Consider the following 62652-nt stretch of genomic DNA (forward strand, 5'->3'; position numbering starts at 1 on the left):
GTTAGCATATTGTTTCTATAATTTCATGTTAATTCTACCAGCTGTGAAATTATTCGTGACACGTCTTAAAAAAGCCAGAGATTATTTGTGTATGTTTAAAGTTAATTGTTTTTCATTATGGAGTTATTTTCGATGTTGACGCAAGGACATATTTTACGAGCAATAGCTTTCAATAATTTAATGTTATTTCTATTACATTTTGAAGTTCTTCATAGCATATCCCAAAATAACAGGATATTGTTTGTTTACGCTTTGAAATGTACGTTTCTTTTTCTTCATTTTCGAATTATTTTCAATGTTGACGCAATGACATATTTGAAGTTAATTTAATGTTTTAATCATATGTGATTTATTATGATTTATGTTTCGATCATACATTCATATATTGCGTTGTCATAGTTTAACCTGGTTCGTATTATTTTCTTCATCATATTACTACATATTATTGTATTTTTATGAGAGGGAATTTTAAGTTACATTTGCTAAGGATATCAGAAATCGCTGGCGCCTGGTTATTCCTTGTCACATAGCAGTCAATCTGTCTACTCATTTGTTGTATTTGATTGATGCATATAAAATAAAATGTAGAAATGATATTGAATTGCATCATTTGCTTCAAGGAATCGATCAGATGTGCTCGTTATCAAAGTAAAGTCAAAACTTCTTTCTGTAAGGTATACAGGGAAGTTGACACCTTAATTGTTATGGGTAGACCAAAGAAATTATTTATTTAGTTTCAACGCTCAAAATACAACAAAGAATTCAACGGGTGGCATTAACCTCAAAGAATGATCATAACAATGCTTATAACATACGAGGGCAAACATATCGGGGATAATTTGTTTTCATGCGATATGCACCGGGTGAAATATCACTTTGTCATGGTGACATGACATCATGAACAATGTTATGACGTCACGTTGCTTCTAAGAAGCCGCCTTCTAAATACAACGATGACGGGGAGCCTGCCTTTGTTGGAAAGTAGATAATCGCGTAATTTCCGCAATTAAAGACTTCGGTAATAAATAGAAAATTATATTCGTGACCATAATATGCTAGGCTAACGACCTAAATATCGGCATATCCCTTCTCTGGTTCCGAAAATACCAAGACAGTTACCAACGTCCCAATAGTGTCCATATATTTTAGAAATCTATAACAATAAAGCACAACCTCACTACTTTTTTTGATAAATGACAAAGGATTAATTAATCACATTAAAAGGTTTTCAGGCTTGAAGGACGAAGCTCATTAAAATCTATTGCCAGTTCCCTTTTAGAGACTGATAAAAGGTTCGAAAATGTGGGTCATAAATGCATGAAAGTTTTTATTGTTGTTCATACCCGTTAGGCCTCCCGCCTCTACAAGTATTTGAGATATAACCGTTAGAACCACCACCACCCCCTCTATGTCTTAAAGTATGCTAGATATAACCGTTAGAACACACCACACCACTTTTCTGCCCATTTATTCAATTGGGCTAAATCATAGTTGAGAGTTGCTTCTATGGATTTTACATATTTTCCCGCAACACCGATTGATGTGTCATCGGCCAACATTATTGTGATATTTTGTAAATTTCCAGGTAAATCATTGATATATACAAGGAACACAAATTAACCAGGGGCAGATCCTTGAGGAACCCTTGCAGTAACATTTAGTTTTTCATAATGTTCCATTAACAGAGACACACTGTCGTCTAGTTAGTTAACCAACTAAGTACGTTTCCACGAACACCATCATTTTCTAATTTGTGCAATAAACCTTTATGCCCTGCCCTGTAAAAAAGCTTTTGAAATATCACAAAACAGCATACAGTAAAGGCAGTGATTATCTAGGACTGAGCATATATTATGATAAATGTCTATGTTGAGATGTAGTAGAATGACTAGCAGTAAAACCTGACTGGAATTTACTTAAAATGTTATGTTCATGGAAATGGTCGTGCACATGCTTTACCATTATTCTTTCAAGGATTTTCCAAAGGATAGGTATTAAACTAATAGGTCTGTTATTAGTTGGGAGGGATGCATTTCCTTCTTTCATAATAGGAGTAACATTACACGTTTTCCACAATGTAGGAAATACAGTCACTCAGTGATATATTATACAACAAACAAAGAGGTTCAGCTATAGATGTACCAATTCGTTTTACCCCTCTCATGTTAATGCCATCAGGTCCACTAGATTTGTTTGCTGGTAAGGTCTTATCAGAAACCTCCTTTTTTGTTGTCGCATACTTTTGCGTTATTGAAACAAATGTGGACCACTTAAAGCTGATGTATGGCGTTATTACAGCAAAGGCTGAGCGGAAGGAGAAATAACATGGTTCCGGCACTGTGAGACTATTAACAAAGGTCACATGCAGCGCAATAATATTCCAGTTATGTACTGCCCAAAAATATTTTACAGTAGTGAGCTGAATAGACTTAAGAATTACGAGTTGGTACGTGTGGCATATTTGGCTGTGCTCTAAGAGAGACATCCTCGATAATCTCCAGGGTATACGTTACGATAACTCTCCAGTATACCCTGGATGCATCCACGGCTTAGGGCGATGATTTTATTACCTCCCTTGGCTGGCTCCGCATTCTCACAGTAGCCAATCAGCTAAGCCGCCGTTACAACCGAGCTTGCCAGTGTCAACAAGGATAGAGGTCGCAGTCACGAAGGTTTGTTCGCAGTGCCACTCAGATTTTTTGGGAAATAATAAAGACAAATTGACAGATCTGAAACTTTAAAAAATATATGACAGAACGCCTTCTACTTCTTTCAGAGTACCTCTGCATCAATTGTGTTGCCAAGTTTTAACGGTAAGATAATTTAAGAAGCGAAAGTGAGTTGTGATTGGTACGCTCAACTTCCCAGCGTAGGCACCTGATTGGATAAAAAGCCAGCCAATTGAGGTAATAAAATCATCGCCCTAAGCCGTGGATGCATCCAGGGTATAGTGGAGAGTGACGTATACCCTGGAGATTATCGAGGATGTAAGAGAGATAAAGTGCTATTCTATTGGGACAGCTAGGGACACTTGAGAGGACAAAGAGGCACCTCATCGCCCTTTGTTCACCACTGAACCTTTTAATCCCTCGAAACAAGCACCTCACAAGAACTGCCAACACCGCAGACAAGACGTAACTGATATTGGTAGCAAGAGCCAGTGCATCTTAATAAGGCGTGTTAGCTTGCGTTATATTGCTTTCTTTGTCAGGCTCTTTTGGTGATAAGAATAATGAGTTCACGTGGACGTGCAGCACATTGAATACTCGGATGATATACTCCAGTAAAAAATCATATAACTATATAATATATATATATATATAAATCATATAACTATATAACTATATATATATATATATATATATATATATATATATATATAACTATAACTATATATATATGTATATATATATATATAAAACTATATAAATATATGTCTGCGGATATATATATATATATATATATATGTCTGCGGATCTAAGTCGACCGTATCAGATTAATATCTATTAATATATCGCTCATCTCCTACGTATATACGAGATATTAAGTACTGCGTAGGGGATAATTTATCCATTTTTTTCGCTGTGGCCCTACTACGCTTCCGTAGTACTAAACCCTAACTTGAAAGTCTACATATTACTGTAAGAGACAGTTATCATGAACCTAGAACCGTTCATAGAGAACCATTCTCTGTCAAGTGTGTACAGGAGGTGGTGCGCGTGTAAACGTATGAAATAATATCCGTTACATGTTCAACACGAATGGCGTTATGAATTAGTTTCACAATATCATCTGCGACTGAATATCTTCGATATTCACTGCGCGATCAAAGGTAACAAGAGTTTTTTAAACTCCCAGCGTTGTTGAGTGAGTGACTCAACATGGATTTATGCATAAACACCATACAGGGCATTGATTGGATTCATGTTCCCAAAGGAAAGACCAGCACGAACAAACACTGGCGTTCACTACACGTTCTCGCTTTATGAGATATACGACGACAGATGGTTGTTGTCACAACAGGGACTCAGTGAGTGTTCAATAGCAAAAAACAGTAGTTTACAAACTAAATTAAAAGAGCAAGGTTTCTTTTTATCCACTATTATGTATAATTTAGCATGTGTTAAGTTGTAGAAACGCTTCACTTCAATGAGTAAATAAGCACAAGAACTTCCATTTGTTTTCCGTTGTCAGATCACATAATGCCAATGTCATCGATAGGCGTGGGACGGGAAGTGACTGAAAAGCAAATCAGCTCGGAATACTTGCTGTGTTTCAAAGACAGCTATTTAAAATTAATGACTGGTGTAAATCACATAATGCCAATGTCATCGCTGAGCGTGGGACGTGAAGTGACTGAAATGCAAATCAGCTCGGAATAGAAGCTGTGTTTCAAAGACAGGTATTTAACATGAAAGACTAGTGTAAATTTTGCAGTAATGACTTCTTAATAACGATCGAAATGGGTTGACCAATATGAATAATCTCTCCATATATGCCTATGAGTATGAAGTGAAGTACATGTAATGCCTTGCAAATGGTATTATTGATAAACATAACTTGACAAACGTTCAGCCATTATTTGGGCTGCGGGGTAGCCAAGTGGATAAAGCGTTCACTCGTCACGCCGAAGACCCGGGTTCGATTCCCCAAATGGTTACTTTGTGTGAAGCCTATTTTAGGTGTCCCCCCGTCGTGATATTGCCGGAATATTGCTAAAAGCGGGTAAAACTAAACTCACCCACTCACTTCATTATAACCCACACTGTCCATGTATTTCATGCAGCCCCGACTATTTTGCCGTCGCCCATGTCCGTGTATGAATCATACAGAGACACATACGAATTGCATGTTACAATAATGAACGAGTGAGCGAGTGAGTGTGGTTTGCGCCGCTTTTTGTAATATTCCAGCAATATCTCGGGGGGTGGCCTCACACATTATGCAAATATGGGAAATTGAACCCGGATCCACGAGCGAACGCTTTAACCACTAGCCAAGCAAACCGACCCTCCATGATCAACGAGGACACGTGACCAGAACATAATTTGTTAAACATCAAGCACATTCCTATGGTTGTTTTCATATATGGACACAGCAGATAATTTCATATATGCTTTCATTCGGAAAGTGAAGTATGTGTAGATATAACATTTTATTTTCTAGCATTGCCATTGAAAAGCATAGTTTTATTACTTCCTTTTTAAAACTGTTTATGAAGAGAGAATACAATGCAACCATTCTGAATAACACATATAAGATTCAGATTTAAGAATTCACATATCGTAATCGAGACGGGAAGCTATATGAGGACCTTAGGAGAACGCATAACTTGTCAGTTGACACGATTTATCATCAATGAAGATCTTACCGGACCCGAGCAGCGCAAGGTCGAAGGGCCCGCCAACTGGTCTTGTATAAGAAAGTTGAGGCGTCATGGGTGACCAGCGGGGTCATGCATCCTCATTAAGATGGGGGACGGGTGGCCAACAGCACTTCGATGAAGTGTGCAAGTCTACTAAACTCAAGGTTGTGATTAGTCTGAGTCAAGACAAATGAATACTATTACAGTCATGAGATAACTTGTTTGAAATACCCATAATGCCCTTGCACGATCTCATGAACAGTTACTGTCGATAGTCATCATGACTCCATGCTTTACATATGTTAACATCAGTATAACTGAGCATAAAACTGTGTTGTTTACAGTAACATTGCGCTTTTGCAGAGATTCACATGTGATGTAAATGAACAATTTATATGATTTAGATATATATGATAATATGTGCTCATGAAGTTGTCAATGCCTCCCTTCACGTCTTCAGTCAGTGACACGCACCGCCAGATGTTAACGATGTACGCGCTGCGAATGTTGTGAAGCATGTGCACGTGAGTGTGTGGGATGCACGAGCAGTGTATCCGTGCTCTACATGCTATGTAACGGTTCTGTCCACTATAGACAGACAACATGTACTTATAATAGATCGTCCATATAAGTAAACTGTGAGCTTCCTCCGATGATAACGAGTCCCATTGTACCAACTTGATGTTTATGCATACTATGATTTTGCTTGCTTGGTTCCTCATTTCATTAAAATGCACATACGAATACACATTTGTTTGCATCTCTAACCAGGTGTAATCTTGAATACGAGTGGACGTTGCTTAGCATAGCATTGACTACATGCATAATACGTTGTGTAGTATATGTGCAACATATACAGTATTGCAGTATGCATATTACAGTAAGGGCTGGACAGAAGGGCAAATAATATCGGTCTGTGACTGTGATACAGACTGGGACAAGGTATGGAACAGACCATTGTTTGGGTATTTTAATTGTAAATATGATTCAAATAACTTAACCTAGATTTCGATATCCTCGAATGTACATTTGGATGAAACTGGAAAATATACATACGCTCAATCACAAGTGTCTCCAGGTCACTGAGAATCATTTGTGTAGGCCAATAGATTTGTACAAAGGCCAATAGATTCGATCACAATACTTTTCATTTTACATCTTCTTTTCTCTTAACATGCTGACCTCAAAACTGATTTAAATTCTAATCGCTGATTAAAGAGTAAGACAATAAATAGTATGCCAAATTATCGTTACCATGACAACCCTGTGATATTTCACCTTATGTAAGAGAGCAATACATACGATGCTAGGTATGGCAGTACTACTGCAGCTGATAGTGTCTGTCGTAAAGTTTAGTAAGTTGCTTCAACGCTATCACTAATCACTGGGTATGTATACAATTATATGTGTGATGGAGGAGATCTTGCGTCGCTAGTTTTCCCAATAATCTGAATACATGTATGTAGCGTGAAACCGGCAGATACCTATAGAAGAAAGTGTTTGCCCTACCTGTAACAACGATGTCCCATGTCTATAGAAGGGATATAATATGGGGATGAATGGCATGTACTTTTATCTTGGCCCGTTTATGAAGATAAATACTGCGATCTTTCACAATAATCTCTCTGGCTATCAGATTGAGGGTACTTTTTAAACATAACTGGTATTTCAATTATGTATTTATACAGTAACATTCTTCAAACGTTCTCCACATACGTCCGTCAGATACATCGCGCACTACCCCTTTCTCTTTTGGTCTCTCAAACGACTGTTACAAGTTCGGAGAATCCTGGTCAAAGTTGAAACGTCTTAAGACTATTCCCTACTATTCTGTAACATGCACATTGTACCTAAAATGGGTAGAGCTTCCGTTCGGGGGAATATCAGAAGGACAGCGATACACTTGTCTCCAATGTTGTAGAAGACACTCCACTCACTTAGGAAAACAATAACCCAATGAGATATTGCATAAATGTCGGATTCAATTTTTTCGGCCCCTATCATATGTGAACATGCAAGGTCTGCGTCTATGTCAGACTAAAGGTCTACGAGTTGTTTAGCAGCACTGGGGCGTAATAGTCATATGGGCCTGCTCCAAACAACGGAATATATATCTTTTGAGAAGGACTTTTCCGACGGGTAAAGGTACAGCAATGCAACATTACGAAAAATCTCTTTTTTCACTATTTTTCATTTCATGTCTCACAGAATATATAATTTGATGGGCGAGAGGTTTTAATATCGTTCTAACTTAGTCGAATTAAGTCAAAATGAGCTGAAATTTGTGTAATGATGCTTATAAACATACACTCATTCATTTACAACCTCCAAAACATGAAGTCTGAGCGAAATTAAACATTCTCGCCAATGGGCCAACATATTTTTCGCCCATGGGCGAGATTTTTTAATATCGCCCTAAGTTAGTCGAATTAAGTCAAAATGAGTTGAATTTTGTGTCTTGATGCTTATAAACATACACTCATTCATTTACAACCTCCAAAACATGAATTCTGAGCAAACTTAAACAAATTTCGCCCATGGGCGAGCGAGTTTAAATCAAAAGTTTTCGCAAAAATTTTTTTTCATTTTTTCATCCTTGGCATATATTCATAACAACTGCATGTTTAATTTGGTCAAATCACTTGTCAGAAAGTCAGAAAACCCACAGTGTGGAGAGTTTCTGGACTTTTGTGAGTCCAGAATTAAATTGTGACGTGTTATTGACATTTGTTATACTGTTAACACAGCATGGCTAAGAGGTGGCAAAGTCTTGCCGCCATCAGTAACATTTGAAACAGATACAAAATATTCATTTAATGTTTGAGCTTTATCCAAATCTGTAAAAACTGAAGGTATCCAAGAATCATCAGTGACAAGAAGGAGAGTGGGCCCCGATGAAGTACTAACCACCTGATTGAGTAGACTGAGGTGATAAATAGTTACCAAAATTAGAATAAAAGTTTCCCTTGGCTATTCTTTTCAGATTATTTACTTTATTCCTTTGCTTTTGTATTTAAATAGCTCAGAAGTATTCAGAGATCGAAATGCTTTTTTCCTTAGACGTTCTCATTTCTTTTAAGTATGTTACGAGGGGCGTTGAAAAAGTAGTCAAACTAACTATATTCTCGTTGCCCAATGTTTGAAAAGAAGCTTCCATTTTATTTTGAAGGAATCATTAGCAAAGTCATATCCAAAATTTCATGTGGGTAATGTGGTTAACGAGATATAAGTCATCACAACATTTTGGTATTATGTTTCTTGCAAATTTTCAGAAAATGGAAAACGATCTCCCATTTGGTATCTAGTAATAGTAATAGTCCGCTTATATGGCACTCACATCCAGGCACATTGCCTGCTCACGGCGCTACGTACATTACTATCCCCGATCATAGGACACTATCGTAGTTTCCGATACTTTTTCAACTCCCTGGGGATTGTACAGCCATGCTGCATGTTAGGCGCAATGAACTAAACACTCACATTGCCAGCACATACTCACGGTTACCCATTTTACAGCTGGGTGAACTGAGACAGTGTAGATCTAAGTATCATGTCCAAGGATACTACGCAAATGTGCCCATCTCGGGAACCGAACCTCGGTGCCTCCTCGAAACAGGGCCTTCAGCGTGATAGGCAGACGTCTTACAACTGCACTATTGCGCTATCTCTTGGATAATGGTATACCCTCAGATAGTATCATATAAAATATGTTCAGCATAGTATTGGATGACTTCCCGTCATCATCAACATTCAAAGATTTGGATTGCTTGATTAACATTTAGACGGGGACTGTAGTTTTTAGGACACCCTCATTTTAAATTTTCAAAAACATTGTGTCCAGATATACAACATATTGAGAGCTGACACTTGTGTGACCATTCAGTATTTAGTTTGAACCCTTGACACCATGTATGAATAAGTGAAAACTTTAGGATGAGTTATATCCTTATGATGACGTCAACTGAAAGGGGGTGGGTACTGTCTCCAAAACAAGCCCTTTCAGTAACATGAAGGGGGAGTCACTTGAACAAGCGATTATAGTTTAAAATTGCTTGTTTGTGCAGTTTAATATCTATGTTTGACTTTTACCACATACAACATGTTTTTTGCATATTTTGTTTCAATTGGTGTAGGGGGATTCCCGCCAATACAACTTGATATAAAATTGGATCAAAATCTATTAATTCTTTCCTAAGTTCGCGGCTACCAAAACTGTTACACCTTCGCTGTGACCTTTAAAATGACCTCAAGGTCACTAAATTCAAGTGGTGTCGGTGAATCTTGCCAATATACCTTGGTACCAAATTTGGACAAAATCCATGATTTCTTTCTTGAGTTATCGCCCTAACAAGCTTATTTGATGTATGAAATGCAACTAAAAACAAACACCCGCGTATTTACGAGTGATTAAAACTGTTATTACAATTTACGTAAATATTTATTACATTTTACCGCAACGAAAGTTATTACAATTTACGTCAATTTTTATTACAATTTGCGTATTACAATTTACGTCAATTTTTATTACAATTTACGTTTTTATTACAATTTACGTCAAGTTTATTACAATTTGCTGCAAGTATTACAATTTGCGTTTTCATTACAATTTACGTCGTAACAAGCCCACACGGACTTGAAATTGTTTGTCATTTAAAAAGTTGGATATAAACTGAGGCAAACGACCTCTCAATCCGAAGCCATGTAAATCTCTTAAAATGCCATATTTCCACGTTGTGTCATATGCCTTTTCAAGATAAAAAGATAGACACAGCGTGTTGTTAGAGGACAACTGACTGCTGAAATCAATACCTGGCTTCCTAGAAGCTGCAGGTAAGAAAGGATGTTCTCAATAGTGTAGACTGTGGTGACCATCTTACCAAGTAAAATACAATGAAATCAGGGTTGTAAAATATTGAAACGCAACAATTACTGGAGATTTCGAATGACTCATTCATGGATATCTTAGAGTGATCAAGTTTAGTTTTAGGCCGCTTTTATATTAAAGAGGAATCATGGCGAGGGACCAGTGGAATTATCTTTACACATTTTACCCATGTGGGCAATGGAACCTGGGTCTTCCGCGTGACGAGCAAACGCTTTAACCACCAGGCTACCCAACCTCCTATGTCTTTGAACGAAAAACATTATGTAGTATGTATTAAACATTAAATAACACTTTAAAGTCTAATCTCACTACCAACAGACTATTACATGATTCTATTGTGTTTTGCCTCAGCAAGTAGCCCCTTAAACACATCTCACAAACCCACTCTCAATCCTTCCCAGTTTCCACACGTCCGCAACTTCACAAGATGACTCGGGAGTGCCATTTACCAATTAGAAATTGTATACAGATGTTTTCATGACTCCACGTGTGTCCGTTGATCTAGGACCATATTGATTTATGAAATGACACTAGGCGTGTTTGATTGGTATGATTCTATGATTGATTAATTACACAATCAGGTATTGTATCAATGCAGCTGAACATTAGGGTGGAATGTAGGTTAGACGATCTAATGTGGTAACGGCATGTGCTGTATACGGAAATTGTCATGGTGCAATACATCAAGATATGGATCTGTTCTTTACCAACAAGCAACTACATCAAATATCTTTCTCGCAAGCATAGGATTTTGTGTATGTCACACCACTGTCTCTCCACCGAAACGCATGTTCTTGCTTGCCACAATGTAGTCTTTGTTTGCTGGGATATTTTTCGGGTAACCTGGAGCCCAAGCGAAATAGGTCATTGGTCGACTATCATGGTATACCCACTGCCCTTCTGTTGCCACATCTGATCCATCGATGAAGTAGCCAAATGTTTTGCTATCTGAAAAGATGAAAGCGTAATGTCAGAACAGACTTTGGAACAACAAACATTCCATGTTGTCAATATTCATCAGTTTCCCTCCGTATTTGCTACATAAAGAATCTATAGTCCTTGTTACATATCATGATGTTTTGTGGCCATACTCAATTTTACTTAGGATGTAAAGCGGATGCATTTTAACAAATCATGGATCCGTATTTTCTACATAAAGAATCTATAGTCCTTGATACATATCGCGATTTGTTGCAGGTATACTCGATTGTACTACGGATATAAAGCGAATGCATGTTTGACGAATTACGGATCCAAATAACTACTTTGAAAGTCCCATCATACCCTCATGGTCCTTCAAGATCGTCGCCGGCAATAACGTCTAATGTCTACTTGCCTACTCACTATTCATTCATCATAATCAACCAACTATTACAAGTAACTAATAGATTTTCTTTTGCAAATTTGACACATCCCACATGGTAAAGATCTATGAAGAGATCTTTTAGTGATTCATCAGATGACACATCACTGTGTATATTCCTTCATATGATGACTGGACATTTTGACTGGACATGAGTATATCTGCCAATTTTTCCTTTTAAAAACTGTTAAAATCCCCAGACATCCCAAAGCGACAGTTCTTCACTAGACGGGCTTGTGTAGCGAGAAATATTAATGGTTTTGGAGTTCTGTTCCTAAAAAGAGCAAATACATTTATTTTCAGTACGAGTCCAACTCATTTAAACATACAAAACTATCTAAAAGGCACCAGTTCCCCAATAAACACTGGTCGGTGTAGCGCGTTTCCACAAGCATTTGTACATTTTAATACAGATAACCAACCGACAGAAAATACCTGGGAAAACTCCGCCAAACATAGTTTGTTTTCTTTGAAGAGCAATACTTTCGCATCCAGTAACGTTATAGAGGATTAAATAATAATCTGGACTTAGCCCAAGATGCTTCCAACGAGTCTGATGAATGCGCGATCACTTTAACACTGTGAAAACTGTACTGGACGTACTCTGTTCAGTGAAGAGCAATGTTACTAGTGTGGTTATCCTCTCTAATTTAGAATTCCACCCAAATGACCCTTTAAATTGCTGCTTGTGAAAGACTTCTTTTCTATAAGAGAGACTGCATTTCGCATCCTGCCACGTATCAGAGGATTAGTTTCCCACCTGTAGAGGCTGTGACCTGCTTTACAAAGTGACTCTGCTTGTCCGGAGTGTCAATGACAAGAAAGTGTTCTCCTCTTGATCTACAGTCAGCAAGACTCTCGATGTAGGGGATCTTGTCAAGATGAAGCTGATAGCAAAAGTTTAGGAGGCGGTTGTGGATGTAGCCGGGCGGACAAGCACCTGTCAAAGACCAAAGGGGACATGAACAGTTATGGTTTGGATTTAGTTTGCTGCCTTCTTCGTTTGATCCAGAAATGTTAATGGAAAATTTGAAAACTGAAAGCATGGCAATACCAAACATATGCAATGTGCTAATATGATGTCATGGCAATGCCACATCAAAATCTTGTAACGGCATCATAATGTTAAGTCATAGTCCAATATAAACTGCCATATAGCTGAAATAACTAAATACGCTACTCCTCTTTGAAACGTATAAAGGTCTATTCCATTATCTTGTTCATCATATATGTTTGCTGTTTACCACCGCACTCCAGTTATATGGCGGCGGTCTGTAAATAGTCGAGTCTGGAATAGACAATCCAGTGATCAACAGCATGAGCATCGATCTACGCAACTGGGATACGATGACAGGTGTCAACCATGTCAGCGAGCCTGACCACCCAATCCCGCTAGTCGCCTCTTGCGGCAAGCATATGTTGTTGAAGACCAGTTCTAACCCGGATCTTCACGGGTCTAATAATGTATGTATATATAAACACGTTTGACAGTACACAATGCCTTTCAGAAAGTGTTCAGAAAGTGGTCAAATGTAACATGTATATTTCGGAAAACGTACCTGAACTAAGACTGTAGTACACCGTTCCCGCCTCCTCTTGTCCATCCTGGGGCGACATGAACAACACGTCATGGAGCTGACACCGTCGATGTTGTCGTCTGTAGAACACAGACACACACGCCTCGGTCATAAGACACAGCGACACACATTCAACAGAGCTTTGAATATTGGAAACTTCAGATAGGATGTCAGTTGTTATTTTGATATTTGTGAAATTTTCCCACTTATGTCCAAAACCTGTCTTGACTAAAGGAGACACTAGGTTTGCAAGATAAGTCAGCACGAGAGCGATTACACAACACTCCATAGTGTACTGAACGTCCTTCTTCTGTCACAGAGGTTCAATAAATAACCAGTTATTCGGCCCGATTTTGTAATCTCATTAGCTTAAACACAAACGCAGACTCGTACTTGCTCATCATCTGCGAAAATAAATAGTTTACCCCCCGGGTTAGACGTGTAGAACAAAGGGAATATTGATTGATTCGAAACTCATCAAATACAGTATACAGTGTTCAGTGAGAATTCAACTCCTCTTAAAAGACAAGGAGAAGTGAATCGATATTATTGTATTCCTTGTCAGGTGCTTACACAAAACGTAATCTGTAAAGTAGCACACATGCGGCTTTAAAGAATGAATACACATTGTGACTTGTAAGTTGTTATGCAAGTTATTTTTCAAATGACGGTGATATGTTGATCATTTATTATGTTTAACACTGGACAATGTTCACTGTCCTGAACTGACATTTTACCATTCGTTGACCGTCCGTTAAACACTGTTTAAATGTATCACATAATGAACATGCAATATATACATTTGGTTACAAAATGAAACCTTTAACGACTTGTCAGTGAACAGCAAACAAAAAGAGTTCTGCTTCGTTAACACAGGTCAGCCACATGCATCAATTGGGTTGTTGGCTTTCGTAACCTACTGCGCGTAAACTCAAAGTAGTGGACAAAAGTGTCCAATAAAGTTCTATTATGAAGAGCCTCCACCTTTATCAGATCACATACTTCCTCCTCATTGAATTTTTATATATCATCGACGGTGAGACGAGAGACGGTGCTTGAAACGATTGTCCGACATGGTTAGTGTGTGGTGCCAGCTGAAAATAGCTACAGACAGATAAACGTATGTCTGCAAGGTGTAAAAATTTAATATTCTTTGGCCAATAAACCAGTCAATAATCAGTCAATGTGTGTGTGTGTGTGTGTGTGTGTGTGTGTGTGTGTGTGTGTGTGTGTGTGTGTGTGTGTGTGTGTGTGTGTGTGTGTGTGTGTGTGTGTGTGTGTGTGTGTGTGTGTGTGTGTGTGTGTGTGTGTGTGTGTGTGTGTGTGTGTGTGTGTGTGTGTGTGTGTGTCGCATAACTGGCCTACCTAGGACTAGTGCGTCAAAGTTAACTCAGCTTGAACTGGTGGACTAAATTAATGTTTGTATAACGAAGTTGTTTTGAACCTATTATTTTGCTCTGTGCTCTGTGACAGAGGGTTCTCTTTGACGCAGATATGTTCTTGGCGTCTGTGATCATAAGTCAATACTGAAGAGTAAAAGTACCAGAATATATTTGTAAACATCAAGTACTGAATGCTATTCAATATTTAACAAAATTCTTTTAGTTTTGACTGCGTCAATTCTAACACGGATCCTCACGGGTCTCATTATGATGGAGCCCAACGATAGCGGTTGAATAGTGAAACATGTAATTACATTTTCGTGTTTTTTTCTTAACTCCTAAAGGAATGAGATGTATAGTTGAACACGGCAAAGGAAAAAGGTTCTTATTTAGTTCTTACACGTAACGAGAGAACGAACTGATGCTGACCTGTGTGCTGTTTGTGTGGATCTCTTTGTTAGTCAAGTAGGACGTTAATGTGCATGCATACAGCGAAGAAAACGAAGCGACTTTAGCCTGGAGGGAAACATATACTCCTTTGTAATCATCCTCCACACATTTCAACAGTTTTGATCAATATCAGTTCTCATGAATGTGGAAAACGTCTTGTTGCTTCAATTTAGAGTGAGTGAGTGAGTTAAAATTTAATGTCACATCGGCAATATTTCAGCCATATCGTGACTAAAACTAACTCTAAATTTATAATACATACAGATAATATATAAAACCCTGTCAACGAAGGACAGTAAAATAACTAGATTATCACAAAATGAATAAAAACTAGCACATAACTTTAAAAGTAGAAAACTAGTTTTGGACAATACAATGTAAAACTGGGCAGGTAATCCCCAACAACAGAAGGTAGATCACCATACTAGGGACCATGGGGACTTACAGTGCCTTTGTTACCTGCATGGACCCTAGATGGATTTACACCATCCCTTCAGCCATTGGCAATTATACTGAGATTCAGCCATACATTAAAAACACAAAAATACTACGATTAAAAACCTGGTACACTTAAATTGATTAAATGTTTTGGGACTTACGTACGCTTCTATTTAGATCAATATCATAAAACATATATGTACAATTATGTTATATGGCACGTGCATCATGATATTGATTGAATTAAGTCTTTTTTTGACGATTCTATGTATATATTTTGTCAGATGAAATATTTTCGCAAGTCAAAAGTAACTGTAGACATCACCCTGACGGATTTGTTGTCAAAATTTTACTCTGAGTACAATTGTTGACCAGTACCCGCAGAAAGTGGAAACTTAACACAGCAATAGAAACACTGACTAGCTCGAAGATAATATCATTAGCCTGTGTTTATAAATCGCTATTAACTAGTGATGAAAACGTAAGACATCCTCCTGCGTCAACAATGACACCCGTTGCCAATGAGGGCATTAGTCTGATAAATTATCAGGTTGCATTGGACACAACTTTTGAAACTGTGAATGTCATGCTATTGGACGACGTAGGATTGTGATGTACTGCCAATGACCCAGACCTTTAGCGCTTTGGTTCACGTTTACAAGTACTGTGCTTGCAAGCGCAAAACCAAAGCCAAAGACCACAAAGTCAGTGCACTTTGACGCTTTAGACAACTGGTTCAGTTGTGCCTGCTTCGTGGATTAAGGGGTATGCATTGAAATTTGTTTATCTGTTGCTTTGCGCCGCACTTAAAAATATTCCGGCCATATGGCAGCGGCCTGTAAATAATCGAGTCAGATAATCCAGAGATCAACTGGGATACGATGACATGTGTCAACAAAGCCTTACCACCCGAACAGGTATGTCGCCTCATATGACACTCATGGGTTGCTGGAGACAAATTCTAACTCGGATCTTCATGGGTGTCAAAAAGACGACAAACACGATGAATATAATCCATAGAAATTTATTTAGACACAAACACTTGACAAAATATATGAATGAACCACAAGTTAAGAAGTCTGACACCTTAACAAAATGCCTTCAAAACAATAAAACACATTTAATCAAAACTGTAGTCATGAATCACAATTTGCCAAAGAAAATAACACGAAAATGGCACCTGCATGTTAGTGGACGACTGGCTGCTGAAATGAATAGCTGGCTTCACAGAGGCTGCATGTAAACAAGGATGAACTAAATAATGTCGCTTGTGATGATCAGTTCAAATATTAGTACAATAAGCCCCTTTAATCACCCCGTTGTCAAACAGTCTTTGTGGAAGATTTTGGTCACTCTTTGGAACCCTTCAGCATAATTGTGAAACGGACGAGGCTGTTTGATGTCTTCTTTTACTTCTAGTTCGCAATACCCGTGAAGGTCCTGGTTAGAATTGGCCTTCAGTAGCCCATACTTGTCGTAAGAGGCGACTAACGGGATCGGGTGGTCAAGCTCGCTGGCTTGGTTGACACATGTCATCGGTTCCCCACTGCGCAGATCGAGGCTCATGCTGTTGATCACTGGATTGTCTGGTCCAGACTCGATTATTTACAGACGGCCGCCATATAGCTGGAATATTGCTGAGTGCGGCGTAAAACTAAACTCACTCACTAGTTCGAAGTTGTTAAATCGGAGGGATGCACTTGGCTATTACACCAATGTTGGATGATATGAGATCAATGAATGTATGCATCCGAAGATACACTTTATGGCCCCTTTCCCGCGTATTAATTTCACATATTGTGATATATATCACCTCTGAAGCTCATCGCCCATTTAACTGTGACCACGGTTTTGTAACCTAGTCGTTCTGGTGAAAAGGCCTTGGTCGTCCATGTCAACATCTGTTATCAACCAATATCAGAAAAACTGTCAGTTTTGTCCAACATATTTTTATGGATTAAACTTCTTTATAATGTCCCTCACGACGTTTCGAGACCATTCCAGGTCCCTTCATCAGTTGATTCATTCATTGGTCATAGTCCCAACTGTCAGTTCACCTGATGAAACGAAAATGGTCTCGAAACGTCGTGAGGGAAATTATAAAGAAGTTTTATCCATAAAAATATCTTGGACATCGATGTACAACTTCTAAATGCCACTAAAAGACATCACCTGTCAGTTTGTTTTTACGATACACTGACGTTTCGAAGTAAGTTTCTAACCCCGACGATGTTAACGTGGAAGCGATGAAAAGCGTGTGTACCAAATTGGGATGTAAATGGAATAATCATTTTCTAAATCCATATCTAATCATACAACTCCATACATCATTACCACATTAACTTACACATACTATGGGTTAAAAACTAACATTTTCCCTGGACGTCAGTTTCATGCATGCCGGTGCGAATGACAAACTGCTCATGTCGCAGTACCACTCTACTGTGGTCAGAGCTCAACCTGACTGGTTGAAGTATTGTAAAATTATTGTCCTCCTGAGAGGGTACGTAAGTCCCAAAGCATTCAATTCCCCTGTGTGGTGTCGTTCCTGATGACTCCATATTCACGTAGGACACACGCTCCATGTTGCAGTGTTGTACAGGGCCTTTCTAAGCACTTCTGCAAAATAACAGTTCATATTGACACACTAGTACTGTATTTGATAAATAAATACTGTACAAATGTTGTATAATATGTATGAATTATTTATTTCTGATGAAGTAGACTGGCTTATCATAATAGGTCCACGGGTATGGCGCTGAATTCCACGCCGCACGGGCATGCTCTAAGCGCATGAAACTTAATGGACATTATTACTTCGGATAACCCTGTGAGGAGCCATAACTGATGTGTTAACAGATGTAATTTGGAAACAAATCGCATGCCTAAGGTGAGACCACATGTGGCACATGTGCTTCGTTGTGGGGCAGGACTGAAGTGCATGCCCGAGGCGTTAACACATTATTACCCGGTTAATGCTAACAGACATATGACTTGTCCCACAGGGTGCCCATTCTCTACTGGTTGAACAGAGGCAATTTATGAAGAAATTTACATGACTAGGGAGGGAGACGTGTGTTACGTGTGCTTCGAATTCGTTGTGGGACAGGACAGAAGCCCCAAAACGTCTCAGAAGTCAGTCCGCCAAACACAGTCACCCTACAAAGGAATCTCCGTGACCAACGTTGCTTAATGGATTTCGGACTTGAGCTCTTTACACAAGGCCACACACCACCATTATCATGAAACCTTTCGTTCTTACACACATGACCTGATAAATACTCTCAGTAAAGTGTAATCATTATATTTGAAAATGCTCACAATGTGCTGACAGTGTCTCTTTAAATCTTCTTGATTTCACTTCATCGTGTGGAAAGTATTGTGTTCTCTGAGGAAAGAAATGATGAAATAAGTTTTCTGTACCTTCGGAGGTCTTCCTGTTCCATCTTCTCCTGTATATGACCACACCAGTCACAGTCCCAGCGATCAGCAACAACCCAAAGACGACACACACAACTACCACTACAGTATTGTCTGAGTGAAAAAAACTTGAATCTTAAGATTTTCACTTAATATCGAACAAATGCCACATTTCTGGTGTCCCCCGCCTTGACAATCCTGGAATGTTGCAAAAGCAAAACGCGGTGTAAAACTAAACACCCTCACTCACTAACAAATGACGGATGTAATATGCACACGCCTCACAATAATCATTATCAGTTGACGATGGTGCATTAAATTCAAAACATAAACTACATTTTTAAGATGTGTGTTGTGGATATATTGTTAATAGAAACTAGTGATCAAAAGAAGCTATACACCACAAAAGGTTGCATAAAAAATCACAAAAATAGAAATATAGTGATAAAACCATACTGAGCTATGTGACACGCGTACAGACATATCCTTACCGGGAACACACGTACAGACATATCCTTACCGGGAACACACGTACAGACATATCCTTACCGGGAACACGCGTACAGACACATCCTTACCGGGAACACGCGTACAGATACATCCTTACCGGGAACACACGTACAGACATATCCTTACCGGGAACACACGTACATACATATCCTTACCGGGAACACACGTAAAGACACATCCTTACCGGGAACACGCGAACAGACATATCCTTACCAGCAACACACGTACAGACATATCCTTACCGGGAACACACGTAAAGACACATCCTTACCGGGAACACGCGTACAGACATATCCTTACCGGGAACACGCGTACAGACACATCCGGGAACACGCGGGAACATCCTTACGCGTACAGACATATCCTTACGGGAACACGCGTACAGACATATCCTTACCGGGAACACACGTAAAGACATATCCTTACCGGGAACACGCGTACAGACACATCCTTACCGGGAACACGCGTACAGACACATCCTTACCGGGAACACGCGTACAGACACATCCTTACCGGGAACACGCGTACAGACATATCCTTACCGGGAACACGCGTACAGACATATCCTTACCGGGAACACACGTACAGACATATCCTTACCGGGAACACACGTACAGACATATCCTTATCGGGAACACACGTACAGACATATCCTTACCGGGAACACGCGTACAGACATATCCTTACCGGGAACACACGTACAGACACATCCTTACCGGGAACACACGTACAGACACATCCTTACCGGGAACACACGTACAGACACATCCTTACCGGGAACACACATCCGTACAGACAGATCCTTATCGGGAACACACGTACAGACATATCCTTACCGGGAACACACGTACAGACACATCCTTATCGGGAACACACGTACAGACATATCCTTACCGGGAACACAGGTACAGACATATCCTTACCGGGAACACACGTACAGACATATCCTTACCGGGAACACAGGTACAGACATATCCTTACCGGGAACACACGTACAGACACATCCTTACCGGAACACACGTACAGACATATCCTTACCGGGAACACACGTACAGACATATCCTTATCGGGAACACACGTACAGACATATCCTTACCGGGAACACACGTACAGACATATCCTTACCGGGAACACACGTACAGACATATCCTTATCGGGAACACACGTACAGATACATCCTTACCGGGAACACACGTACAGACACATCCTTTCCGGGAACACACGTACAGACAGATCCTTACCGGGAACACAATTACAGACATATCCTTATCGTGAACACACGTACAGACATATCCTTACCGCGAACACGTACAGACATATCCTTATCGGGAACACACGTACAGACATATCCTTACCGGGAACACGCGTACAGACACATCCTTACCGGGAACACACGTACAGACACATCCTTAACGGGAACACACGTACAGACCTATCCTTATCGGGAACACACGTACAGACATATCCTTACCGGCACAACACGTACAGACATGTCCTTACCGGGAACACACGTACAGACACATCCTTACCGGGAACACACGTACAGACATATCCTTACCGGGACAACACGTACAGACATATCCTTACCGGGAACACACGTACAGGCACATCCTTACCGGGAACACACGTACAGACATATCCTTACCGGGACAACACGTACAGACATATCCTTACCGGGAACACACACGTACAGACAGATCCTTACCGGGAACACACGTACAGACACATCCTTACCGGGACACACGTACAGACAGATCCTTACCGGTAACACACGTACAGACACATCCTTACCGGGAACACACGTACAGACAGATCCTTACCGGGAACACACGTACATACACATCCTTATCGGGAACACACGTACAGACACATCCTTACCGGGAACACACGTACAGACACATCCTTACCGGGAACACACGTACAGACACATCCTTACCGGGAACACACGTACAGACACATCCTTACCGGGAACACACGTACAGACACATCCTTACCGGGAACACACGTACAGACATATCCTTACCGGGAACACACGTACAGACAGATCCTTACCGGGAACACACGTACAGACAGATCCTTACCGGGAACACACGTACAGACAGATCCCTACCGGAACACATTACACGTACATACACATCCTTAACGGGAACACACGTACGGACACATTCTTACCGGGAACACGCGTACAGACACATCCTTTCCGGGAACACACGTGCAGACAGATCCTTACCGGGAACACACGTACAGACAGATCCTTACCGGGAACACACGTACAGACACATCCTTACCGGGAACACACGTACAGACAGATCCTTACCGGGAACACACGTACAGACATATCCTTACCGGGAACACACGTACATACACATCCTTATCGGGAACACACGTACAGACACATCCTTACCGGGAACACACGTACAGACATATCCTTACCGGGAACACACGTACAGACAGATCCTTACCGGGAACACCTGTACAGACATATCCTTACCGGGAACACGCGTACAGACACATCCTTACCGGGAACACGCGTACAGACATATCCTTACCGGGAACACACGTAAAGACACATCCTTACCGGGAACACGCGTACAGACACATCCTTACCGGGAACACACGTACAGACATATCCTTACCGGGAACACGCGTACAGACATATCCTTATCGGGAACACACGGACAGACATATCCTTACCGGGAACACACGTACAGACATATCCTTATCGGGAACACACGTACAGACATATCCTTACCGGGAACACGCGTACAGACAGATCCTTACCGGGAACACACGTACAGACACATCCTTACCGGGAACACACGTACAGACACATCCTTACCGGGAACACACGTACAGACACATCCTTACCGGGAACACCCGTACAGACAGATCCTAATCGGAACACACGTACAAACATATCCTTACCGGGAACACGTACAGACACATCCTTACCGGGAACACACGTACAGACATATCCTTACCGGGAACACACGTACAGACACATCCTTACCGGGAACACACGTACAGACACATCCTTACCGGGAACACGCGTACAGACAGATCCTTACCGGGAACACACGTACAGACACATCCTTACCGGGAACACACGTACAGACACATCCTTACCGGGAACACACACGTACAGACACATCCTTACCGGGAACACCCGTACAGACAGATCCTAATCGGGAACACACGTACAGACATATCCTTACCGGGAACACACGTACAGACACATCCTTATCGGGAACACACGTACAGACATATCCTTACCGGGAACACAGGTACAGACATATCCTTACCGGGAACACACGTACAGACATATCCTTACCGGGAACACAGGTACAGACATATCCTTACCGGGAACACACGTACAGACACATCCTTACCGGGAACACACGTACAGACATATCCTTACCGGGAACACACGTACAGACATATCCTTATCGGGAACACACGTACAGACATATCCTTACCGGGAACACACGTACAGACACATCCTTACCGGGAACACACGTACAGACATATCCTTACCGGGAACACACGTACAGACAGATCCTTACCGGGAACACACGTACAGACAGATCCTTACCTGGAACACACGTACAGACATATCCTTACCGGGACAACACGTACAGACATATCCTTACCGGGAACACACGTACAGACACATCCTTACCGGGAACACACGTACAGACAGATCCTTACCGGGAACACACGTACAGACAGATCCTTACCGGGAACACACGTACAGACACATCCTTACCGGGAACACACGTACAGACATATCCTTACCGGGAACACACGTACAGACAGATCCTTACCGGGAACACACGTACAGACACATCCTTACCGGGAACACACGTACAGACACATCCTTACCGGGAACACACGTACAGACACATCCTTACCGGGAACACACGTACAGACACATCCTTACCGGGAACACACGTACAGACATATCCTTACCGGGAACACACGTACAGACATATCCTTACCGGGAACACACGTACAGACAGATCCTTACCGGGAACACACGTACAGACATATCCTTACCGGGAACACACGTACAGACATATCCTTTCCAGGACCAAATGGCGAAACAAGTTCATAAATCGCCAAAACGTCGTAAAACTTCCAAAACGAGTTTTTCTGATATAACACGAAATGCACTTGCATACTGACAGTATAAAACAGCCTACGCGGCACGTAAGTAACACAGTAGTAAAATGAACACAAAGAATATGCCACGTTTGAGGCAAATCGAATGAGTGAGAGAACTGTCGGAATGGCCCAGCAAGGAGCTAACCACACCGTCATTGCCAGTATCTTTGGCTGCACCCGAGCAACTGTCATCAGACAAACAAGCAATACCTCAGCCAGGTCTAGGAGTGATGATCGCAACATCCGGACAATTCATCTGAGAAAATGATTTCCTACGGCGACGTCAACGGCAGCGACGTCAATTGGGACACCATATCACTCGACATACAGTGTACCGGCGACTATAAGAACATGGTATTCGAGCACGTCGACCCTACCGTGAAGAGCATCTGACTCTTCAAAACTGACGTCGTCGACTGACATGGGCCAGGTGAGTTCGACGTTGGCCGATGCGTGATTGGCGACGTGTGATGTTCACCGCCCGGGCTCGTGTTTACAGATGGGTAGGTGAACGTGTGTAGAATTGCTTTCAGCACGTTTGACCGTTTGGATCCGGAGGCGTGATGGTGTGGGTGGCGATCTGCGGCTATCTCAAAGCGAGACTTGTGATTATTCATGGCAACCTGAATTCTCGCATTTTGCCGTTTATTCTCCATAACGTGAACATCGTTGTTTTGCCGTGACCATCATGTTCTTCCGACGTGAATCCGAAAGAACAAATATGGGACTACCTGTATCGACAAATCAGAAGTCTTCTCACGACACCTGTCACCGTTCAACAACTGAAAGAATGTCTCTCACAGGAATGTCAACGGATCACGCCTGACGTCATTGGTCGTCTTACGTCATCAATGTGTTTGGGCCTGTATTGAAGCCAACTCACTATTGATTCAACATTTGCTGACATTTTGCAGAAAAAATCTCTGTTGATTGGTGCAAAAGTTCAGACTATGATACCACGTGTCTTTCAAACGGTTCTTCCGGCATTGTATGAAATGACATCATGTACATTTATACAGTAAATGGTCTACTGAAATTAAACAGATGTTTATATATGCTTTTATTGTATTTTCACGTTTGGTCAAACATAGTGTATACTTTCCTTTGAGCACTATATGCCATCATTTATAGAAGCCACTCGAATCTGATATAAATTATAAAATAAATTATTTTACAACAATGTCATGGAGAATATTTCACATCCTGATTTGTACACACCATTCTGTACTTATTTTTATGTGATTTCTTCTTTATTCATATAAATAAACTCAAAAGCAAAAATGCTGTGGAAAATCTTAGATAAATATTGAACAATTTTCAACTACAGTAGAAAGGACAAACGTGAAGGTTAAATTCTAGGTGTAATTCAGGTGTGTGCCTCCTGCAAGGTTGGAGCTGACAACGGCGTCAGTGTCACTGAGCGTATCTGAGAACATAAAATACGTCACACACATCAAGGCTGTGCAGCAAATGTTCTCCTTCTAGCGGTGTTACCTACAAAATATTAGACATCAAAGCAAAGTTACCATGATTGTTTGAAGTTTCAACTGCTTGTTACTGAGAACAAGAAACGGTCATATAAAATGACATACATTATATACAGTGAACTACTGTAAAGGAAAACAAAAACTGACACAAACAGTAGATTGTGTATATTGTTGACAATAATAATAGGTAACAGAAGTACATGCAAGGTTATAAGGAAATACACGACTAAATCTTGGTATCATCAAGAAGTTATAACTGTGTCTGTGTCATCACAATGTTTGCAGTTGCGAGATTTTCATTTCTCGCTGGAATGGGTGACAGGGCGAAAAATGGCGAATGAAATGATATTTTTGGAGTGGCAATATTTTCCTGTGGATGGGATGATTGAAAGAAAGATGTCATGAGAACTGAAATACAATGTAAACATGTAAATAACATAAGTAATATATTGCATCATGAAGCTGAATCTGAAATAGAATTTGAAAGTCCAACATTTTTGTTTGGATAATACGTTCAACGTATAAAAAAATAAAACATACAAAGTTAAAATAAAACATAACCGAAATATGAGCGTGCCCGTGCAAAGATGTAAAACTTCTTTTAATTAACGATTAAGTTGTGACCACAAACAGGTCACAGTACATAACACGACGGAGTCACAGTCATAGTACAATCGAAATTATAGAAAACAGTATAGTCACAGCACATCGCATGACGGATGTGTAGTTACAGCACATCATATGATAGATATAATGTCACATGACAGAAGTATATCGTCACAGCTCATCGCATGACAGAGGTGTAGCTACAGCACATCATATGATAGATATAATGTCACATGACAGAAGTATATCGTCACAGAACATCGCATGACAGACCTGACATGAAGAAACATGACAGACATGTGACTGACATATTACTACAGTTAACAGGTCAACATACCTGGAGCTTCTGGTTTAACAGCGTCATTACTTCCAGGAGAAGGTGTTTGTGTACTCGTGGTTTTTGTAGTGGGAGGGAATGTGGTTGTAGCAACTGCAGATGTTGGTGAAGAGAGAGACAGACAGAGAGGAATACATGCATTAGTTCAGTCACAGTTAGATGATCATGCTCGTGCAAAGATATACAAGTCATTCCTACCACAACTTCAGATATATCTGCCATATCAGTACCTTATTCATCTTGCTATTTAGCACTTTAAAGCCTCGGCTCTAACACTGGGTGGCTGCTACAATCTCATTTGTAGTTGAAAATAAATAACTGATTTAATTACTTCAGCAAGTAATAAACTTCAAAATATGATTATATGACATGTTTGGAAAAAGTGGCTCAAAGCTCCGATCGCAAATTGATCCTGACTATTACTATTAACCACAATACAAGCAGGATACATACACAACAGTATTAACTCTGAGTACCTGGATATATAGTTTCAGACGTCTACAATGCTGTGGAAACAAACACTTTCAAAAGGTTTCTGTCATATACTGAAAAGTTCCACAGACCTCTAAACCCTAGGCACATTTGTCTGTCTAATTAGTAGGAATATAACTTTGTCCAGACTAATCATGATCTTCCAATAGGTTCTTATCTTAGGCACATGGGTGTAGATCTGATATCATCAAATATATAAGAAAAACAGTCATCTGTTCTCACCAACATTGACTTTGAGGGACTTTGGTGCATTGTACGTCATGCCACCAACAACATTGGTGGCAGAAAATGTGTATGTTCCTGAGTCTTCAATTTGGCGATTAGAAAGCGTTAATTCATCGCCAGGTGATGTAAAATTATCATCTCCTTCTTTCTGCCAGGTGTAGGTTGCTGGTGGGTTGGTAACAGCGTTATTCTGGCAAACACCTGTGTTATTATACAGGGACCGCTAAGGTACAACTTAAACCAAGCAGGCATGGACGACATCGATTGAGCTTAAACATTTTGGTTTTTTTGCTGTTTAACGCCACTGCTAGCAATATTCAACTATATTGGCTGCAAATAACTGAGTCTGGACCAGACAATCTCGTCATCAACAGTATAAATATAGATCTTATGCAAAGACTAAATCAACCAAGTCAGCGAGCCTGACCACCAAAACCCGTTAGTCGCCTCTGTTGCCTCTTGGGTTGCTGAAGACCTATCCTAATCCGGATCTTTATGGGTCACAGAGGAAAAGTCTGTCGCCTCTTTAGACAAGCATGAGTTGCTGAAGACAAATTCCTGATAGTTCAACTCTACGCAAATTGAAAGTGAAAGTGTACATTCGTTTTTATTCGTTTTAAATTAACGTTCACATCACATGACAAAGTCTTATCAAAAGCACGCCAGCTGGCTGGTTTCAAAACAACAGTTAAAAACATTGAACTTGTCTGGAGATCGCGAGTCACATACATTACTTGGTGAAGTAAAATAGACATAAGCCCCTTCTTGATATATTTACTTACAGAAAACTGTGATGGTGTCAGTTTGCCGACAAGACTTTGCCCAAGAGTTGCATGTCTCTCGAATCCCGTAGGCTTTTGTGAGTGTAGAGTGGTTTGCAGCACATTGGATGGTCATCCCATTGTCCAGTCTGCTGACATTCAGAGTGACCTGACTTATTCTGTTCAGAGATGCAAGTTCCTGAACTTGATAGGGAGGATTTAGTCTGGGCAGACTTGTGATGTCCACTGGTGTGTTGTCACGGTACCGGAACCGGTACAGCTCGCAACAGCTCCAACAGCCCCTGGCACCGGAACTCAACCTGCTGTCCTTCTGTGTAGCCGGTGCTAAACATGTCAGTTTCGTTTTAGATGATGTGCACAGAACAAAGTTGGAGATTCACAGTGAAACGTGTTGGTGTGTTGCTGTACATTTCACTCATGCAAACCAGATTGAAAGTTGTTCTGCTATTGTTTTAAACTTAATTAAACGTTTTCGGCCTTTGTGCAGCTTGTTTCACATGCAGAGTCTGTCTCGTTAGGAACGTACAATCGACATGTTGGATGTTGGAACGGGACAGTGCATTGTGGAACGACCTCTTGACGTAAACGTTGATGACAGACGTCGATCTGGTCAACCAAGGTCCTTCAACATATCGACTGTGTAACTGAACTGTGGTCAAAGGTCCCTTCAAATTGAAGATATCATTGACAGAGCTACAAGGATTAGAGTGAGTGGACAGGCGATTCGTAATCGGCAACATAGATGGAACCTGCATACCCGACGTCCACGTGTTGTCCTACGTTTAACTGACCGGCACATTGCTACAAGATTTCGTTGGTGTCAAGAGCAGTAGCGCTGGACCAATCGTGGTTGGCAAGTCTAATGTTTTAGACGAATCCAGGTTTACTCTGACTTCCTTAAGCGGCACAACAGAGTGCAGCGTTAGATGGAATGAGCGTTTTCCTGCTATTATACAGAACAATGCTACATGTGGTACCAGTTCCGCGCCTATTCGGACGTCCTTTTGTTTTTAAGGATACCAACACGTGTATTTCAGTATAGAAGTCAACACGACTGCCAAATACACGGTTCGAATTTGACTTTTAAATGCTGGATCAACCCAAATCGCTACATCTCATGTCCTCTTTCACGATTGTAGTGCCCACTATTAAGCCCAGGGCACAGTGATGTCAGAAACATATTCGCCCTGACTATCAAAAATGTGTCGCAGTTCAAAACGTGTATAGATCACTGACGAATCCGATTATCATATATAACTGGCAAGAGTTACTTAAATGCGATATATATATATACAAGTTTTAGTACAAACGTCATCTGAAATGGACGGGTGCAGTAATTATTCGCAATAGGGTTGAATAGATAATAGTTGGAATGGATGCAGTGACTGCATATATGTGTTTCACCTGAGTAATAAGTTAGATCGACGACACAACTACAAATATAGATCCTTTATAAATATCTCAAAAGGTGTAAAATAAATATTTGTATTGTTTAACGAGTGAGTGAGTGCGTTTAGTTTTACGCCGCACTCAGAAATATTCCAGCTATATGGCGGCGGACTGTAAATAATCGAATCTGGAACAGACAATCCAGTGATCAACATCATGAACATCGTCCTACGCATTTGGGATACTTTGACATGTGTCAACCAAGTCAGCGAACCCGACCACTGTTGCATAAAAGCTCATGATGAACCCAGTGGAGCAGTGTAGCATTTTACCCACAGTAATTACTTAACGTTTCAAGGTGATGTTGATAAAATTCACTTACCCAGCAAAAGAAGATTCATGTCAGCTTCTTCTGAAGCAGCCTCGGCAGCAACTGTTTGGTAAGCATCAATACACTTGTAAGGTGCCTCATCCCCACACTTAACACGATCAAATCGCACACTTGTGGAACCATTGGATAAGATGAGAGTTGTCCGATCTCTAAAATTCTGTGTAACACATGGATCATAGAGTGATGAGCTTGCACATGGTCTGAACACTGTAATGTCTGTGAAACCTGGGTCTGTAGCTATCTTCCTACTCATGGTTATTGAAAAAAGTGTTTCTCCTGGATCCACGACATAGTCACACTTGACAGTCACACGGTGGGGTCCTATAGTCCCCGTCTCATCTTTTGCTGTCAGTGTTAATCCATACACATGAGAAATACCTGGAAAGAAAATGTTTGTAATTTAACTGTTAAAAACACCGTGACAGTTGCCCTGCCTTTATATTGAACACTTAAAAGTGTAAAACCCAAGAAAAGGGACGAACATTCTATTTAGATTTGTACTTCAAGTAACAGCAGAACCTCATCTCTCTTTACATCTGACAGTCTCCAAAATTAGGCTGTTAATATGATATTGGCTATTTATAAAGCGTATGTATCAAATCACTTGTGCGCGCTCAGTGCGCTGACTCGTTACATCCAAACCTGCCTGTGAGGCACTTGCTAAATATTGGATGAACAGAGGCAGTTTTTGAACAAATAGACCATATGTGTAACGTTTGCTTTGTTGTGGGGCAGGACAGCAGTCCTAGAAACTATCATAAGTCTATATATAGCTGAGAAACACGGCCACCGATCCAAGGACCCTCCGCGATCAACGCTGCTTAACTTCAACTGATTTGTGATTAGGGCTCTATGCACAGGATCACACACCACCAGATTTAACCTATCCATTTACTTGTAGTGGGTTAGATGACACAGTTTTGCTTCCATAATAGGAAAACACCAGTAAGTAATGTTGAAATTTCACACCTTGGGCGTAAGGACAAAAGTTTATACATAGGTTTTCATATTCCCCAAACACCAGGTGTGTACCTTTTGGTACATCAGTTTAGTTGCTCATGCAGTCAACAGACCATTTACCTGGCCTACCTTCCTCTACTGTGATAGTGTTGCATTTCTTCACTCACTCGATATATATCACTTTATATGCTATAAATTGTAGGTATAATTCATAACTGTTACAGAACAGGGCAACTGGGCCAAGAAAACTCAGTATAAATGTACAAATGAAAAGCTGTGTTTGACAAATTGGTCGCACTGATTTTACGTTTCACGCTAAGGTAATTGCCCAAATATCTCGACTCGACTCCACGGACCTTAGACTCAGTTGGGCCTCTGTATGACCTAAGAGAATGACCTAGCTTCCTGCCCTTCTACACTATCAGTGAGTTACAGCAGGTCATTGGGTACAGCCGACGTACTTCCGTGTAAGGCAGGCGTCAGGCTTTAACAAGTGTCTGCACTGCAGTGACTCGCCGGACTGGTTATAAAACCTGGCGACCTAGCTGGGTGTGTCATCGACTTGATAACAGTCCTGCGTGTGAACATTGTCAACGACAAAATGGGGAACATGACAAAAAATGAACAAATAATTCGAGTATTATCAAAAGCGAAAATATGTTATTTGGTATGAGGAATACGTTCTTCATCACAATCGTATACTTGGTGAAACAGAGCAGAGGTCATGGTCGCGAAAAACGCAACTCGTTGTTATGTCACAATAGATAACTTACCGACTGAAATAAGTCCTATCGTAAAGAGCCACCTTGTGATTATCGCTGCCCGGGTCATGACTTCAACGATGAACAGAATTCACTACAGAACTTGATGTCGATCTGATCATAAAAAGGTCTCGATTATTCATCGTTAAAAGAAACACGTCAGAAGGTCCACCCGCTGACGACGTGAAGGCCACTTTGTAACTGTGCACGCCAGCGTAAATTTCTATCCTGTTTGACCTGAAACAACATCAGGAAGAATAAAAACAGTACGTGTCGACAAGGATCCAATTTGGTTATGTTTTGTTTGTTGTTTAACGCCGCACTCAGCAATATTCCAGGTGAGGTATTCCCGTAAGTAGAAGTTTGTTGTTGCAGTAGTATCTCCTTGATTGTTGTGTTGGTGTTGTTATGAGGGGTTACGTCACTGGGTACTGTAAAATTCTGAACTATGTTGTGAAATATGATTTGAATTTACTGAGTTCATTTACTGAGTTTAGCTCACTGAGATTATAATGATACTGATTAATTTGTTCACTCAATCAGTACCATACAGTACACTTACCTGTGTTACATATTGTATAAATACCATCAAGTTTCAAGAGGTAGTATAATTTTCACAGGCAAAGTTACGCGAGTTTTCTGCCGCTTGGAAAGGATGTTACTTTCATTTTTCCCATTGTGTGTGGCCTCCAAACAGACTACAAGAACAACGAGGATGTTACCAAGTTCATCCGACGCTGCCCTCGTCTGCCTTTAGTTCCAGTGGCAAACGTAAGTATATTTACTGTTAATTTACTATGATACATACAAGGTGATGTGTAAAATGATACATACATGGTGATGTGTACTATGATACATACATGGGGAAGTGTACTATGATACCCACATGGAGATGTGTACTATTATATATACACGGTCAAGTGTACTATAATACATACATGGACATGTGTACTATAATACATACATGGTGATGTGTACTATGATACATACAAGGTGATGGTACTATGATACATACATGGTGAAGTGTACTATGATACATACAAGGTAATGGTACTATGATACATACATGGTGATGTGTACTATGATACAAACATGGTGATGTGTACTATGATACATACATTGTGATGTGTACTATAATACAAACACAGTGATGTGTACTATGATACATACATGGTGATGTGTACTATGATACATACATGGGGATGGTACTATGATACATACATGGTGACGTGTACTATGATACATACATGGGGATGTGTACTATGATACATACAAGGTGATGTGTAAAATGATACATACATGATGATGTGTACTATGATACATACATGGGGAAGTGTACTATGATACATACATGGAGATGTGTATTATGATACATACATGGTGACGTGTACTATGATACATACATGGGGATGTGTACTATGATACATACAAGGTGATGAGTAATATGATATATACATGGGGAAGTGTACTATGATATATACATGGTGATGTGTACTATAATACATACATGGACAAGTGTACTATAATACATACATAGTGATGTGTACTATGATACATACAAGGTGATGGTACTATGATACATACATGGTGATGTGTACTATGATACATACAACGTAATGGTACTATGATACATATATGGTGATGTGTACTTTGATACATACTTGGTGATGTGTACTATGATAGATACATGGTGTTGTGTACTATGATACATACATGGATATGTGTACTATGATACATACATAGCGATGTGTACTATGATATATACATCGCTATGTGTACTGTAATACATACATGGGGATGTGTATTATGATACATACAAGGTGATGGTACTATGATACATACATGATGATGTGTAAAATGATACATACATGGTGATATATACTAGGATACATACATGGTGATATATACTATGATACATACATGGAGATGTGTGCTATGATATATACATGGTGTTGTGTACTATGATACATACATGGATATGTGTACTATGATACATACATAGCGATGTGTACTATGATATATACATCGCTATGTGTACTGTAATACATACATGGGGATGTGTATTATGATACATACAAGGTGATGGTACTATGATACATACATGATGATGTGTAAAATGATACATACATGGTGATATATACTAGGATACATACATGGTGATATATACTATGATACATACATGGAGATGTGTGCTATGATATATACATGGTGATGTGTACTATGATACATACATGATGATATATACTATGATACATACATAGACATGTGTACTATGATATATACTTGGTGATGTGTACTATGATATATACTTGGTGATGTGTACTATGATAAATACATGGTGTTGTGTACTATGATACATACATGGTGATGTGTACTATGATACAAACATGGAGATGGGAGCTATGATACATGCATGGTGATGTGAACTATCATACATACATGGTAATGTGTACTATGATAGATACATGGTGATTTGTACTATGATTCATACATGGGGATGGTACTATGATACAAACATGAAGAGGGGAACTATGATACATGCATGGTGATGTGTACTATCATACATACATGGTGATGTGTACTATGATAGATACAGGGTGATTTGTACTATGATTCATACATGGGGATGGTACTATGATACATACAGGGTGATGTGTAATATGATACAAATATGGAGATGGGAAATATGATACATGCACGGTGATGTGTACTATGATACATACATGGTGATGTGTACTATGATAGATACATGGTGATTTGTACTATGATACATACATGGTGATGTGTACTATGATACATACATGGGGAAGTGTACTATGATATCCACATGGTGATCTGTGCTATGATACATACAAGGTGATGTGTACTATAATACATACATGGACATGTGTACTATAATACATACATGAGGATGTGTACTATGATACATACAAGGTGATGGTACAATGATACATACATGGTGAAGTGTATTATGATACATACAAGGTAATGGTACTATGATACATACATGGTGATGTGTACTATGATACATACATGGTGAAGTGTACTATGATACATACAAGGTAATGGTACTATGATACATACATGGTGATGTGTACTATGATACATACAAGGTGATGTGTACTATGATACAAACATGGAGATGGGAACTATGTTACATGCACGTTGATGTGTACTATGATACAAACATGGTGATGTGTACTATGATTCATACATGAGGATGTGTTCTATGATACATACAAGGTAATGGTACTATGATACATGCATGGTGATGTGTACTATGATACACACATGGTGATATGTACTATGATACATACTAGGAGATATGTACTATGATACATACATGGAGATGTGTATGATGACATATACATCGTGATGTGTACTATGATACATACATGGGAATGTGTACTATGATACATACATGGAGATGGGGATGTGTGCTATGATACATACATGGACATCGGTGCTATGATACATACATACTTGTGATGTGTGCTTGGTGATGATATGATACATACACGGTGATGGTACTTTGATACATACATGGTCATGTGTACTATGATACATACAAAGTAATTGTACTATGATAGATACATGGTGATGTGTGCTATGATACATACATGGCGATGTGTACTATGATACATAATTGGAGATGTGTACTATGAAATATACATGGAGATGTGTAGTATGATATATACATCGTGATGTGTACTATAATACATCCATTGGGATGTCTACCATGATACATAGAAGGTGATGGTACTTTGATACATACATGGTGATGTGTACAATGATACATACATGGTGATATGTACTATGATACATACATGGACATGTGTACTATAATACATACATGAGGATGTGTACTATGATGCATACAAGGTGATGGTACTACGATACATACATGGTGAAGTGTACTATGATACATACAAGGTAATGGTACTATGATACATACATGGTGATGTGTACTATGATACAAACATGGTGATGTGTACTATGATACATACATTGTGATGTGTACTATAATACAAACATAGTGATGTGTACTATGATACATACATGGTGATGTGTACTATGATACATACATGGGGATGGTACTATGATACATACATGGTGACGTGTACTATGATACATACATGGGGATGTGTACTATGATACATACAAGGTGATGTGTAAAATGATATATACATGATGATGTGTACTATGATACATACATGGGGGAGTGTACTATGATACATACATGGAGATGTATTATGATACATACATGGTGACGATGTGCTATGATACATACATGGGGATGTGTGCTATGATACATACAAGGTGATGTGTAATATGATATATGTATATATACATGGGAAGTGTACTATGATATATACATGGTGATGTGTACTATAATACATACATGGACAAGTGTGCTATAATACATACATAGTGATGTGTACTATGATACATACAAGGTGATGGTACTATGATACATACATGGTGATGTGTGCTATGATACATACAACGTAATGGTACTATGATACATATTTGGTGATGTGTACTTTGATACATACTTGGTGATGTGTACTATGATAGATACATGGTGTTGTGTACTATGATACATACATGGATATGTGTACTATGATACATACATAGCGATGTGTACTATGATATATACATCGCTATGTGTACTGTAATACATACATGGGGATGTGTATTATGATACATACAAGGTGATGGTACTATGATACATACATGATGATGTGTAAAATGATACATACATGGTGATATATACTAGGATACATACATGGTGATATATACTATGATACATACATGGAGATGTGTGCTATGATATATACATGGTGATGTGTACTATGATACATACATGATGATATATACTATGATACATACATAGACATGTGTACTATGATATATACTTGGTGATGTGTACTATGATATATACTTGGTGATGTGTACTATGATAAATACATGGTGTTGTGTACTATGATACATACATGGTGATGTGTACTATGATACAAACATGGAGATGGGAGGTATGATACATGCATGGTGATGTGTACTATCATACATACATGGTAATGTGTACTATGATAGATACATGGTGATTTGTACTATGATTCATATATGGGGATGGTACTATGATACAAACATGAAGAGGGGAACTATGATACATGCATGGTGATGTGTACTATCATACATACATGGTGATGTGTACTATGATAGATACAGGGTGATTTGTACTATGATTCATACATGGGGATGGTACTATGATACATACAGGGTGATGTTTAATATGATACAAATATGGAGATGGGAAATATGATACATGCACGGTGATGTGTACTATGATACATACATGGTGATGTGTACTATGATAGATACATGGTGATTTGTACTATGATACATACATGGTGATGTGTACTATGATACATACATGGGGAAGTGTACTATGATATCCACATGGTGATGTGTGCTATGATACATACAAGGTGATGTGTACTATAATACATACATGGACATGTGTACTATAATACATACATGACGATGTGTACTATGATACATACAAGGTGATGGTACAATGATACATACATGGTGAAGTGTACTATGATACATACAAGGTAATGGTACTATGATACATACATGGTGATGTGTACTATGATACATACATGGTGAAGTGTACTATGATACATACAAGGTAATGGTACTATGATACATACATGGTGATGTGTACTATGATACATACAAGGTGATGTGTACTATGATACAAACATGGAGATGGGAACTATGTTACATGCACGTTGATGTGTACTATGATACAAACATGGTGATGTGTACTATGATTCATACATGAGGATGTGTTCTATGATACATACAAGGTAATGGTACTATGATACATACATGGTGATGTGTACTATGATACAAACATAGTGATGTGTACTATGATGCATACATGGTGATGTGTACTATGATACATACAAGGTGATGTGTACTATGATACAAACATGGAGATGGGAACTATGTTACATGCACGTTGATGTGTACTATGATACAAACATGTTGATGTGTACTATGATTCATACATGAGGATGTGTTCTATGATACATGCAAGGTGATGGTACTATGATACATACATGGTGATATGTACGATGATACATACAAGGTAATGGTACTATGATACATGCATGGTGATGTGTACTATGATACACACATGGTGATATGTACTATGATACATACTAGGAGATATGTACTATGATACATACATGGAGATGTGTATGATGACATATACATCGTGATGTGTACTATGATACATACATGGGAATGTGTACTATGATACATACAAGGTGATGGTACGATGATATATACATGGAGATTGGTGATGTGTACATATGATATGTGTACTATGATCAGATATGTACTATGATACATAAATGGATGGTGATGTGTACTATAATACATACATGGGGATGTGTGCTATGATACATACATGGAGATCGGTGCTATGATACATACATGGACATGTGTGCTATAATACATACTTGGTGATGTGTACTATATGATACATACACGGTGATGGTACTTTGATACATACATGGTCACGTGTACTATGATACATACAAAGTAATTGTACTATGATAGATACATGGTGATGTGTGCTATGATACATACATGGCGATGTGTACTATGATACATAATTGGAGATGTGTGCTATGAAATATACATGGAGATGTGTGGTATGATATATACATCGTGATGTGTACTATAATACATGCATTGGGATGTCTACCATGATACATAGAAGGTGATGGTACTTTGATACATACATGGTGATGTGTACAATGATACATACATGGTGATATGTACTATGATACATACATGGACATGTGTACTATAATACATACATGAGGATGTGTACTATGATGCATACAAGGTGATGGTACTATGATACATACATGGTGAAGTGTACTATGAGATACATACAAGGTAATGGTACTATGATACATACATGGTGATGTGTACTATGATACATACATGGTGATATGTACTATGATACAAACATGGTGATGTGTACTATGATACATACAAGGTGATGTGTACTATGATACAAACATGGATATGGGAACTATGATACATACACGGTGATGTGTACTATGATACATACATGGTGGTGTGTACTATGATACATACATGGTGATGTGTGCTATGATACATAAGTGATGTGATGTGTAATATGATACATGGTGATGTGTACTATGATACATACATGGTGATGTGTACTATGATAGATACATGGTGATTTGTACTATGATACATATATGGGGATGGTACTATGATACAAACATGAAGATGGGAACTATGATACATGCATGGTGATGTGTACTATGATACATACATGGTGATGTGTACTATGATAGATACAGGGTTGATTTGTACTATATGATACATACATGGGGATGTGTACTATGATACATACAGGGTGATGTGTAATATAATACAAATATGGAGATGGGAATATGATACATGCACGGTGATGTGTACTATGATACATACATGGTGATGTGTACTATGATAGATACATGGTGATTTGTACTATGATACATACATGGTGATGTGTACTATGATACATACATGGGGAAGTGTACTATGATATCCACATGGTGATCTGTGCTATGATACATACAAGGTGATGTGTACTATAATACATACATGGACATGTGTACTATAATACATACATGAGGATGTGTACTATGATACATACAAGGTGATGGTACAATGATACATACATGGTGAAGTGTATTATGATACATACAAGGTAATGGTACTATGATACATACATGGTGATGTGTGCTATGATACATACATGGTGAAGTGTACTATGATACATACAAGAGATGGTACTATGATATATACATGGTGATGTGTACTATGATACATACAAGGTGATGTGTACTATGATACAAACATGGAGATGTGAACTATGTTACATGCAACGTTGATGTGTACTATGACAATACATGGTGATGTGTACTATGATTCATACATGAGGGATGTGTTCTATGATACATACAAGGAGATGGGTACTATGATACATACATGGTGATGTGTACTATGATACAAACATAGTGATGTGTACTATGATGCATACATGGTGATGTGTACTATGATACATACACGTGGTGATGTGTACTATGATACAAACATGGTGATGGGAACTATGATACATACATCGTTGATGTGTACTATGATACAAACATGGTGATGTGTGTACTATGATTCATACATGAGGATGTGTTCTATGATACATGCATGGTGATGGTACTATGATACATACATGGTGATATGTACGATGATACATACAAGGTAATGGTACTATGATACATGCATGGTGATGTGTACTATGATACACATGGTGATATGTACTATGATACATACTAGGAGATATGTACTATGATACATACATGGTGGATGTGTATGATGATACATATGGTGATGTGTACTATGATACATACATGGGAATGTGTACTATGATACATACAAGGTGATGGTACGATGATATATACATGGTGATGTGTACAATGATACAGTTATGATCATATGTACTATGATACATAAATGGAGAAGGGTCCTATAATACATAGATGGGGATGTGTACTATGATACATACATGGAGATCGGTGCTATGATACATACATGATGATGTGTGCTATAATACATACTTGGTGATGTGTACTATGATACATACACGGTGATGGTACTTTGATACATACATGGTCCGATGTACTACTATGATACATACAAAAGTGGTGTACTATGATAGATACATGGTGATGTGTGCTATGATACATACATGGCGATGTGTACTATGATACATAATTGGAGATGTGTACTATGAAATATACATGGAGATGTGTAGTATGATATATACATCGTGATGTGTACTATAATACATGCATTGGGATGTCTACCATGATACATAGAAGGTGATGGTACTTTGATACATACATGGTGATGTGTACAATGATACATACATGGTGATATGTACTATGATACATACATGGACATGTGTACTATAATACATACATGAGGATGTGTACTATGATGCATACAAGGTGATGGTACTATGATACATACATGGTGAAGTGTACTATGATACATACAAGGTAATGGTACTATGATACATACATGGTGATGTGTACTATGATACATACATGGTGATATGTACTATGATACAAACATGGTGATGTGTACTATGATACATACAAGGTGATGTGTACTATGATACAAACATGGATATGGGAACTATGATATATACTTGGTGATGTGTACTATGATACATACATGGTGTTGTGTACTATGATACATACATGGTGATGTGTACTATGATACAAACATGGAGATGGGAGGTATGATACATGCATGGTGATGTGTACTATCATACATACATGGTAATGTGTACTATGATAGATACATGGTGATTTGTACTATGATTCATATATGGGGATGGTACTATGATACAAACATGAAGGGGAACTATGATACATGCATGGTGATGTGTACTATCATACATACATGGTGATGTGTACTATGATAGATACAGAATTGATTTGTACTATGATTCATACATGGGGATGGTACTATGATACATACAGGGTGATGTTTAATATGATACAAATATGGAGATGGGAAATATGATACATGCACGGTGATGTGTACTATGATACATACATGGTGATGTGTACTATGATAGATACATGGTGATTTGTACTATGATACATACATGGTGATGTGTACTATGATGATACATACATGGGGAAGTGTACTATGATATCCACATGGTGATCTGTGCTATGATACATACAAGGTGATGTGTACTATAATACATACATGGACATGTGTACTATAATACATACATGAGGATGTGTACTATGATACATACAAGGTGATGGTACAATGATACATACATGGTGAAGTGTACTATGATACATACAAGGTAATGGTACTATGATACATACATGGTGATGTGTACTATGATACATACATGGTGAAGTGTACTATGATACATACAAGGTAATGGTACTATGATACATACATGGTGATGTGTACTATGATACATACAAGGTGATGATGTGTACTATGATACAAACATGGAGATGGGAACTATGTTACATGCACGTTGATGTGTACTATGATACAAACATGGTGATGTGTACTATGATTCATACATGAGGATGTGTTCTATGATACATACAAGGTAATGGTACTATGATACATACATGGTGATGTGTACTATGATACAAACATAGTGATGTGTACTATGATGCATACATGGTGATGTGTACTATGATACATACAAGGTGATGTGTACTATGATACAAACATGGAGATGGGAACTATGTTACATGCGTTGATGTGTACTATGATACAAACATGGTGATGTGTACTATGGATTCATACATGAGGGATGTGTTCTATGATACATGCAAGGTGATGGTACTATGATACATACATGGTGATATGTACGATGATACATACAAGGTAATGGTACTATGATACATGCATGGTGATGTGTACTATGATACACACATGGTGATATGTACTATGATACATACTAGGAGATATGTACTATGATACATACATGGAGATGTGTATGATGACATATACATCGTGATGTGTACTATGATACATACATGGGAATGTGTACTATGATACATACAAGGTGATGGTACGATGATATATACATGGTGATGTGTACAATGATACAGTTATGATCATATGTACTATGATACATAAATGGAGAAGGGTACTATAATACATACATGGGGATGTGTGCTATGATACATACATGGAGATCGGTGCTATGATACATACATGGACATGTGTGCTATAATACATACTTGGTGATGTGTACTATGATACATACACGGTGATGGTACTTTGATACATACATGGTCACGTGTACTATGATACATACAAAGTAATTGTACTATGATAGATACATGGTGATGTGTGCTATGATACATACATGGCGATGTGTACTATGATACATAATTGGAGATGTGTACTATGAAATATACATGGAGATGTGTAGTATGATATATACATCGTGATGTGTACTATAATACATGCATTGGGATGTCTACCATGATACATAGAAGGTGATGGTACTTTGATACATACATGGTGATGTGTACAATGATACATACATGGTGATATGTACTATGATACATACATGGACATGTGTACTATAATACATACATGAGGATGTGTACTATGATGCATACAAGGTGATGGTACTATGATACATACATGGTGAAGTGTGCTATGATACATACAAGGTAATGGTACTATGATACATACATGGTGATGTGTACTATGATACATACATGGTGATATGTACTATGATACAAACATGGTGATGTGTACTATGATACATACAAGGTGATGTGTACTATGATACAAACATGGATATGGGAACTATGATACATACACGGTGATGTGTACTATGATGATACATACATGGTGGTGTGTACTATGATTCATACATGGGGATGGTACTATGATACATACAAGGTGATGTGTAATATTATACATACATGGTGATGTGTACTATGATACATACATGGGGATGTGTACTATGATATATACATGGTGATATGTACTATGATACATACAAAGGTAATGGTACTATGATACATACATGGTGATGTGTACTATGAAACACACATGGTCATGTGTGCTATGATACATACTAGGAGATATGTACTATGATACATACATGGAGATGTGTATGATGACATATACATCGTGATGTGTACTATAATTCAAACATGTGAATGTGTACTATGATACATACAAGGTGATGGTACGATGATATATACATGGTGATGTGTACAATGATACAGACATGATCATATGTACTATGATACATAAATGGAGAAGGGTACTATAATACATACATGGGGATGTGTACTATGATACATACATGGAGATCGGTGCTAGAATACATACATGGACATGTGTGCTATAATACATACTTGGTGATGTGTACTATGATACATACCAGATGATGGTACTTTGATATATACATGGTGATGTGTACTATGATACATACAAGGTAACTGTACTATGATAGATACATGGTGATGTGTGCTATGATACATACGTGGTGATGTGTACTATGATACATAATTGGAGATGTGTACTATGATATATACATGGAGATGTGTAGTATGATATATACATCGTGATGTGTACTATAATACATGCATGGGGATGTGTACCATAATACATACAAGGTGAACGTACTTTGATACATACATGGTGATGTGTACAATGATACATACATGGTGATATGTACTATGATACATACATGGAGATGGGTACTATAATACATACATGAGGATGTGTACTATGATACATACATGGAGATCCGTGCTATGATACATACATGGAGATGGGTACTATGATATATACATGGTGATGTGTACTATAATACATACGTGTGGATGTGTACTATGATACATTCATGGTGATGTGTACTAGAATACATACAAGGTGATGATACATAAATGGAGATGTGTTCTATGATACATACATGGTGATGTGTACTATGATACATATTTGTAGATGTGTACTATGATACATACATGGAGATTGTTACTATGATACATACATGGGGATGTTTACTATGATACATACGTGGTAATGTGTACTATGATAGATACATGCATGGTGATGTGTACATGATACATACACGTGGTGATGGGTACTATGATACATTCACTTAGATGGGTACTATGATACTTACATAGTGATGCGTATGCTATGATACATACATGGTGATGTGTACTTTGATACATACATGGAGATATGTACTATGATATATACATGGTGATGTGTACTATGATACATAGAAGGTGATGGCACTATGATACATACATGGTGATGTGTACTGTGATACATACATGGTGATGTGTACTATGATACATACATGGAGATGGGCACTATGATACATAGATGGAGATGGGTTCTATGTTATATGCATGTTGACGTGTACTATGATACATACAAGGTGATGGTACTATGATACATATATGGTGATGTGTACTATGATACATACATGGTGATGTGTACTATGATACATACATGGGGATGAGTACTATAATACATACATGGTGATATGTACTATGATAAAAAAACAAGATGATGGTACTATGATACATACATGGTGATGGGTACTATGATACATACATGGTGATGTGTACTATAACACATACATGGTGATATGTACTATGATACATATATTGTGATGTGTACTATGATACATACATGGAGATACGTACTATCATACATACATGGTGATGTGTACTATTATACATACATGGAGATGTGTACTATGATACGTGGTGATGTGTACTATGATACATATTTGGTGATGGGTACTATGAAGATACATGGCGATGTGTACTATGATACATACATGGAGATTGGTACTATGATACATACATGGGGATGTTTACTATGATACACGTGGTGATATGTACTATGGTACACGTGGTAATGTGTACTATGATACATACATGGTGATGTGTACTATGATACACGTGGTGATGGGTACTATGACACATTCACTTAGATGGGTACTATGATACTTACATAGTGATGTGTACTAGGATACATACATGGTGATGTGTACAATGATACATACATGATGATGTGTACTTTGATACATATATTGTGATGTGTACTATGATACATACATGGAGATACGTACTATCATACATACATGGTGATGTGTACTATTATACATACATGGAGATGTGTACTATGATACACGTGGTGATGTGTACTATGATACACATTTTGTGATGGGTACTATCATACATACATCGTGATGTGTACTATGATACATACATGGAGATGGGTACTATGATAGATACATGTGGATGTGTACTATGATACACGTGGTGATGTGTATTTTGATACATACATGGTAATGTGTACTATGATACTCATGGAAATGTGTACTATGATACACGTGGTGATGTGTGCAATGATACACTTGGTGATGTGTACTATGATGCATACATTTAGATGTATACTATGATACATACACTGTGATGGGTACTATGATACTTACATCGTGATGGGTGCTTTGATACATACATGATGATGGGTACTATGATAAACTTGGTGATGTGTACTATGATACACGTGGTAATGTGTACTATGATACGATATTCACGGTAACCGCCACATATATTCTTTGAACATATGGTTATACAACCCACAGACTTATCCCCATATCATTATCACAGGTAGTGTGATCATTATCATAGGAAGTGGTAGTTGGACGTATTATATTGATATCATTATCATTGGTAGTGGTAGTTGAAGGTATGGTAATGTTATCATTATCATAGGAACTGGTAGTTGGAGGTATGATAGTGTTATCATTATCATTGGTAGTGGTAGTTGAAGGGTGACAGTGTTATCATTATCATTGGTAGTGGTAGTTGGAGGTATGACAGTGTTATCATTATCATTGGTAGTGGTAGTTGGAGGTATGACAGTGTTATCATTATCATTGGTAGTGGTAGTTGGAGGTATGGTCGTGTTATAATTAACATAGGAAGTTGTAGTTGGATATATTATAGTGTTATCATTATCATAGGTAGTTGTAGTTGGAGGTATGGTAGTGTTGTCATTATCATTGGTAGTGGCAGTTGGAGGTATGACAGTGTTTTCATTATCATAGGAAGTGGTAGTTGGAAGTACGGTAGTGTTATCATCATCATATAAAGTGGTAGTTGGAAGTATTATAGTGATATCATTATCATTGGTAGTGGTAGGTGGAGGTGTGACAGTGGTATTTTTATCATTGGTAGTTGTAATTGGAGGTTTGGAAGTGTTATCATTATCATTGGTAGTGGTAGTTGGAGGTATGACAGTGTTATCGTTATCATTGGTATTGGTAGTTGGAGGGTGACAGTGTTATCATTATCACTGGTATTTGTAGTTGGAGATATGACAGTGTTAGTGTTTACATTATCATAGGAAGTGGTAGTTGGAGGTATGACAGTGTTATCATTATCATTGGTAGTGGTAGTTGGAAGGGGTGACAGTGTTATCATTATCATTGGTTTTGGTAGTTGGAGGTATGACAGTGTTATCATTATCATTGGTAGTGGTAGTTGGAGGTATGACAGTGTTATCATTATCATTGGTTTTGGTAGTTGGAGGTATGACAGTGTTATCATTATCATTGGTAGTGGTAGTTGGAGGTATGGTAGTGTTATCATTAACATAGGAAGTTGTAGTTGGATATATTATAGTGTTATCATTATCATAGGTAGTTGTAGTTGGAGGTATGGTAGTGTTTTCATTATCATAGGAAGTGGTAGTTGGAAGTACGGTAGTGTTATCATCATCATATAAAGTGGTAGTTGGAAGTATTATAGTGATATCATTATCATTGGTAGTGGTAGGTGGAGGTGTGACAGTGGTATTTTTATCATTGGTAGTTGTAATTGGAGGTTTGGAAGTGTTATCATTATCATTGGTAGTGGTAGTTGGAGGTATGACAGTGTTATCGTTATCATTGGTATTGGTAGTTGGAGGTGTGACAGTGTTATCATTATCACTGGTATTTGTAGTTGGAGGTATGACAGTGTTATCATTATCATAGGAAGTGGTAGTTGGAGGTATGACAGTGTTATCATTATCATTGGTAGTGGTAGTTGAAGGGGTGACAGTGTTATCATTATCATTGGTTTTGGTAGTTGGAGGTATGACATTGTTATCATTATCATAGGAAGTGGTAGTGGAGGTATGGGAGTGTTTTCATTATCATTGGTAGTGGAAGTTGGAGGTATTATAGTGTTATCCTTATCATAGGTACTGGTAGTTGAATGTATGGTAGTTTCATCTTCATCATAGGTAGTGGCAGCTGGACTTATGGTAGTGTTATCATGATCATAGGTAGTGGTAGTTGGAGGTATGGTAGTGTTATCATTATCATAGGAAGTGGTAGATGGATGGGAGTATTTAGTGTTATCATTATCATAGGAAGTGGTAGATGGAGGTATTTATTGTTATCATTATCATAGGTAGTTGTAGTTGGAGGTATGGTAGTGTTACCATGGTCATAGGTAGTGGTAATTGGAGGTTTGACAGTGCTATTATTGTCATAGGAAGTTGTAGTGCCGGTATGACAGTGTTATCATTATCATTAGGTAGTGGTAGTTGGAGGTATGACAGTGTTATCATTATCATTGGTAGTGGTAGTTGGAAGTATGGTAGTGTTATCATGATCATATGAAGTGGTAGTTGGAGTATTATAGTGATATCATTATCATTGGTAGTGGTAGGTGGAGGTGTGACAGTGATATTATTGTCATAGATAGTTGTAGTGCAGGTATTGAAGTGTTATCGTTATCATAGGAAGTGGTACTTGTAAGTATAGCAGTGTTATCCTTATCATTGGTAGTGGTACTTGTAGGTATGGAAGTGTTATCATTATCATAGAAAGTGGTAGTTGGATGTATTATAGTGTTATCATTATCATAGTTAGTGGTAGTTGGAGGTATAACAGTGCTATTATTGCCATATGTTGTTGTAGTGAAGGTATTGAAATGTTATCGTTATCATAGGAAGTGGTAGATGGAGGTATTTTTATTGTTATCATTATCATAGGTAGTTGTAGTTGGAGGTATGGTAGTGTTATCATGGTCATAGGTAGTGGTAGGTGGAGGTTTGACAGTGGTATCATCATCATAGGTAGTGGTAATTGGAGGCTTGACAGTGCTATTATTGTCATAGGAAGTTGTAGTGCCGGCATGACAGTGGTATCATCATCATAGGTAGTGGTAGTTGGAGGTATGACAGTGTTATCATTATTATAGGAAGTGGTAGTTGGAGGTATGGTAGTGTTATCATTATCATATGAAGTGGTAGTTGAAAGTATTATAGTGATATCATTATCATTGGTAGTGGTAGGTGGAGGTGTGACAGTGGTATTTTTATCATTGGTAGTAGTGGTAATTTGAGGTATGACAGTGCTATCATTATCATAGACAGTGGTAATTGGAGGTATGAAAGGGCTAGTAATGTCATGGGAAGTTGCAGTGCAGGCATGGAATGTTATCATTATCATTGGTAGTGGTAGTTGGAGGTATGACAGTTTCATCATTATCATTGGTAGTTGTAATCTGAGGTATGACAGTGTTATCATTATCATTGGTAGTGGTAGTTGGAGATATGACAGTGTTATCATTATCATAGGTAGTAGTAATTGGAGGTATGGCAGTGCTAATATTGTCATAGGTAGTTGTTGTGCAGCCATAGAAGTTATCATGTTCATCGGTAGTGGTAGTTGGAGGTGTGGAAGTGTTATTATTATGATATTTAGTGGTAATTGGAGTATGGAAGTGTTATCATTATCAGTGGTAGTTGTACTTGTAGGTATGAAAGTATTATCATTATCACAGGTAGTGGTAATTGGGCGTATTTTAGTGATATCATTGTCATAGGTAGTGGTAATGGAGGTATGGAAGTGTTATCACTATCAGAGCTAGTGGTAGTGGAGATATGGGGTGTTATCTTTATCATAGGTAGTTGTAGTGGAGGTATGGGAGTGTTATCACTATCAGAGCTGGAGGAGTGGGGATATGTGAGTGTTATCATTATCATAGGTAGTGGTAGATGGAGAAATGACAGTGTGATCATTATCATAAGTAGTGGTGGTTTGGGATATGGTAGTGTTATCATTATCATAGGTAGTGTTGGTTGGAGTATTATAGTGTTTTCTTTATCATAGGTAGTGGTGGTTGGAGGTATGGTAGTGTTATCATCATCACAGGTAGTCGTGGCTGGAAGTATGGTAGTGGTATCATTATAATAGGTGGTGTTGGTTGGAGGTATGGGAGTGTTAACATTATCATAGGTAGTGGTAGGTGGAGGTTTGATAGTGCTATTATTATCATTAGAAGTGGTACTTGGAGGTATGGGCATGATATCATTATCATTGGTAGTGGAAGTTGGAGGTATTATACTGTTATTCTTATCATAGGTAGTGGTAGTTGAATGTATGGTAGTTTTATCTTTATCATAGGTAGTGGTAACTGGAGGTATGGTAGTGTTATCATTATGATAGGTAGTGGTAGTTGGAGGTATGGTAGTGTTATCATTATCATACGTAGTGGTACGATGGAGGTGTGAGAGTCCTATCATTCTCATAGGCAGTGGTAATTGGAGGTGTGACAGTCCTATCATTGTCATAGGCAGTGGTAATGGGAGGTGTGACAGTGCTATCATTATCATTGGTAGTGGCAAGTGGAGAGTATGACAGTGATATTATTGTCATAGGTAGGTGTAGTGCAGGTATGGGAGTGTTTTCATTAGCATTGGTAGTTTAATTGGAGGTATGGAAGTGTTATCATTAGCATTGAAAGTGGTAATGGTGGAGGTAGGAAGTGTTATCGTTATCATTGGCAGTGGTAACTGATGGTATAACTGCTATTATTGTCATAGGTAGTTGTAATGCAGGTATTGAAGTGTTATCGTTATCACAGGTAGTGTTACTTGTAAGTATAGCAGTGTTATCCTTATCATTGGTAGTGGTACTTGAAGGTATGGAAGTGTTATCATTATAATTGAAAGTGGTAGTTGGATGTATTATAGTGTTATCATTATCATAGGTAGTGGTAGTTGGAGGTATAACAGTGCTATTATTGTCATAGGCAGTTGTAGTGCAGGTATTCAAGTGTTATCGTTATCATAGGAAGTGGTAGATGGAGGTATGTAGTGTTATCATTATCATAGGTAGTGAGTAGTTGGAGGTATGGTAGTGTTATCATTATCATAGGAATAGGTAGATGGAAGTATTTATTGTTATCATTATCATTTGGTAGTTGTAATTGAAGGTATGGTAGTGTTATCATTATCATTGGAAGTGGTAGATGGAGGTATTTATTGTTATCATGGTCATAGGTAGTGGTAGGTGGAGGGTTTGACAGTGGTATCATTGTCATAGGTAGTGGTAATGGGAGGTTTGACAGTGCTATTATTGTGATAGGAAGTTGTAGTTGGAGATATGACAGTGTTATCATTATCAGAAGAAGTAGTTGGAGGTATGGTAGTGTCATCATGATCATATGAAGTGGTAGTTGGAAGTATTATAGTGATATCATTATCATTGGTAGTGGTAGGTGGAGGTGTGACAGTGATATTATTGTCATAGGTAGTTGTAGTGCAGGTATGGGAGTGTTTTCATTATCATTGGTAGTTTTAATTGGAGGTATGGAAGTGTTATCATTAGCATTGGAAGTGGTAATTGAAGGTATGGAAGTGTTATCGTTATCATTGGCAGTGGTAATTGGATGTATTGAAGTGTTATCATTATCATAGGTAGTGGTAGTTGGAGGCATAAGAGTGCTATTATTGTCATAGGTAGTTGTAACGCAGGTATTGAAGTGTTATCGTTATCACAGGTAGTGGTACTTGTATGTATGGCAGTGTTATCCTAATGACTGGTAGTGCTACTTGTAGGTAAGGAAGTGTTATCATTATCATAGAAAGTGGTAGTTGGATGTATTATAGTGTTATCATTATCATAGGTAGTGGTAGTTGAAGGTATGATAGTGTTATCATTAGCATAGGAAGTGGTAGCTGAAGGTATGGTAGTGTTATCATTATCATAGGTAGTGGTAGTTGAATGTATGGTTGTTTTATCTTTATCATAGGTAGTGGTAGCTGGAGGTATGGTAGTGTTTTCATGATCATAGGTGGTGGTAGTAGGAGATATAGTAGTGTTATCATTATCATAGGAAGTGGTAGTTGCAGGAATTAGAGTGTTATCATTATCATAGGTAGTGGTAGTTGGAGGTACGGTAGTGTTATCATTATCCTAGGTAGTGGTAATTGGAGGTTTGACAGTACTATTATTATCATTGGTGTTGGTAATTGGAGGTGTGAAAGTCCTATCATTGTCATAGGCTGTGGTAATTGGAGGTGTGACAGTGTTATCATTATCATTGGTAGTGGTAATTGGAGGTATGACAGTGCTATTATTATGATTGGTAGTGGTAATTGGAGGTATGGAAGAGTTATCATTATCATTGGTAGTGGTACTTGTAGGTATGGAACTGGTATCATTATCATAGGTAGTGGTAGTGAAGGTATAGGAGTGTTATAACTATCAGAGCTAGTGGTAGTACAGATATGGGAGTGTTATCATTATCGTAGGTAGTTGTAGTGGAGGTATGGGAGTGTTATCATTATCATTTGTAGTGGTAGTTGGAGATATGACAGTGTTATCATTATCATAGTTAGTGGTAGTTGGAGGTATAACAGTGCTATTATTGTCATATGTAGTTGTAGTGAAGGTATTGAAGTGTTATCGTTATCATAGGAAGTGGTAGATGGAGGTATTTATTGTTATCATTATCATAGGTAGTTGTAGTTGGAGGTATGGTAGTGTTATCATGGTCATAGGTAGTGGTAGGTGGAGGTTTGACAGTGGTATCATCATCATAGGTAGTGGTAATTGGAGGCTTGACAGTGCTATTATTGTCATAGGAAGTTGTAGTGCCGGCATGACAGTGGTATCATCATCATAGGTAGTGGTAGTTGGAGGTATGACAGTGTTATCATTATTATAGGAAGTGGTAGTTGGAGGTATGGTAGTGTTATCATTATCATATGAAGTGGTAGTTGAAAGTATTATAGTGATATCATTATCATTGGTAGTGGTAGGTGGAAGTGTGACAGTGGTATTTTTATCATTGGTAGTGGTAATTTGAGGTATGACAGTGCTATCATTATCATAGACAGTGGTAATTGGAGGTATGAAAGGGCTAGTAATGTCATGGGAAGTTGCAGTGCAGGCATGGAATGTTATCATTATCATTGGTAGTGGTAGTTGGAGGTATGACAGTTTCATCATTATCATTGGTAGTTGTAATCCTGAGGTATGACAGTGTTATCATTATCATTGGTAGTGGTAGTTGGAGATATGACAGTGTTATCATTATCATAGGTAGTGGTAGTGGAGTATTGGCAGTGTATTATCATTATCATAGGTAGTTGTTGTGCAGCCATAGTAGTTATCATGTATCATCATTGGTAGTGGTAGTTGGAAGTGGAAGTGTTATCATTATGATATTTAGTGGTAATTGGAGTTGTATGGAGATATGAAGTGTTATCATTATCAGTGGTAGTTGTAGGTTGTAGGTATGAAAGTATTATCATTATCACAGGTAGTAGGTAGTGACAGTGGAGGTATTTTAGTGATATCATTGTCATAGGTAGTGGTAATGGAGGTATGGAAGTGTTATGTTATCATTATTTAGTGGTAGTGGAGATATGGGAGTGTTATCTTTATCATAGGTAGTTGTAGTGGAGGTATGGGAGTGTTATTCACTATCATAGAGCTGGGAGGGAGTAGGGATATGTGAGTGTTATCATTATCATAGGTAGTGGTAGATGGAGAAATGACAGTGTGATCATTATCATAAGTATCATGGTGGTTTGGGATATGGTAGTGTTATCATTATCATAGGTAGTGTTGGTTGGAGGTATTATAGTGTTATCATTATCATAGGTAGTGGTGGTTGGAGGTATGGTAGTGTTATCATCATCACAGTGGTAGTCGTGGCTGGAAGTATGGTATTATCATTATCATTATAATAGGTGGTGTTGGTAGGGAGGTATGGGAGTGTTAACATTATCATAGGTAGTGGTAGGTGGAGGTTTGATAGTGCTATTATTATCATTAGAAGTGGTACTTGGAGGTTGAAGGCATGATATCATTATCATTGGTAGTGGAAGTTGGAAGTATTATTATACTGTTATTCTTATCATAGGTAGTGGTAGTTGAATGTATGGTAGTTTATCTTTATCATAGGTAGTGGTAGGTAGCAACTATCATAGGTGATAGGAAGGTATGGTAGTGTTATCATTATGATCAGGTAGGAAGTGGTAGTTGGAGGTATGGTAGTGTTATCATTATCATACGTAGTGGTAGTTGGAGTAGTGTGAGAGTCCTATCATTTATCATAGGTAGTAGTTGGAGGTGTGACAGTCCTATCATTGTCATAGGTAGTGGTAATTGGGAGGTGTGACAGTGCTATCATTATCATTAGCATTGGTGGAGGTATGACAGTGATATTATTGTCATAGGTAGTGGTAGTGTAGTGCATTGGGTAATGAGGGAGTGTTTTATCATTATCATTGGTAGTTTTAATTGGAGGTATGGAAAGTGTTATCATTAGCATTGAAAGTAGTGGTGGAGGTAGGGAAGTGTTATCGTTATCATTGGCAGTGGTAACTGATGGTATAACTGCTATTATTGTCATAGGTAGTTGTAATGCAGGTATTGAAGTGTTATCGTTATCACAGGTAGTGGTACTTGTAAATTATTGTAGTGTTATATTATCATTGGTAGTGGTACTTGAAAGGTATGGAAGTGTTTATCATTTATAATTGAAAGTGGTAGTTGGATGTATTATAGTGTTATCATTATCATAGGTAGTGGTAGTTGGAGGTATAACAGTGCTATTATTGTCATAGGCAGTTGTAGTGCAGGTATTCAAGTGTTATCGTTATCATAGGAAGTGGTAGATGGAGGTATGTAGTGTTATCATTATCATAGGTAGTGGTAGTTGGAGGTATGGTAGTGTTATCATTATCATAGGAATAGGTAGATGGAGGTATTTATTGTTATCATTATCATTGGTAGTTGTGAAGGTATGGTAGTGTTATCATTATCATTGGAATGGTAGATGTTATCATTATCATTGGAAGTGGTAGATGGAGGTATTTATTGTTATCATTGTCATAGGTAGTGGTAATGGGAGGTTTGACAGTGCTATTATTGTGATAGGAAGTTGTAGTTGGAGATATGACAGTGTTATCATTATCAGAGGAAGTGGTAGTTGGAGGTATGGTAGTGTCATCATGATCATATGAAGTGGTAGTTGGAAGTATTATAGTGATATCATTATCATTGGTAGTGGTAGGTGGAGGTGTGACAGTGATATTATTGTCATAGGTAGTTGTAGTGCAGGTATGGGAGTGTTTTCATTATCATTGGTAGTTTTAATTGGAGGTATGGAAGTGTTATCATTAGCATTGGAAGTGGTAATTGAAGGTATGGAAGTGTTATCGTTATCATTGGCAGTGGTAATTGGATGTATTGAAGTGTTATCATTATCATAGGTAGTGGTAGTTGGAGGCATAAGAGTGCTATTATTGTCATAGGTAGTTGTAACGCAGGTATTGAAGTGTTATCGTTATCACAGGTAGTGGTACTTGTATGTATGGCAGTGTTATCCTAATGATTAGTGGTAGTGCTACTTGTAGGTATGGAAGTGTTATCATTATCATAGAAAGTCGTAGTTGGATGTATTATAGTGTTATCATTATCATAGGTAGTGGTAGTTGAAGGTATGATAGTGTTATCATTAGCATAGGAAGTGGTAGCTGAAGGTATGGTAGTGTTATCATTATCATAGGTAGTAGTAGTTGAATGTATGGTTGTTTTATCTTTATCATAGGTAGTGGTAGCTGGAGGTATGGTAGTGTTTTCATGATCATAGGTGGTGGTAGTAGGAGATATAGTAGTGTTATCATTATCATAGGAAGTGGTAGTTGCAGGAATTAGAGTGTTATCATTATCATAGGTAGTGGTAGTTGGAGGTACGGTAGTGTTATCATTATCCTAGGTAGTGGTAGTGGAGGTTTGACAGTACTATTATTATCATTGGTGTTTGTTGGTAGTGGAGGTGTGAAAGTCCTATCATTGTCATAGGCTGTGGTAATTGGAGGTGTGACAGTGTTATCATTATCATTGGTAGTGGTAATTGGAGGTATGACAGTGCTATTATTATGATTGGTAGTGGTAGTGGAGGTATGGAAGAGTTATCATTATCATTGGTAGTGGTACTTGTAGGTATGGAACTGGTATCATTATCATAGGTAGTGGTAGTGAAGGTATAGGAGTGTTATAACTATCAAGAGCTAGTGGTAGTACAGATATGGGAGTGTTATCATTATCGTAGGTAGTTGTAGTGGAGGTATGGGAGTGTTATCATTATCATTTGTAGTGGTAGTTGGAGATATGACAGTGTTATCATTATCATAGTTAGTGGTAGTTGGAGGTATAACAGTGCTATTATTGTCATATGTAGTTGTAGTGAAAGGTATTGAAGTGTTATCGTTATCATAGGAAGTGGTAGATGGAGGTATTTATTGTTATCATTATCATAGGTAGTTGTAGTTGGAGGTATGGTAGTGTTATCATGGTCATAGGTAGTGGTAGGTGGAGGTTTGACAGTGGTATCATCATCATAGGTAGTGGTAATTGGAGGCTTGACAGTGCTATTATTGTCATAGGAAGTTGTAGTGCCAGCATGACAGTGGTATCATCATCATAGGTAGTGGTAGTTGGAGGTATGACAGTGTTATCATTATTATAGGAAGTGGTAGTTGGAGTATGGTAGTGTTATCATTATCATATGAAGTGGTAGTTGAGAAAGTATTATAGTGATATCATTATCATTGGTAGTGGTAGGTGGAGGTGTGACAGTGGTATTTTTATCATTGGTAGTGGTAATTTGAGGTATGACAGTGCTATCATTATCATAGACAGTGGTAATTGGAGGTATAGAAAGGGCTAGTAATGTCATGGGAAGTTGCAGTGCAGGCATGGAATGTTATCATTATCATTGGTAGTGGTAGTTGGAGGTATGACAGTTTCATCATTATCATTGGTAGTTGTAGTTGTATCATCTGGAGATATGACAGTGTTATCATTATCATATAGGTAGTGGTAATTGGAGGTATGGCAGTGCTAATATTGTCATAGGTAGTTGTTGTGCAGCCATAGAAGTTATCATGTTCATCGGTAGTGGTAGTTGGAGGTGTGGAAGTGTTATTATTATGATATTTAGTGGTAATTGAGGTATGGAAGTGTTATCATTATCAGTGGTAGTTGTACTTGTAGGTATGAAAGTATTATCATTATCACAGGTAGTGGTAATTGGGCGTATTTTAGTGATATCATTGTCATAGGTAGTGGTAATGGAGGTATGGAAGTGTTATCACTATCAAGAGCTAGTGGTAGTGGAGATATGGGAGTGTTATCTTTATCATAGGTAGTTGTAGTGGAGGTATGGGAGTGTTATCACTATCAGAGCTGGAGGAGTGGGGATATGTGAGTGTTATCATTATCATAGGTAGTGGTAGATGGAGAAATGACAGTGTGATCATTATCATAAGTAGTGGTGGTTTGGGATATGGTAGTGTTATCATTATCATAGGTAGTGTTGGTTGGAGGTATTATAGTGTTTTCTTTATCATAGGTAGTGGTGGTTGGGGGTATGGTAGTGTTATCATCATCACAGGTAGTCGTGGCTGGAAGTATGGTAGTGGTATCATTATAATAGGTGGTGTTGGTTGGAGGTATGGGAGTGTTAACATTATCATAGGTAGCGGTAGGTGGAGGTTTGATAGTGCTATTATTATCATTAGAAGTGGTACTTGGAGGTATGGGCGTGATATCATTATCATTGGTAGTGGAAGTTGGAGGTATTATACTGTTATTCTTATCATAGGTAGTGGTAGTTGAATGTATGGTAGTTTTATCTTTATCATAGGTAGTGGTAACTGGAGGTATGGTAGTGTTATCATTATGATAGGTAGTGGTAGTTGGAGGTATGGTAGTGTTATCATTATCATACGTAGTGGTACGTGGAGGTGTGAGAGTCCTATCATTCTCATAGGCAGTGGTAATTGGAGGTGTGACAGTCCTATCATTGTCATAGGCAGTGGTAATGGGAGGTGTGACAGTGCTATCATTATCATTGGTAGTGGTAATTGGAGGTATGACAGTGATATTATTGTCATAGGTAGTTGTAGTGCAGGTATGGGAGTGTTTTCATTATCATTGGTAGTTTTAATTGGAGGTATGGAAGTGTTATCATTAGCATTGGAAGTGGTAATTGCAGGTATGGAAATGTTATCGTTATCATTGGCAGTGGTAATTGGATGTATTGAAGTGTTATCATTATCATAGGTAGTGGTAATTGGAGGTATAAGAGTGCTATTATTGTCATAGGTAGTTGTAGTGCAGGTATTGAAGTGTTATCGTTATCACAGGTAGTGGTACTTGTAGGTATGGCATTGTTATCCTTATCATTGGTAGTGGTATTTGTAGGTATGGAAGGGTTATCACTATCATAGAAAGTGGTAGTTGGATGTATTATAGTGTTATCATTATCAAAAGGTAGTGGTAGTTGGAGGTATTATAGTGTTATCATTATCATAGGTAGTGGTAGTTGAATGTACGGTAGTCTTATCTTTATCATAGGTAGTGGTAGCTGGAGGTATGGTAGTGTTTTCATGATCATAGGTAGTGCTATCATGATCATAGGTAGTGGTATTTAGAGGTATGGTAGTGTTATCATTATCATATGAAGTGGCAGTTGGAGGTTTTATAGTGTTATCATTATCCTAGGTAGTGGTAGTTGAATGTATGGTAGTTTTATCTTTATCATAGGTAGTGGTAGCTGGAGGTACGGCAGTGTTAGCATGATCATAGACAGTGGTATTTGGATGTGCGGTAGTGTTATCATTATCATATGAAGTGGTAGTTGGATGTATTATAGTGCTATCATTATCATAGGTAGTGGTAGTTGGAGGTATGGTAATATTATCATTATCATAGGTAGTGGTAGGTGGAGGTGTGGCAGTGTTATCACTATTATTGGTAGTGGTAATTGGAGGTGTAACAGTGTTATCATTATCATTGGTAGTGGTAATTGGGGGTGGGAAAGTCCTATCATTGTCATAGGCAGGGGTAATTGGTGGTGTGACCGTGCTATCATCATCATTGGTGGGGGTAATTGGAGGTATGACAGTGCTATTATTATCATGAGAAGTGGTAATTGGAGGTGTGACAGTGTTATCATTATCACTGTTAGTGGTAATTAGAAACATGACAGTGCTATCATTTTCATGATGTATGGAAGTGTTCTTATTATCATTGGTAGTGGCAGTTGGAGATATTGATGTGTTATCATTATCATAGGTAGTGGTAGTTGGGGGTATGGAAGTGTTATCAGTATCATTGGTAGTGGTAGTTGGGGGTATGACATTGTTATCATTATCATTGGTAGTGGTAATTGGAAGGTATGACAGTGCTATCATTATCATTTGTAGTGGTAGTTGGAGGTATTAAAGTGCTATATTTGTCATAGGTAGTTGTAGTGGAGGTATGACAGTGTTATCATTATCATTGGTAATTGCAATTGAAGGCATGACAGTGCTATCATTATCATTGGTAGTGGTAGTTGGAGGTATGGAAGTGTTATTATTATCATTGGTAGTGGTAATTGGAGGTATGGGAGTTTATCATTATCATTGGTAGTGGTAGTTGAAGTTGTGACAGTGATAATATTATTATTGTTAGTGGCAGTTAGGGCATGGAAGTGTTATCATTATCATTGGTAGTGGTAGTTGGAGGTATGGAAATGTTATCTTTATCATTGGTAGTGGTAGTTGGAGGCATTGGGGTTTTATCATTATCACAAGGCTTGTCTCTCTGGTACTGGAAAGTACCATGTGAGTATCGATGCTGTCTTCTAAGTATGAAACTTAACGTACAAACGGATTAACAATGCAAAATCATTTACGATTTAAAGATAATATATTTAATGTTTTAGCAGATAAAGAACATGAGACTTGTGCTGTTTTATCTGGTGCTGGTGGGCGTGCTGACACCTGTCTCAGTCAGGGTGCCCTCGTCAATGACGTTGACGACGAGGCAGAACGGACGTACTGCCGCCTTTTCACAATACACGTATTGCACTCACTCACAACTCACTCCCCACTCCTTACTCATCCGCTTTCTCCCTCCCTCCCTCCCCAGCTCACTCACTCACTCACTCCTCGCTCCTCCCTCTCTCCCTCCCTCACCCACTCAAAACTCCTCCAAGCTCTCCCACCAGCCCACTCACTCACTCACTAAACAATCACACACCAACTCACTCCTTACTCACCCACCCACCCTCCCACTCACTCCCTCACTAGTACATGTTACAAAGGGAAGAAAGGACCCATGAAGAGAATAAGTTTTCTGTAACCCATGCTTGACGTAAGAGGTGTCGGGGGTCAGGTTCGCTGACTTGGTGGACACATGTCATCATGTTGCATTGCGTTGATCGGTGCTCATTCTGTTGATCACTGGATTGTCTCGTCCAGATTCGATTATTTAGAGACCTCTGCCACATAGCTGAAATATTGCTGAGTTCGGCGTTAAACAGCAAACCAAACAAAATATCCAGATCAAAACGTCATGCAATCGATCTCAGATTCATTTGCATTATGTATCATATTTGTGTTTTCAGACGCAGAGCACTCAGACAGACACGTGCTGCTTTACCTGCTATTAAGGAAGTTGGCTGCGGCGCCTACACGGCTGTTAAGGGAATGTACCACAGATCTCGATTCCTGTGGTGGTTTTGTGACTTTGTGGATATTGTCTGCAGTGCCATCTCAAATTCAAGTACCGCTGTGTCACTGTTGTGTGACACAAAAGTGGACAAATATTGAAGTACCGTTATGGATGATTATCGACACAGCAGCCACGCAACTTCGAGAGATGCTGAAAAGATTTATCATGAAACTAGGAGAGGACATTAAAAACCTGCCCAAATCAATCTGGGAGAAATTTGCCAATCACTTAAAGGTCACATGCAACGTAAAACACAACTTTGCAGATTCTGATACCTTTCGGTATGGACATACCAGAAACAAATCGTCAAAAATGCAAATTCAACTTATAAAGTTGAAAAATAACTTGATGATGAAAAAACGCGCGAAATCGGAGTTCAAACGTTTCACTAATTTTCCCCAGACTTTTCGGGGAAAACGGGTTTCAACAGCTGGGCTGCGCTCATAGCACGATGCGCAAGTAAATAGGTTCGCGCAGCTTGGAAGCGGGTTGTCGGGTGAATACTCGGTGAAGGCTTTGGTGTGAGCTATTTTTCTAATGTTTTGTTGATATCTCACAGGCGCGAGCTTTTTATATGTTATGACAGTAAATTAACTGTTTATATAATTTCATTTGTCTATTTCACCCACGTTCTTCTTACCGAGTCACTTTCTCAGTTCGATGCTTAAAAGCAATGTCATTATTTAGCGTTGACAGAATTTCTAACTGTGATATAGATATGTCGTTGTCACAGACAAAACTCAATGTCTTGTTTTATTGACACCTGTGTGTCTGCCTGCCTGTCTGCTAATGACAATATTCAATACACAGCTGCTATCACTAACCACATGCAATTTGAACTTAACACCAATCAGGCTATACACCATAAACAAAATGCATTGATTTATGGCCCGAGTTCGGTCTCTGTCACATTATGTAATTACACAGACAGGCAGGTGTGATACTTGAACACATGACATGTTATGATGTCTGTTGATTGCAAAATGTTATACACAAAAATGAGCATGTATTTACAAAACCCAACATCTCTATATACACACACACACAATTAGCCGTGAAGGCATCTGCAAATGAACCAGCCGTTACGCTTGAGTGCACACCCACCCGCTCTGACTGGGCTCGGTATCCGGCTGCTTCGTTTAAAGGAAAGTACACAATTTTGCACTTTCGATTTGCGATTGTACGCTTATAATTTTGTTTATATATTTTTTCGTAACCAGCAATGTATATTATATGTCATGACTAAGTGATAATTGTGTTTTAATTATGTTTGATTTTTTTGGTTGCATGTGACCTTTAAAAATCTCTGGAGAAGAATCTGTGGGTGGTTTTCTGGTTGGTTTTCATGGTAAGTGAGTGAGTGAGTGAGTTAAGATTTAACGTCACATCGGCAATATTTCAGCCATATCGTGACGAGAGAACATTTGATATTGAAAAGAATATATATATATAGATATTATAAAGACCTGCCGCCAAAGGACAGTAAAGCAACTAGAGTATCACAGACATATGTAAAACTAGTAATTGAATCTAAAACATATTAACTATAGGGACAACACAATATAAAAATGGGCTATAGATCGCCAACAACTGAAGGTAGATCACCATACTAGGGGCCATGGGGACTTACATTACTTTTGCTACCTGCATGGACCCTAGCTGGATTTACACCACCCCTTTAGCTGTTGGCGTTTATACCGAGAATTAGCCATACATTAAAATGACAAAAATGCTACGATTAAAATACCTGGTATACTTAAATTTACTTGAAATGTTTTGGGACTTACATACCCTCTAAGGAGGACAATAATTTTACAATACTTCAACCCCCTTTGAGGGTACAGCCACTAACAATCTAAGTTATTAATCAAGTCTACCAATAATTAAAATACAAATATGTACACAGCATATTATTCAAAATTCATTCATTAAGTCAATTTCTTTAAAAAAAACAAGAATTAAATGAGAATTAACAGTAGTAAAAATGATCCTTAATTGTTTTCACATTGAAGTATTTATCCCTTATGAGAGGAGAATTCAACACAGTCAAGAAGCAGGACATGCTTGATGGCAAAGAGTAGTTCTCATCACATGGGATGCAAAACGGAGGATCCTCACCTTTCAATAGGGTACTGCATGCGTGTTGTATCTAGTGTGGCCAATACGACATCGTCGCATGATGACCTCTTCAAATCTGGACTGACAACCCAAGTAGGTATAACCAATGTAGGGTTTTATTTCATGTAATTTATTGATACCTACTTGGGTGTCCCACTTCTTTTGCATCAGATCACGGATGTAAGTTCCAATAGCAACTTTGTAATCAGAGTATGGGATCAGAAGTGGCGTCACAGATTTGTTGAGTGCTGCCTTAGCAGCAAGATCAACCATTGTGTTCCCAGAAATGCCAACGTGGCTGGGTAACCAACAAAAGACGATGTCGCATTGGCCAGTAGCAAGCTCATTTATGCAATTCAATAATTTCTAATAAAGCGGATGTTTACAAAGAGACATTTTTAATAGCCTGAAGACACGAAGAGAATCGGAAAATATGATATATTGTTTATATTTACGGTGTTTATTAATATATTTAAGAGCTGTTAATATGGCGTTAGCTTCTGCTGTGAAAATAGAGGCGCTGTTATCTGGTAGTCGAGAAGAGATTGTTCTGGATCAATGACAGTGGCACAAAGCAACCGCGCCACCATCCCTTGGACCCATCTGTAAATAAGGATTTATATGTATTATATTTACTTTTTAATTGATTAAATTCTTGTTTATATTGTAATTCGTTAGTTTCTGATTTCTTAAACTTTGTCAGCGTTAAGGTCAACTTGTGGCCTCACCAATTGCCAAGGAGGAGAGAAGAAGAAAGACGGGAAAAGGAGATATATTCTCCAACTCAATGCCAGCAGCAGAAATGAATTGTTGGATTCTTATCCCAAGAGGTGGAACAAGTGAAGGTTTTGTGCCAGTATCATGAAAAGGACAACTTTGATAGGCGGGTCCCAGATTCCTTGAGAATTACTTTGTGCAATTTGGTGAGGTTGCAAGAAACCATGCCAATGAGAGAGGGTTTAAAGAGGCTGAGGCAGAGTGGAGAGGCGTGAGTGGTGAGTGTGTTTACCCATGCCTGATAGAGCCGTAATCAAAGA

The 62652-nt window shown here is 38.5% G+C and overlaps 2 protein-coding genes and 1 long non-coding RNA gene across 7 annotated transcripts; 1 reads left to right on the top strand and 2 right to left on the bottom strand.

Annotated features, from left to right (window-relative positions):
- Positions 1-10100: 10100 nt before the first annotated feature.
- On the bottom strand, positions 10101-14387 carry LOC124272650. Its single transcript, XM_046707841.1, has 3 exons — positions 13173-14387; positions 12374-12553; positions 10101-11198 (listed from the first exon to the last, which is right to left on the bottom strand). Exons 1-3 carry the CDS (start codon positions 13477-13479, stop codon positions 11011-11013), a joined length of 675 nt encoding a protein of 224 aa, XP_046563797.1. The 5' UTR covers positions 13480-14387; the 3' UTR covers positions 10101-11010.
- A 2620-nt stretch (positions 14388-17007) lies between these two features.
- On the bottom strand, positions 17008-31399 carry LOC124272652. Of its 4 annotated transcripts, none has more exons than XM_046707844.1 (6): positions 30997-31098; positions 29255-29641; positions 27484-27807; positions 25985-26077; positions 18782-18848; positions 17008-18079 (listed from the first exon to the last, which is right to left on the bottom strand). In XM_046707844.1, exons 1-5 carry the CDS (start codon positions 31052-31054, stop codon positions 18823-18825), a joined length of 888 nt encoding a protein of 295 aa, XP_046563800.1. In that variant the 5' UTR covers positions 31055-31098; the 3' UTR covers positions 17008-18079; positions 18782-18822. The 4 variants fall into 4 exon arrangements, 3 of the variants coding, with proteins under 3 accessions (XP_046563800.1, XP_046563798.1, XP_046563799.1); XM_046707842.1 differs by lacking the exon at positions 18782-18848 and adding an exon at positions 18884-18994; XM_046707843.1 differs by lacking the exons at positions 17008-18079; positions 18782-18848 and adding an exon at positions 23898-24980.
- On the top strand, positions 31282-59820 carry LOC124272653. 2 transcript variants are annotated; one of them, XR_006897390.1, is made up of 3 exons: positions 31282-31335; positions 31605-31755; positions 59391-59820. It is a non-coding gene; the product is annotated as an uncharacterized LOC124272653 (long non-coding RNA). The 2 variants fall into 2 exon arrangements; XR_006897389.1 differs by lacking the exon at positions 59391-59820 and adding an exon at positions 58710-58810.
- The last annotated feature ends 2832 nt before the right edge of the window (positions 59821-62652 follow it).

Source organism: Haliotis rubra, unplaced genomic scaffold (genome assembly GCF_003918875.1).
Source record: "Haliotis rubra isolate DU_JTF1 unplaced genomic scaffold, ASM391887v1 Scf1711, whole genome shotgun sequence".
Taxonomy (NCBI): domain Eukaryota; kingdom Metazoa; phylum Mollusca; class Gastropoda; order Lepetellida; family Haliotidae; genus Haliotis; species Haliotis rubra.

What these genes read in the sequence shown, in the direction of transcription:
- LOC124272652 (XM_046707842.1), bottom strand. Translation starts at nt 31,054, where the DNA reads ATGACCCGGGCAGCGATAATCACAAGGTGGCTCTTTACGATAGGACTT. An exon ending in GATAGGACTTATTTCAGTCG is followed by an intron (nt 29,642 to 30,996) that starts GTAAGTTATCTA and finishes TTTTCTTTCCAG; the next exon opens with GTATTTCTCATGTGTATGGA. An exon ending in TGACACCATCACAGTTTTCT is followed by an intron (nt 26,078 to 27,483) that starts GTAAGTAAATAT and finishes CAACATCTGCAG; the next exon opens with TTGCTACAACCACATTCCCT.
- LOC124272650 (XM_046707841.1), bottom strand. Translation starts at nt 13,479, where the DNA reads ATGGAGTGTTGTGTAATCGCTCTCGTGCTGACTTATCTTGCAAACCTA. An exon ending in GTACTACAGTCTTAGTTCAG is followed by an intron (nt 12,554 to 13,172) that starts GTACGTTTTCCG and finishes GGTCTTTGACAG; the next exon opens with GTGCTTGTCCGCCCGGCTAC. An exon ending in GCAGGTCACAGCCTCTACAG is followed by an intron (nt 11,199 to 12,373) that starts GTGGGAAACTAA and finishes TCATCTTTTCAG; the next exon opens with ATAGCAAAACATTTGGCTAC.